The sequence below is a fragment of the Falco punctatus genome (assembly GCF_963210335.1).
Source record: "Falco punctatus genome assembly, chromosome: 3".
Lineage (NCBI taxonomy): Eukaryota > Metazoa > Chordata > Aves > Falconiformes > Falconidae > Falco > Falco punctatus.
In genome coordinates this window covers 21,092,276-21,164,364 of record NC_137582.1, presented here as the reverse complement: position 1 = coordinate 21,164,364, position 72,089 = coordinate 21,092,276, and the positions used below count along the sequence as shown (strand labels likewise).

Sequence of the window (72,089 nt, the reverse complement as noted above, 5' to 3'; positions counted from 1 at the left end):
TTTTACACAGGTTGTTTATGGGGACCAAAACAGTTCTGGCTGGAGAGATCATCCTCATCCTTCATCAGCTGGGCTCTGCTCAAGGCCCCAGCAACCACTGCTGGAGATCAGCCCAGCCCTGCTCCTGCCCCTGCAGCAGGTACTCTGGGAGGGACGTGAGGCATACATGGACATGGCCACTCAAGCCTCTCCCTTTATCCACGTTTATTGCAAGGATTTAACTCCATCACAGTAAAATGCAGCAGCAGAAGCTCTATGTATGTGGTTTTTCATAGGAGTGGAGAATTTTGTGTCCTCTCTTAGTGGTGAAAGTCAGAACCATGACTTGTGTCAGCTGTGGCCACATTCTGCATTCAGCTTGGTGCTTAAAACTACAGTAGGCACCAGACCTAAGTGCTTAGGCTTGATTTCACTTCTCATCCCGGTAAAACACATCATCCCAACATTTTAAACACCAGCTAAACATCACCAGGATACGCTGTCTTCCTGAAAAAGTATTAATTGCATCATGACTGTCAGCCTGACAAAGGAGCCCTGGGAAGGCTCTGCAGCACTAGCACTTTCTTGGCTTTCCAGAGCTTTCACTTAAATGACAACTGGAAAAGCAAGAGTATAAGTGGGCAATGCTCCCTGGGACCAGGCAGAGCTCACTGAACTAGGCTTTGCTGCTGTCTCAGTGGTCGGCCAATTTGCCACATGTCCGTGGGTGACAGAAAGAATCTATATGCAAATGAAAATTACACCCAAAGCTGGGTCACCAAGGAAAAATAGGTGGGCAGAGTGGTAGCCAAGGTAAAATGAGAATACACCCAATAAAAGACTATAGCAAATTCAGATGAGAATTAGGGGATGATGAAGAAGAGATTGCCATTGCTGTCTGTGTGGCATTTAGTAGTGACCTATAAAGCATCCAGACAGGTGCTGGCTTGTTTGGAGCCTGTGTAGCTCTCAGCTCCCGTTGGCAAGGGTAATGCACAGTCTGGCTAAGTCACTCACAGGTGCTAAAGGCTTTGCTCTAGCTCTGCACAGCCTAATGCTTTGCTGGTGGAGCTGACCCGTACTGGCTCATGCTCACCGTGGGCTTGAGGCATGCAAACAGGCTGTGACTCAGCGGAGGCACAACATCTCTGTGAGCCCTGGATAAGAGGCTGTGAGTTTCAGCAAACTGCCTGAGCCTGAAGTTTGCTGCCTGAATCTGTAATCAAGCGTGTGAGTACACAGCCTGCAGCCCAGGGTCCGGCTCGACAGGAGCATCAGTGAAAAGTGCAGAAGGGAAGGCTCTGCTTCCTTCAGCTCTCTAATTTTCTCAAATTGGCTTTGCAGCTCAATATAAACCTCTGTGATTTTAACACTGGCTGGTTATCCATGCTACTCACTTTTGACATGCTGAGGCTGTACATTTCCTGGAAAAAAATGACTGAGGGAAGCATTGCTGCAGCAGGAATTTGAAGGTTTAGTGATGCGCACACAAAAAGCCCTCTTCTCCCAGGCATGCCTGCCAAGTTCCCAGTTTCAACCCCTGATGACTTTACTATTAAATTACAGCTACTGAAGCGGATCCTGAATTGGTGCTCCCAAAGACAACAGCAGTTGCTTTGCTGAATGGCAGGAGTCCTAATAGCAGTTGCAGCAATCACAGGAACAGCAAGATCCCTCTGCTGTCTCTTTGTGGATGTCATCTTGATTTAGGCTCCAAATGTCACCGCTGAGGAGGGTTCCTTGTTTGGTGTTTCTCGCTGCTAATGCACTCATAAAATCAGTTCCTTTCCTTTCTCTTCATACTACACCTATTTCACAACTTCCCAGTTCTGACTAGATTTTGTGTGTGCTGTATTTATGTGTGACTTTTTTATAGGGTGCTTGTTGGCTTGAGTATAAAAAGAGCTCTGGTGCAATTGCAAACATTCAGTGTGTGTTTTGTATAGGACCTCTCAGAGCAGAGGATTTGGGGAAATAGAGGGCTCAGATAATGAACCCACAGTGTGGGAGTGTGTAAGGAACCAGAGAGATTTTGTAATTAAACAGCATGAGGAAATCATCCGAACAGAACTGAAGAGCCCTTGAAGCGGCACGGGCAGGTGAAGGCTGCCTGGAGCCTCTGCAATGCAGTGAGATGTGGCTCTGCCCCTGAAAATCCCATCCCTGGAGCTTACAGGGGGCTTTCCGATATCAGCCCTAATTACTGCTCCCCCTGGTTTTCTCCAGCCAAAATCAAACTTTATTAAGGTCGTGTGTAATTCCATCCACTTGATTCCTTCTTGATTTGACAGGGGTGGACGAAGGCTGAAAAAAAATTCTTGTGTGAAATATGACCTGTTGGTTATGGACTCCTGTATTCCCACAGGATAACTCCTGATCAGCAGTGTCTATTTAGTGCAAACACTTCTGAAAGTGCCCAAACGCTGTTTGGATGCTGGTCCTCTTTTTCCTGAGCATCTCTGTTGCTGCATACCAGTGGGATGCACTCATTGCCACATCATCGCTGCCCTGCAATGAAACAGATGCTGTTACAGCACACCTTCAAAGTTAAGAAAACATCTTCTTTGCCAGGCTCCTGTGTATACCTGCAGCTGCCTGTTACAAAGGAGGGTCCCTAGAACTTTTATCCATAAATACAAAGTAAGATAAATATAAATATACATTTGTTTCTTCTTGGTGTGACACAGACTCGGAAATATTAATCATTCTGCGGTTCTTACACAGGCACAAAAATGGACTGGCTGCAAATCACAGCTAGAAATACAGCTGTAGGATATGCACAAGGGGCAAGGCTATGGCAAATATATTTGAGAGAAAGTTCATCAGCCACCATTCATCCTCTTTTAGCTGCTGTCCCACAGAAGCGATACAGGTCCCTCTTGTGTTGTAGAAAATCATTGTCAATTCTGACCATCTCCAGCAGCCTCAAAGCCTTCAATTCATGTTTCACCCTCTGGTGTTTGGTTTTATTTTTATTTTTATGAAAAGCCCCAAATAGCAGTCAGATAAATACTGGATGCAGAATTGCTTGGACAACTGCATGCATGCCTGGGACAAGCTAGACTCTGCCACTTCCCTCCCGGGTGATCGTCACTGTGTCACTGTGGTTTTCACATGCTTCTGTTTCCTCAAAAGCTATTATGTCCTCAGCAGTGTTTGAAGTGTAGTGATGTAAATGGGGGAAAACAGAATTCAGGCAAATTCATGGAATCGTAAAATGGCTGGGGTTGGAAGGGACCTTCAAAGGTCATCTAGTCCAACCCCCCTGTAATGAGCAGGGACATATTCAACTCTATCAGGTTGCTCAGAGCCCTGTCCAACCTGACCTTGAATGTTTCCAGGGATGGGGTATCCACAAATTCTCTGGGCAACTTGTTCCAGTGTTTCACCACCCTCACTGTAAACATTTCTTCCTTATATCTAATCTAAATCTACCCTCATTTAGTTTAAAACCATCACCCCTTGTCCTATCGTTACAGGCACTACTAAAAAGTCTGTCCCCATCTTTCTTATAAGCCCCCTTTAAGTATTAAAAATTGTGATCTGTGGTTAAACTGTAGGTTGTACATGAACAAATGCAAAACCGTCTTTGCATCAAACTAGCTAAAGCAAGTGTTGTGTAAGGCATGTTATGAGCAACAGCAATATAGAAAGCAGCAGAAATCCGTATGTGGTGGATGTGCACAAGCAGTCTGTCCTCGTGTAAATCTTTCTCAGGGAAGTTTCTGACTCAGTAAAAGACCAGAGCTCTGTTATCATGTTGTATCTAGTAAAAAAAGGTACAAGTGCTGAACCTAGAAATGCTTTGAAACTGGGGGTCTAGTTTATAGGCCTAGGGAGACTGAGCCCAGTAGATAGCATTTTTGCATCTCAAATAATAAATCCACAGTACTTTGTGGTAACAGCCTGTAAGTGATGATGTTATATTAGTTCTGTTGTGCAAAATGCCAGTCTTTTGTAAGTTGACATAGTTTCCTTCCTTAGAGCAGGAGCTTTGCTGGGTAACCAGGTAAACCCCATCTTCAGAGTGACATTCAATGACACCGTTTGGGAGACTTCAGCCAAACATTGCACTGAAAACCATTCTGGATTTTCTTAAAACTAAAGCTGTTTGTACTGTCCTCAAGAAATTAATATATTTCAGAGACTGTTTTTATCACAGATAGGTATTTACTTACCTTAAATGGAAGTCAGTGGTAAACATCTGCCTTTGGTAGATCCTCTAGCCCATTTATCTCCAGTGACAATGATGCTTAGTCTGATGAGGTTAGGCTTGGCTGTCTAACTTTTGGATGCCAAAGGCAGGGCAGAACACCACCACACTCCTTACACCAGAGACACTGATAGGAAAGTACCAAAATTGAATTCCAGTAGGGAATTCACTTTGAGGCTTGATTTGTGTGGGCATTGATCAGATTATGAGAGTAGGTCAAGGTACAAACCCTAAAATAAGCAGTGGTGATGAAAACATCTCTACATGCTAGGTAAGAAAATTTATTCATTACTAGGCAGCAACTTTCCAGTAAATTATCAGCCTAACATCTGACAGAGCAGAATGATCTATCATACTAATAGAAACATGACACAAATATTGTTACTTTAAGAATGTTGCCTACTTTTCCCAAATCTTTTCTGTTTTCTCCCCAGTTTCTCTCCAATCATTGTCAGTGGTAGGCCTGGACTGAAAACAGTGGTTTTGTTGTTCTCTAGGAAATAGTGACTTTCCTGTCATTAATCCCAATTCTAAACAAAAACTTAAAGCCAGCATGGTGAAACTTCCCTTTCAGTAAAAGTTCAGATAGTTTAAGTCAAGACAACAAAATCTTTTCATTGTGATAATGTCAGGTATTCGAAAAAAAAATGTTTCCTACAATGCACAATACTAATTTATTGAATAAAACTGGAACACAAATACAAAAAGCATTCTGACACTGTCAGAACAAGTTAGCTGGACTTCTTCCCTTTCAAAGATGCAATCAAATTGCACTCTTAAAATTTAATACAACTACATTTTCCATTTGAAGAACTGATCCATCAGCTGGCTCTCCCTTAAGGAGTCTGATCCTGCCAATAGGAATAGTAAAAACTGACAACAATCTAACTGGGTTAGAGTTGCAGAGCTCTGGTTAAACTCTTTCTCTAGCTTAAATTTTTGTAGGGTCATTAATCTCTCAGCCAGGGCCCTGCCTGATGGAAGTCAGGAAGAAGGGCATGACTTCTCTGAGCCCTGCAGTGGTAATACGAGGATTAGTGGAATATATTTGCTCAACTTTATCTTGTGGTCCAGAGAACAGGTGTGTGCTCATTCACAAGAGCTGTGTTGGTGCCCCACAGCAAACACCTTGCCAGCATTTGTCACTTATCTAAACTGCAGCAAGAAGATGGTGAAAATCAGATTTCTTTTATTACTTGTAGAAACCAGGAATGGAAGTAAATAATTTAGTCAGCAAAGCACCTCCTTTCTTGGAGAACTCTTGCAGTGATCTTTTCTTTCCCCAAGTCAGATATGGTTTAAATCTATTGCTTGTTCAGTTGTGCCCTCTTTTCTGCCTGACATTTTTGACAAACTAAAATAATTCTTGGAGTGATGCTTTTCCCTTAAAATAGTACAGGCTGGTTTTACACCTAGTCCTGCTTTTAGACCTAACACAGAGTCCTCTTCCCCCCCCCCCCCCCCCCCCCCGTTTTAGACAAAAGAAATTTAAAAAAAAAAAGGAAAAAAAAAGCTTTTCCATTAATTCTACCACGTTTGCTGTTCTCTGTCTTCCCTCTCTGAAGTGGGATTGATCCTCCCCTGCCCAGGATGCATAATGAGCTCATTGCTCCTGCATCTCCATTCAGTAAGTTCATCCTGCAAAGACACGACAGGTCAGTGTCCTTGTGTTGTTAATCCATTGAACTAACAACCGAAACCTGGGAGGCTTTTTAGCCAATTATAAATGAGCAAGTTATTAATGATTAAAGTTACTCACGCATGACTTTGTATTCCTCGCTTCAACCCCACTCCCTTTTGAAGAGTGTCATCTCCACATAAAGAAAAAACCCTGACATTGAAATGTTCTTGTACTCACAGACTTTGGCAGAAAGTTAGCGAAAAATCTAATGCTTACTGACTCTTAGTTATGTAGAAGTTGAATTGGTTTTAGATCAACTTGGTACCTGATAAATGAACCTCACCTGAGATGAATCCAGAGCCTTGCCTTGTTGTTTTCCAGCGTGCTGTTACAATGAGAAAATGAAATTCGTATCCTCAAAGGCAGATAAGCACACCAAGGTCAAGGGGTATATGTTGCATTTCTCACCTAAAGAATATTATTGCTGTTCACTGAACTGCTCTAGACATCTTCTTACAGCAATCAGATCAGCCCTGTCTAAGCAGTGTGTCATTCCCAGTGTGATGTGACCTGAGTGATGGTCTCCTAACCCCTGAGCACGGTACACTGACCAGAAGGACACACCATCAGGGGCTGGTGTTTTGCTAATCTCCTCTGGCATTTCATGGTTTTTTGGAGCTCACAAAGCTTGAAGAGCTTCACAGTCATTTTAGCTATCATTTAAGCACATGGTCTTATTTCATGGTGAATTAAATTTTAGGTTTTTCTAGCAGAAGGAAAGCAGCAATCATATATGATGTCCTCACAGCTATTCCAGGCATGTAATAGCTGAAATGTGCTTGAAAGAAGAAGTCTTGGTCAGTGTGAGGAGTTTTAAGACACCTTACCTAAGTTACAGGGTTAGTGTGCAGACTCACCAGGTAATCAAGAGAAAGAGCATCCTGAGAGCAATTCAGAGCAGGACCTAAATTGGACTAAATTTAGGATGTCCATCCTTCTTACCCTTTCCTCCTACCAGCAGCCCACTTTCCCAGCCTAACTCTGACTTGACAATCTCCCTGTCAGTACTTACTTCTTGAGTGTAACTCACTGCAATTTTTTCTCATCACTGTCCATAATTCTGGGCAGATGACAGGGCTTGTGATGCAAGTAATTCCAGATTTTTTTTTTTTGAGGGATCTGCACTATTGTGAGTGAAAGTATTATGTAAAACAACCTAAAGACAGAGAGATTACTACCAAAATCACTACCAACCAGTGCCGCAATCAAAGATACCTTCCAGTCATTACTCAAGTGAGAGGGTGGGTATAAGTAGCACAAAGTTTCTTATTACTTGTTTCTTGTTGTTGGGTCTGCAAAGTTTTTCATAAAATCTTCCCACATCATGGAGGGAGTCCTGATGTCTCATTTGTATTCCAGAAATAAAAATCAACACCAAGCATAAAGTTTTCATGTTGGATTTTACCAGTGACGCGTTGAAGTCTGGCAAAGCCAAGCAAAAGAAAACTGAACTGCAGGAAGCATCTACCCTTTCCACCTTATTCTGATGGGTCCCATAAGCAAATCTGATAAGTAGCTTCTGCAAAAAGTTATTTGAAATAAGATATTTCAATGAAATTATGTAGAAAGTGGTAGAAGTAATTCTTAATGCACAGATCTCTTTTGTTCTATTATGCATTGATAAGGGAATTTGCATGATCATTAGGGGATGAGTGAAGTTTGGAATCTTTTTAATGAATATTACATTCCCATCTATTAATGGGAGGAATGACAGTAAATTCTTTCTGTAGCAAATTTCTGCCATCTGTGTAACTTTTCCCTAGAGCATTACTAGGGACTAAGTCAAAGGCAGCACTTAAATAGTGCAAAGGAAGGAATTTCAGCAGAGTACAAAGTAAGACCTAACCAGGTTTCCATGTAACTGGTATCTTCTTTCTTCGGAGGTTTTATTTTTCTTTTCCTTATTCTTTTTCTTTCTCTTTTTTCTTTTTTGTTTTGCAAATTGACCTATACTCCATAAAACTCAACTGACCTGTCTTCACACTCTTTTCGTGTGAGTTTTCTGAAATATCATCAAGCGTACAAACTTCTTTTTTTTTCTGTTCACTGAAGCATATTAGACAGAAAAGTTGGCGTGGATAAGATAAAAAACATCCAGTTGGTTCTGTCCTACTTCTAAAGCTTTACAATTTTCCAATATTTTTAAAGTTTAATTAAAGAAGACCAGATGGACTACCCAGTTTGCAAGAGCATGGTTATAGTTTCAACCAGAATTTCACGTGTATGAAAGAAACACAGGTTGGTTTTCCTAACTCAAGTATATATTTTAAAAAGGCAACAGGCCTTGGTTAAGAAGGGTCTGAGCAACAAATGTTTAATCATAGCATGTACTAACTAGAACTGTTTAGAAAAATGCTTCCCTACCCTTTAATTACTTTGAATCCTGAAATCAGTGTAAATTATTCTCAGAATGCTTCTGAAAGCAACTCCAAACACAGAAGGTGTGATTTGCTCAAACTCACCATGATCAAATCTGTTTAGTTTACATCTTTCTTGTCTCTTGTCTCTCCCTTTTATTGAGAAACTATACACATCATGAGACCTTTTTGCAAAGGAGACTAATGAGAGCTTCATGACAACAGGGCAACATGCTAGTGAGTGAACTACAAAGGCATTGATGAGCATATTTGTACTGAAAATTAGTGTTTGGCTGAAAATTGAATATTTAGAGTATTAGATGATTTTTGATAGAAAACATTAATATTTCCACAAAGAAAACCTGGTTGGTTTTTCGCAAAGTAATTTATTTAGAAAATAAATGGAATTTGTTTTCAATTTTTTTGACTGGCAGCTTTATTAATTCTTAAATTTATTTTCAAACTTCAACCTCCAGACTTTTGATATTGTTGTTAAGGAATGACCTGGTATTTCTTTAGAAATCTTGCTTTTATCTGGTATCTTTCTGTTATAGATACTTTTAACCATTCTGCAATATTTTTGGCTTTCAGCTTTCAATGGCTAAATAAGTTCACCTCCTTTGGTCACAAATGCTTCCTACAGTTTCCTTCTGAATTCTTAACTTCCAGAATGCCTTATGGACTGTTTTCTATGAGTGTTTTTAAAAAATTGTCTTCCCCTTTCAAGCATACTTCTAACACACTCTTTCTTCTAATGTCATTGTGCAGATTCAAGAAGACAGGAATACATCTGATTACTTCCTTAAAATGGCTCACCGCCCCCTCACATACCTGAAGCAACTCTTCTCCTAGAGTCTGCTGTCAAAACTGCACCAAGCCTGTCTGTCCCTTGGGCCTCTGAAAATGGCTGAAGTTTCAAATCCTTGTTATTGAAAGGACCAGAACTAAGCAGGACCATGAAGCAGGTTCACCAGGTCTCCATCAATACATACAACAGAGAGCAGACAGTGTTCTTCAGACAACAAAAGAGTTCCACAGTGTGGGTGTGGAGGTGTGGGAGAATTGGTCACCGTGACCTCTTCCTTCAGGCTGTGGCTGCTCTTGACAAAGACATGAAACAGCAAATTAAGTAAAGGAAGCAGTTGCTGTCTTCTCCTTTCTTTTGCTGATAAAGAAGGCCAAAGTTTGCAATGTGATATATATATATGAACCCCTAGTATGATTTCTGACTTGGGGCAAGACAACCTCAACAACCCGTGCCAATGGAGAGCTGGTTGGCTGCAGCTTCTCAGCTCTGGTGGAAAGAAGAGCCTGGGTGGTCAGTAACCATAACCAGGCTGAAACTGTGGACTCCACTGTCTTTGGCGACTTACCAAGATTTGCAGCAGAGCTCAGAAGAAGAAAACAACCTAAAGATGAGAAATTAGAGTTAAAGCAGGAAGAACTACAACAATTCAACAAATCTAGTGCATTTCATTGTCTATCTGAGCAATGACCTGGTGGAGGTTAAGTACTGAATTGTACTGCTAAAATATTTATTAACCAGTGTAATTATCTATCTTGCCACTTGCAGTAATCCCAGACATGTCTTTCTTCTATTTCCATGGTAGTATTTTATGGAAACCACTAAAGGTAACAAAATATTCAATTTAGACTGAAGTGAAATACCTGAATCTTCTGTAGCCATCAAAATCAATGAACTAATTTTCAGAGATGCTAATTATCTCTCAGTTCCTATGGGACAAGGGAGCCCATGGTTGTCTGGAATTTGAATAGACATTTCCTATTTTTATTCGTCTCGCTCCAGTAAACCTTTATTCACTAAGAATATGTGGGTTGTTAGCTGTTAATTATTATGCTAACAGTATTTTGCTAAAGGTGGTCTGGAAACCTGTTTTCCCAGTTACTGACTCATCTAATTCTTAAAAATGAATTCCATGTAAAATAACTGTGACATTGATGCTTTCTCTAATCCCCGGGTTAACAGAAACAGTCAATATCCTCTCTCTTCATGAGCAGATGAAACTGTATATTGCCACTCTAATTCTCTAGTTTTGTGACTGGATTTCTTTAGCCACTTAAGCTTAACAGCAGTGCTTTCCACATGGGAAGATTTAGTATCCATAAAGATCCTCCCCATAATCTGCTGCTACGGGGGAGTCCGTACCTCCCTCTGAGGAACATGTGATTCTTGCAGACTTCTTCAGTGATTAAAGGTAACTCAGTCTTGAGTTGAATGCCTGTACTGCATAGAAAGGATTTTTGAATCTAAGACACCTAAACTGAGGTGTCTAAATGTAAGGGCTTTATTCAGGTGCCTAAACATAGGTGCCTAGTGCTTTGTGAGATGCCCTTGTGAATTTGTTGGGATGCTCATTTAGCCTTCATCGGCAAGTCTGGAAGAGCATGGGTCTCCTGTAGGTCCTGTGCTGTGTCTGCCAGCTCTGTGTAGATACCTCAGATCATCCCAAATGGCACTGGGCATCTATGTTAACTAATTTAATAGAACCCTAATTACGATTAGATTGAGTGACATAGAGAGAGTCAGTAGAGAGATGCAGCACTCACCAGGTTGGCTGCTGGATCCCCCTAACCTCCAGCAAGGGTACTGACTATGACAGCGGTTTAGGCACTAAGCTCACATATGGACATTTACTTGCAAAAACCTAACTGTCCCAGGCTTTATCCTTTATCCCAACCTGAGACTGACCCATGAAATTTTTGTGGTAACAGGATGAGTTCAGAAACGGAAAGCAGAACGTGTGAAAAGGGGGAAACCTCTATGTGCATGCCTCAATAACTCAATTAGCTGGTACTAGTTCCCCTCCTGAATGTTTCAGTGAATGCTACGTCTATATGGTGGCAGTGAAAGGGCAACTTTCTCTTTTTACCTTCCACTATCTGAGATCAAACAGTATCTCTTCTGTGGAAGAAATACCAGTGAGCGGCTGTCGGTCAGATATTACTACTTTTTTTTTTTTCCAGAGCTGTCCTGTTATTTCATTAACACAATTAGCTTAAGCACTAATCACTCCATTAAAAATAATCTGAACTTGATTGTTTCCTTCTGCTTCCATCAGGAGTATCATAGGTCATAGAATCATAGAAACATAGAATGGTTTGGGTTGGAAGGAACCTTAAAGATCATCTGTTTCCAACTCCTCTGTCATGGGCAGGGACACCTAACACTAGACCAGGTTGCTCAAAGCCCCATCCAGCCTAATCTTGAACACTTCCAGGGATGGGACATCCACAGATTCTCTGGGCAACTTGTTCCAGTGCCTCAACACCCTCAGCATAAAAAGCCAATTTCTTATCCACCGACTGGTCCACCCATCAAATCCTTATCTCTTCACTTTAGAGACAAGGATGTGCAGGACAGTGTCAAAAGCTTTGCACAAGTGCATGTAGATGATGTCAGTTGCTCTTCCCTATCCACCAACATTAACCCCATCACAGAAGCCACCAAATTTGTCAGGCATAATTTGCATGTTGGCTGTCACCAATCACCTTGTTTTCCATGTGTCTTAGTATAGTTTTCAGGAGGATCTGCTCCATGATCTTGCTGGGCACCAAAGTGAGACTGACCGGCCTGTAGTTCCCTGGGTCCTCCTTTTTTCCCTTTTTAAAAATGGGGGTTATGTTTCCCCTTTCCTAGTCAGTAGGAACTTCACCAGACTACCACAACCTCTCAAATATGATGGACAGTGGCTTAGCCACTTCATCCACCAGTTCCCTCAGGACTCATCTCATCAGGCCACATGGACTAGTGCATCTTCAGGTTCTTTAGATGGTCTCAAACCTGATCTCCTACAGTGGGCAGTTCTTCATTCTTCCAGTCCCTGTGTTTGCCTTCTGTGACTTGGGTGATGTGACTGGAGCATTTGCTGGTGAAGACTGAGGCAAAAAAGTCATTGAGTACATCAGGTTTCTCCATATCCCAGGTAACCAGATCTCCCGTTTCCTTTCAGAGAGGGCGCACATTTTCCCTAGTCTTCCTTTTATCACTGATGTACCTATAGAAGCTTTTCTTGTTGCTTTTGATGTCTCTGGCCAGATTTAATTCTATCAGGGCTTTAGCTTTCTAATCTGACCCCTGGCTGTTCAGACAATTTCTCTGTATTCCTCCCAGGTTACCTGTCCTTGATTCCACCCTCTGTAGGCTTCCTTTTTGTGTCTGAGTTTGTCCAGGAGTTCCTTGTTCATCCATGCAGGCCTCCTGGTGGTTTTGTCTGACTTTCTCTTGCTGGGATGTTGGGATAAATCACTCCTGAGCTTGGAGGAGGTGATCCTTGAATCTTAACCCGCTTTCTTGGGCCCCTCTTCCCTGCAGGGCTTTATCCCATGGTTCTCTACCAAGCAGATACGCGAAGAGGCCAAAGTCTGCTCTCCTGAAGTGCAGGGCAGTGATCTTGCTGTAAGCCCTCCTCACTGCCCTAAGGGTCTTGAACTCCACCATGTCATGGTCACTGCAGCCAAGTCTGCCCTTGAGCTTCACATTCCCCAGCAGCCCCTCCTTGTTGGTGGGAACAAGGTCCAGCATGGCACCTCTCCTCATTGTCTCCTCTATCACTTGGAGAAGGACTTTATCGTTAATGTATTCCAGGAACCTCCTGGATTGCTTATGCCCTGCTGTGTTGTCCCTCCAACAGATATCGGGGTGGCTGCAGTCCCCCATGAGGACCAGGGGCTTGTGAACATAAGGCTGCCCTATCTGCCCACAGAAGGCCTCCTCTGCATTGTCTTCCTGGTTGGGTGGCCTGTAGCAGGTCCCCACTGTAATGTCACCTGTCCTCATGCAGAGCTCCATGCACTCCAGCTGGTCATTAACAGAGAGGGTTACACCCCCTCCTCGTGTCCCCTGCCTGTCCTTCCTAAAGAGCCTGTATCCTTCCATTCCAACACTCATAAGAGCCATCCCACCACTTCTTCATGATGCCAGTAAGGTCATAGCCCTGCTGGCATCCGCATGTCCCTAACTCCTCTTGTTTATTCCCCATGCTATGTGCATTAGCACAGGGGCATTTAAGCTGGGCCCCCAGTGAAGCTGACTTACTGGCTGGAGTGGCTGGAATTCCCTTGTGCTGCTCTTCAGGTGCTCTCCTGCTGACCTGTGATCCCTCCCCAGGCTCTGGGCATCTATTGCTGACATTGGCATCAAACTGGTTTTATTGGGATGGATTGAGGTTTCCCTCCCCCAGCAACTTCAGTTTAAAGCCCTTTTCACCAGCTTGGCAAGCCTTTGACCAAAAATGCTCTTCCCCTTCTCTAACAGATTGACCCCATCAGCTCCCAGTAGGCCAGGTTTCTCAAAGCGAGTCCCATGGTCCTAAGTAGCCAAACCCTTGGCTATGGCACCAGTCCCATAACCAATTGTTGATCTGCCAGTTTTGGCTGGCCCTTTCAAACCCCTTCCCTTCGACCAAGAGGACTGATGAAAAAAGACCTGTGGTATAGAGTCCCTTACCGCCACTCCCAGGGCTCTGTAACCCTTCCTGATGCCCCTCAGACTGCTCCTGGCTGTGTCATTGCTGCCCATGTGAAACAACAGCATCAAATAATAGTCAGTGGACTGTACTAGGCTAGGTAGTCCCTTGGTAACATTCTTGATATGAGCTCCCAGTGAACAGCACACTTCTCTGGGGAGCACATCAGGTTGACAAATGGGTGCTTCCATGTGGGCACACCTCTTGCCAGCAGGTCTGCTGCTTGAGGTCGGGGCACCTTCTGCAGCCTGAGGTCTGCACTGCAGCCTCTCCCTTTGGCAGCTCCATTTGGGTGGAGGCATCAGCCACCGCGGACCCCCCAGGTGGAGCTGCAGCCTTTGCTCTCAGATGAATGCCCACCATTTTGCATTGAGGGAAGTGTAGGATGAGTGCCCTTGACCTGTGCAGATGGTCACAGAACAGTGCCAGGTTGCTGGGTTATGTGGACTTCAAGTCCCTCAGCGCAGCCAGTGGAATGTCCTTCCTTCGGAGAGTTACCTTCAAATGTCTACCAAATGCTTGACAGAAAAGGACAATACTGAATGGTAGAATATTTGAAATGCTTCCAAAATTCACCTTCCAGTTTCTTACACTATTGAAAACAATTGTTTCCTGCTGCTCAATGCAATTTTCACTAGGTGCTTAGGAGAAAACAACCTTGAATTGTCTTATGACACTAACTTCCATTATGATAAATCTCAAGGTGAGAGCGAACAGAAGGATATGAGCATCTCTTACAATCATGTAATCATGTTTCTGAATAGCATTATAGTAGATGTTCTTTATAGTCTCTGCTGCACAAAATACCCAGAATTTTATTGGCAGCATCTCTCTGACAGATGCCATTACTGTTCTTGTTTAAACCAGCATTAAAGCATCAAACTTGAAAAAAAAGTTATCAGAATTTGCATTTAATGAAATACAAAGGTAAAAAAATGTCATCCAGAAAATGAAAATGAAACTGGAATTTTCTAAATTAAAAATTCTGCATTGAAGGTGTGTTGTTTGGGATGCTGAATTCCAAAGACTAATCCAAATAGGTATAGAATTGAATAGTTTACAAAATTGACAAAAGAAGTGCTAACTGTGCATGCCCAACCCCCACTTTCTTAACAACTCACTGAGTTTAACTTGTTTAATGTCCACTTTTAGGACTGTTCTTTAGAAGCACAGATAACTAGAAACAGTTTTCCAAGCCAGTGCCATACCAATAACATGAAATACCACTAAAAAGCTCTGTCCTAAGCATTACAATGCTGAAAACAGAAAACATACTCTTCCTTTTAAGAGAAGGAAACTGCGCTATCTGACCTGTCATTTTTGCATTTATCAAGATAATTATCAGAGATTATTCTAGATCAAGAGCCCAAAATGTTCCCTGTTACACATGGCCAGCCAAGCATTAGACCAAGTGCCTCAGATTCTTGCTTTACCTTCTGCATTCACTCCGGCTATGGTAGCCTAAGTGAGATTTTCTGTGGTGATGTGCTAGGGCCTCCAGAAGCCTGGTCATAGCTTTCCAAGACATGACCCGGCAATTAGGACCTCCTGCACAGCTAATTGCACCAGTAGCAAGACTGTGGGCTAGTAGTGAGAAGCTGTGGAAATTTCTGTAGAGCTGCTACTGAGGAACTCACTTCTGTGAAAGATAACAGTCTTCTAGAAATCACCAAGTCAGTGACCTGAACAGGAATGGCTTTAGATATCACAGATCCAGTTCTTGCCTTACCTGATCTGATGGAGAATTCTGTAAAGTCAGTGGAACTGTGCAGTGTGACAGAAGTCATGTGTAGTCATGAAATCTGGCCCCATTTTAAGCTTGTCTCATTTATTGTGCTGTTACTAATATCAAACTGCAACAGTGAATGTTGTAAGCTTAAAGCACTGTAAATTGCTTGTGTAACACGCTTTTAGGACATTCAGTATTGACATGCTCACTCATTATGAACACAAACACACTAGGGGAATGGACTTGTCTGGTCATTCAGGAAAAAGTGTTGTAGAGTCTTTCTATTGTTGCTTTACAGAATATGAAAAATGTCTGAAATACCAGTTTTTGCATGTTGGTAAAAGTGTTGCCTACATAAATCCAATTACTATATATCTGAAATCTCTTGTTTTAAAAATTATCCTTATTTTACTATCTTTTGGGACAGTAATTCCCATTTTTTATTATTCATATATTTAAGTTTTAGAATTCAAAGCCTACAATGAACATGTATCTTGTTTGTGCTCTGACACCTTCTATTTTCATTTGCTATCTATTTCACAGATCATCGTCACTGATTTCAGTTTAGCTTAGATGCCTGGGCATTTTTTCCTGTCATTAGTCGGCTATGTACATTTTCAGGTGCTTCCATACCTTTACAATCACGTCTTTAGTAATTCTAAGTATTCTGACCTCCACCATCTCATGAGATACTCATAAGATCTGTACTGAAGAAGAATTAAGAAAATTATACCAAAGCCTAGCTCCTGCTATGAAATCTTTGTCCTGATACTGCATTAAAGACTCGTACATAAACAATTCCAAGACAGTAAGAGAAGGAAAGCAACTGCTTGCATCAATAAATCATCAGCAGCAATTAGGACAAAATAGAATTGACATCTGGCTATTTCAGATGATGATAGGAAAGAAGCATAATTGTAAAAACTGTAAGAATGTAAAAGAGAAATTGGAAATCCATACTCAGTGAATTAATGCTGGCAGCATGAGCACAGTCTATAAAAGTCAGTAAAATTTGACAAACCTTTTTGAGCAGCACAGTTCTGAAAGTAGACAAAAGGCACATGAAGTGTGAAATAGTCTATAAGGTAATAGCTGCTAGACTGCTTTCCTAAGTTCCTTTACTAGGTCTAAATAGTCAGCAGCAGAGTGAGTATAAACACAGCTGGTTTCCTCTTGCACCGGTGTTGCTGCACTGATGTTAAGCAAGTAGCATTTTTTTAGTAAGAGTGAAATTTGTCCTACAGCAAGAAAGCAAAGCATGGATAAAATGTAATTTGGCAAAATACAGCAAAGCAAGTGACAGGCAGTGGTGCTGATACAGCTCACAAATGCAAGCAGGTGGAAACTGCAGGAGATGGGGCAGGCTATCTACTCCAGCATAATGAAGTTCAAATAAACTGTATGCTGAATTTGGGTCCCTTCCTACTAGGAACCCTTTGCAATAATTCAGGCTGATTTAGATACCCAGCCATGAATGCACGGATCTCCTGAATGTATCCTTCATGCATGAAGTGGCCAAAATCTTCCTCAAATCTGGAAAACTGGTTGCTGTCCATGGGGGAGTTATTTCCCCTCTGATAGCTGGGGAAAACAACATGACTTTTTCTTGCTATGCAAATATCAACACTGTCATTTTTGCACTTGGAGAAATCTAGCGGTTTTGTACACGCAGAAAAGATGCTGGATTTTTAAACCTGGCATCCAAAATACTCTGAAAATCCACAAAAGTGACTGCTAATGAGTATAGCTTAAAAAGTCTAACATTTCAGTCTCTGTGTCTATTTTAGTACCCAGTCCTTCTGCTGTGATCCCCCCTGATGGCTGAAAGGCAGATGCCTGTGTGGCTGAAGGCACACTGTTACCTTCAAGTGCGTTCATGGAGGTCATTACCCCATTCCCTGCCCATCCTTATTGAAACTATAAGCATCTCTCAGTCACACATTGCGACTATCATGCTACACCAACACTACATAGAGAGTTTTGCATTAATAGCACTGTGTGAGGCCTAAAGCACTCAATGTGAGGGTCAAACAGTGTTGTAGCAAAAGAGGGATCTGCTTCAGCTCACGCAGCCTGTGCCCCTCTGGTCTGATCTGGAGTCCTCTGAAGTAGCTGGAATAAGTATAGTAATTTCCAGCCCGCTTTGGAGCTCTCTTCTGGTTATGTCTGTGAAGTCCTGAGCGTGCAGCAGAGAAACGTTTGTGGGGATCGTTGAGTTTAGAACTATAAACATAATCCTTCATTCAGATGCTGTGATACTGAAAGCTATAGAAATCCCCTAGGTTTATATAAAGAGTAAGGCTGCTCAGGAAAAAGAAGGTTTTGTTGTTTTTCTTTAAAATACTGCAACACCACGTTATTTTCATTTATTTAAAAACAGCTTCTCAGCAGTCAATAAATATTTACACTGATAGATTTCCCACTTAAGTGTGGCAACTCCATGATTCCCAACTGGGTTTTCTGTTACAATGCTATCAGGTTCCTTTTATCTCAAAATGTTTTCCAGTGAAGACCAGTGCCATTATTTTTCTTTTATAACTAAAGAATCTGAAATTCTCAGAACTTTGTTGCCACGGGCTATCCCTGGCTCTACTATATTTCAGTTTGAAAAGGTCTTAGCCGTACACCCTTGTCTTACCACACTTCCCAGTGGATGCATATGAAATTAATTCCTTTAGGTGTTTTATCTCTTCAGGAGAGCTGTCACTAATGTCCTCCTAGGTGATGTGATATCTGGCCTCAAACTCTTACTAGGTTCCCACTGTAGCAGAGGGGAGTTGTATCCTTGTTTGTAAGTGAAAAAATAAATCTAGAAAAATATAGCCATTATTTAGCTTGTTGTCTAACTAGGAAAAAATAATGAAGAAATTAGCTATGGTTTATTTTATGTCCAAAGCGGAGCACTGCTTGATCTTTGATTATCTGAATTTTCCCCAATGTGGATCTCTTTCCTTCATTCAGAGCTTCCACTCTGTGCCTAGCTAAGAACTAGAAGAAAAGAGTGATCATGGACCCAAAAAATCTATCATTACCTCCTCAGAGCAGACATTTCTGTATTTGGTCATAATAGGCACATTTCTTCTCTCCCCCTCCTTGAAAGATCTTTCATCTTATTTTTTCCCCATGAAAACCTCCAAAATACAGTGCGGACATTTATTTTGAAACTATGAGTCACAATGGGCAATTGTTTCATGTGTAGGCAAATAAATTCATTTAACTTAATTCTACAGGTAACACTAATAGAAGTATCAAAGGTCTCATGAGGCTGGTGGAGTTGCAAAGCAGAGGTTGCAATATTTTGAAAGGAATTTTTTACCATTATTGTATTCTCTACACTAAATATGTAGGGAAAGTCATGGGGAAAGAACCTTCAAGGAAGTAGTGAAATGTATAGTTCCCCAGTCTGGGAAATGTATATCAGGATTAAATACAAGCAGAGCTTTGTACTTACTGCACAGACGTTACTGTTGGGTGAGGAAGTTTAGTTTGCATACAGGAGACAAAAAATCTTATCTACCAGCCCTGAAACAGTCACTTAAACTACAACATCTCTACTACTGCCTTATGCAGGCAGGCCATTATTGATTTGCTCCCTCATCAGGCTTATGTGCTTCTAAATTTGTCCAGCAAGAGAAGCTTTTTAACAAAGAGCTTCAGTTCTAAGATGACAAGTAGTGAAAGCATAGAGGGTGCCTTCTTTTGGGAAAGAGTGAAAACACTGCCATGGAAAATAATAAGGTGGTAAAGTGGCGCAGAGGATGCTTGGCAGAGCAGGGCTCCATGCTGGAGCTTAGTGCGCGCCCTTTGCTCTGTGCATGTGTGCAGAGCAAAAGCCATGGGATCCCAGTCATAAGTGAGATCTAAGGTTGAAATTCAAGTTGTCCCACAGGTGTAATAGTAATGTAGCTGGGGATCAGTGCTGTGCACCCAGCACTCTTCATCCTTTATTCCTGGTCCCAGAGCTCCCTCCCAACCCTATTTACGTGTTAGATGTGTTGATTCACCTGGTTAAGAACCTGGCTATCCAAGGGGCTCACCCAGGCACTTTCTGCTACAGAACTGACCAGACTGCATGTAGGTAAGATACTTATACATAGTGGAAACTGTTCTTGCAGATGTGGAAACTGACACATAGCACAACCTTTTGTACGCAGTCAAGATAGTTGGATATATTGTGCATGATTTAACACTGCCAATAGAACAGACCATGCATGTGCTGGAGTGGTCATGCAGGACCACAGCTCAGCTAGATCATAACAAGGGAGAAGAGGTTTGGGGAGTCTCACCAGGTCCAAATGAAGATACTGCTGCAAGGACCCTCACAACAGAGATTCCCCATCACTGTCTGGGCAGTAACCAGCCGTGCTGTTTGAGGGACTGGAGCATTACCCCGTGGAAACAACCCCTTAAATCTCAAACAAAAGGTCTGTCTGTGAGTGTCTGTGCAACAAGCATACCAGTGGTGCAATGCTCCTGGGACACTGAGAAAAAGTACATAGCAGCAGCCCCCGAGATACCCAACACACAGAAAAGAGGCACATGATTTCATCTCCACTGGAGCAGCTCTCCTTTGGTGTAGAAAGCAAACAGAGCCAGTATCTTACTCCTAAAACTCCTATTTTGGAATGCGGCTCTCGTGCTAATGCATATTTTATTATTTCACTGGAAGTGGGAAGTGTTTAACAAAGATCTTCTGCCATCTTATAGATATCATGTGGTAATTAGATGGTCTCCTGACAGGGAGAATTGAAGCAAATCTTTTCATGGATAATTAAACATGGGTCCTTCATATCCCAGAAGTCTGTTGTAACTTTGAGTAAGACCTCCTGCAATCTCCTCTGCCATCTTGCTTGGTACTCCCCTTATCTACTACTGGGAGTCTACTTAAGAGCTGGGAACTCATGGCTTCCTTTATAGGGCACATTTGGAAGGAGCAGTTCATATGTTTTAAACGTTCTCAAAATCTTTAGTGACAGAGGTTTTGTGCCTTTGGTTACTTGTTCCATTGATTAACTGTTCTTCTAACTAGACAATTTTCTTGCCCAACTTTCTCTTTTGCTGTAAATTATCCTAATTCACTGCTTGTCCTTCTTGTCCTCCATCCCTCTGTACAAACTCTGCAATATCACCTTTATTCTGCCTTCCCACCAGTCTGCTAAGCTAAGTCAAACTAATTTTATTTCAGCCATTCCCTAAAAAAAAAAAGAATTTTCTAAGTGCCACTTTTCTTGACATCAACAAACAGGTCTTCATCTCTGTGCATATGTAATATCTGAACCAGGACATGACACTTCTTGTCAAGCTTCAGGAGTGCTGAGAGGAGAACTACTGTCCATTTTCCAGGATGGAAGCTGCCTTTCTGGCAACAGCATGACATCAGTTATATCATATTTAGATTTTGATTCCCTATAACCATCTTTTCTGCTGCGCTGCTGCCCAGTTCTTTTTCCTTTTTCTGTTTGTTCCTCTTTCCAAGTGTGGCACTTCTTGCACTACACTTCTCTATGCTGCGCTTAATTTCCCAACTTCAGATCATTTCTCCAATGTATTGTTTTAAATTTTGACCGTCTCAAGTGCTTTCAGCCCTTCTTTGCTCATTATTTTCACATTTGAGAACATCCATGCTTTTCTATTATCCAGGTCGTTGATGGGGATATTGGACAGTATGCCTAATTGTGCGGGACACAGCCTGTTCTGAGTTATTGAAGATTGAGTGCAATCTTACAGCAATTTGTGCATTCACCTTTATAGTGTTTTAATCCACTCAATTCATGCTTATTTCATAAGCTTCATCATAAAAACAGAGCTACGCAGACTAGGCAGTTAAAAGCAAACTATGATTGTGATCAACTGGACATCCAAAGTACCCATTTAGTCAGATTTTCAGCAATAAAACATGAATCAAGCTTTTTTCTAGAAATCTCCCCAAATCTTTGGCAAATCCTGAAGTTTCAGTGGTGGAGAATCTGTGGGAAAATAGAGCTGACCTCCTCATACTCTACTTAGAACACTTAATGCCTAAAAAGCCATTACTCAATATCACTTCTAAGGTTATGTTTTGGGCTCTCCAGAATGTCTTCTACTTTTTATTTATTTTCATAAGATCTACTACAAATGAGCATCTCCCTGGCCATCAGTTTAATAGAAAGAGCTGTTATCCACATACTTGTGTGAATAGTTCAAAAAAGTTTGGCTGAGTAAAATCTGGAACTGTGACTACTGTTTAAGTTATTGCTGGCTCAGGTTACTAAATTTTTTAACTTCTTGATAAGTCATTCGAAACATAAGCTTCCCAGAGTGTTTCAATTTATTACTCTTTTTAAGTGAACTGATCTAAATTAGAATCTCCTGAGATCAATAGCTCATTTTTATCACAGAACATTTGAACTGTACCATATAGATCAGATAAATCATCTTTCACTGCACTCGAAAGTCTTAAACTGCAAATCTGTGATGTAAAACTACCATAGACTTGGTGGTAGGAAAATGATACATTATGACTGTTTCTACCTGCCTATGGCTCTTCCTGAATAAATGCCATGTTCCAGCACAGCAATTATTTTAATTGCAGATGTTTCATCAGGCTGCATGACATATTGCTGTCTCTTAAAGCAGGCTGTTTACTTCTACGCTACAACCAGGGTCTCATCACTGGGTGACACAGGTTATTTACACCGTGAGAAACGCTAGATAATGTATGTGACTGCATGTGCGATCCTGAGCTAAAGGCAAGCGTAGATTCAAAGTGGAAGTTAAAATCACCACCATGACCTGTCCTGCTTTAGTGTATGAATCACAGGATTGTGGACAATTCGTGCTGGAAGGGCCCTCGGGATTTCTCTAGCCCAGCAACCTGCTCAAAGTAGGGTCAGCTCTCAGGTCAGACAGGTTGCTTAGGGCTGTACCCAGGCAGGGCTTGAAACACTTGCAGGATGGAGATGGTCCGACCTCACTGGGCATCCTGCTCCAGTGCTTGACTGTCCTCGTAGGGAAAAAGATTCTCCTTATATCTAGCCTCAATTTCTCTTTTTTTTTCATCTGATGCTTATTGTCTCTCATCCTCCCACCATGCACAGCTGTGAAGAGCCTGGCGCCACCTCCTCGAGGACCTCCTTGTGGGCACTGGGGGCTGCTGTTAGGTCTTCCCCCAAGCTGTCTCTTCTCCAGACAGAACCAGCCCAGCTGCCTCAGCCCCTCCTCACAGGGCCAGTGCTCCCACCCTGAGCATCTCAGTAGCCCTCAGCTGAACTCGCTCCCATTGACCAATATCTTCCCTGTGAGATTTTGGCTTCCAGAGATGACTGCTCTTTGATTTTGACACTGCTTCTGTTCAAGTATTAATCATGTATTAAGCTGTTATATGCTGTTGGCTGATCAAGAACTGCCACAGCAAAGGTCATTACAGGGATTTCAGAGGTGGATGACATGACATTGCATAGAACCACTTGGAATTTGCAACCAAAACAGATGTAGTTTTCATAACAATTTTTCTTTTATTTTTTTTCCTTTTTCACTTCTTTCAACAGAAAAAGTTCTTAAATACATAAGAGAGATTTTGGCCTTCATTTTGCCTAAGCCATGATATGCAAAAATAAAAAATGGATTTTTAATGTCAGTTTAAAATATTCTTTTGAAACAAATAAACCTTGCTGCAGGCCCTTTGGAAAAGGTGGAGGATCCTTTGAGTTTCAGGGCAGAAGGAAGCCTGATATTAATGGGGACCCAGAAGAGCCACAAGAACAGGAATGTGTGCTCACTACTGGGCAGGTCACTAGTGCAGAGCTGCAGCCACTGAATCCCCACAGTTCATCCGCTCTGGAGGCTTTGACCTAAGTCTTTCCATGTGGCAACTGTGAAGAGCAACGTTTCACAAAAATATCAGATACAGAACATTTCTCCATGTTCTTGGGCACAGGCATTAAAGAAGATCGTGAGGACTTTTTCCAGAACACCGTCTATTATCCTGGTCAGAGCGTGGCTCGGGAAAGCATTTATACTCCCAGTAGAAAATAAGGATAACTTGCAAAGTTTTTCACTGTGCTCTCACTGCTGCTGCCAGACTTGCAGCTGTATATTGCCATATTACAGCATCACCATGGTGATCACAGGAAATGCAGGTAGGTATCCACATCTGAGAGTTCAATGCTAAATCAATTGCAAATTGTGTACTTTAATGCACTTTAATTCATTAAGTCAGGGTTTCATTGTGGTGTCTCCTTCACTAGCATTATTCAGTATTTTCATTATTGCCATGGAAAGAGGCATAGAGAATATGTTTATTAATTTCTCAGATGACCCAAATCTGGAAAGGGTTACCTGGAGGACTATAAAATAGGATTAGAATTCAGAACACTTTTGACAAATTGAATACATGATTAAAACAAAGAAAGACAATGCAATGCAATCAGTCCGAATGAAAGGTATTTATACATAGGTAGTGATAATCATCTACTCAAATATGCAATAACTGGAGTGGGGTAAGCACCAGTATAACAGGAGATTGGTCTGGCAGGGGAGGACACTTAGCAAATCACAAGGTGAACCAACTTCTGTAACATTATACTATTGCCAGAGAAGTATCTATTGCCATGGGATACATAAGCAGGAATTTGTCTATGTGACACATAGAGGAAATCTTTCTTTCAGCTCTGGCATGGCCCCAGCTGGAGCATGTGCCCAGCCGCTGTGGCTCGGAAATGATGCAGCGGCTGGTGAGTGTCCAGGGGAGAACGGTCCAAAACCACAGCCCAAAGGAACTGGAGCCATTTGAACAGAGAGGCACAACTGCCGCTTCTAACACATAAAAGGTAACTATAGAGAGGGAAGGAATTAATTGTCCATTATGAGATAATGGCTTCCATTACAGTGAGGTTTGAGTTAGGCATTAGAAAAAGCTTTCTAATAGCAAGAATAATTAAGCACAGAAATAGACTGCATGAGGAATATCCATCACTGGAGGCTTTTAAGAGGAGGCTAGAAGTGTCTGTAAGCTGTACAGGAATGGGCAGTCCAGCCATGGGGCTGAAAAGGGGGAAGAGCTGTTCTAATTTTGTGCTAGCAAGCAGAGAGGATTTACATTTTCTAAACGCAAATCTCATGGCTGTGATACAATGTGTTTGCGTAGCACTAGCACACAGATGACCTGGAGCAAGTAATTCATTTATTAATGTGTGCAAACCCCAATAGAAGGCCTATTCTTACAGATGGCACCTCAAAATGTTAGGAACACACAGGACAGGGCATCAAAGTAAACCCTCTGATCCACCCCTTGGTTAGCCCAGATGCTCCGCAGGAACTGGGCTCCAGCTGATGCTGCAATGTACCAGTATATATAGGCAGGAAAAAGCCTAGCAGGAGAGTGTGACCAACCTTTGTAATAATCAGCGTGCTCTTACTTAGATGCCTTCCTGCCAGATTTTGCTTAGATCAAAGTTTTAATTGGTGTCTGGATACTCTAGGCAGTGGGGGAGTGCAGAGGGAGGCTGATGAAGAAGTTCTTTTATAGTAGGAACACTAACCTGTATGTTACCAAATCAGCTAATATGTTGGTATCCTAAAGATATCTGCAAAACCCTGGTACTTTTAAGAGAGGAAACTAGATACAAATTTATCAACAGGCTTTGAGTGTTGGAAAAAGCAAGAGCCAGACTCTTTAAATGTCATATTAAATGCAAACTTAGCAGTATTTACCAGCTTCACACTACCCTTGGTATCGTCAGGTAGTTCAGGGATTTGATTACAGTCATCATGACAATGCTATAATAAAAGATTATGAATAGCTTGTTGCCGGGTTGGGAGCAATCTGGAAATCTCGTATCATAAAACCAGCATTCAATCTCTTTATCTTTATTATATTAAAAAAGTTATAAAAACTCACTGCGTAAATTTTACTGTGCTCCATACACAAGAGACACATTATTTAACTCTTTATTTAATTTCCAGATGCTCTATATATACCATATAAAAGGTATCCAGAGAACCCAGGCAGGAAACAGGCTTGCAGTAGGCAGCTCAGAGGTATGCATGTGTGGAAAACACCGTGAAAATTGTAGCTTACCTAGTGTGTTTTGCTTCCCTAAGCTAGAAGCTTTTCAACCATTTCCACAGGTTGCATTTCAGGCTGCAGGTTGATGTCCCTTCATGCTGGCTGGTGCTGCCTGGGGTTCGCATATGTGTTGTACCTCTGAGATGCTGGATCCTGGATCCCCTGGCGTTGCCTGCCTTAAAACACAGCCACTGTGACCCATTCGGATGCCTTACATGGGTATATGGCTGCATGCCATGATACAGTGCATGAGTGGCAGTCTTTGATGTCCCAGACCCGGACTTATACCGGAATCTCCAGTTGGTCTTTAGCAGAAAGGAGAGAGAAAATGCATGTCTGCAGAGAAAATCTTACCCAGGTAACAATTCACAGGAGTCAGAGCAATGTGGGCTGCATTTCACCAAGAAGTTTTAGGGATGCTGTCCCTCTGTGTGCTCGTGTGGCCAGGGAGCTCTCGTGCTGCCCCGGGGGTGTACCCAGCTCTGGTGCCTGAGGACATCCTACACAGTCGGAAACTGGAAGGGGAGTGAAAAAACCCCCTCACTTTTTCAAAGTCTCACCATTCCTGAACATTTGAATGGTGAGCCCTGGTTTCCTACCTGCCAGTAATATTACACATCATTGCAAAGAAAAGTTCAGAACTCCTGCGGGGAAGAAAAAGTGTTTGAGTGATGACCAGGGCCTGCATGGCACAGGCAAGAAGGACGTGAGCTCTGTTTAACCACCAGCAATTTGACAGGCTTGAGAAATCCTGGTTGCTGGGAAGCCTTTGCGCAGGATGTCCCTGCAAATGCTTTTACCAGGTTGCTCTGTCCTTTTCCTAATTCAAACTGCAATTACAGGGATGATAAAATGGAAAATAAATATATATGCAGTAGCTGAGAAAAACCAATTAGTTTTGTGCTGGTGAGAAATAACACAGAACTCCTTGTGTCTTTAACAAACTGGCTCTCAATATATATTGTAATGTATCTTCATGACCCGCATATACTTAGGAAGACCATGACAATGAAATGTATGTTGGAAGTGTAATAAAGGAACAAATGCAGTAAAGTTACTATGTTTTATTAGTAGAAGAAAACAATTAAAATTATATCTAGATAGTAACTTAGGAACCAAATGTCATAGCTGTCTCTTTTGCTGCCAAAATATGTGTACTCTCTTCCTAACAGTCTCTTTCCCCAAGGAAAAATAAATGTATCTAAGAAATACTTGTTAGCAATGCAATTACAGGCTTAATTCCCCAACCAACTTCAGACATCATAAAAACAAAACCAAGCAGAAGCCCTTTGCAATAGCAATGAAAAAGAGACAGAAAAACACTAAGTATTCAGAGAAAGATAATAATATATTTTTGTAACAAAAGCTGACACACTCTTTGACAATAACATTTGAGAAGTCATTAGCATTTGTTTTTCAACTGTACTGTCTTCTTTTAAGCTACAACCTAGAACGAAAAACTTCCAAGGGTAGACTCTGTGCTACTCCTTAACGAGACTTTTGGGACACTTAGACACCAAGGTAGCTTGCCAAACTCTCACAAGAACAAAGCACCTGTAACAAAATAACATTTCTTGACATTATTTATTTCTGAAGGTCTGCTCCCTCCAAAGAACTTAACGAGAGCTGGGTTACTTGGGCAATGTGAATTCAACCATGAGAGCTGAGATGCTGAGAAGCTGATTCAGAGCACTTCCAAAATGTTTGCCCTAAGAAAATAACATTAGAAGAAAGTTTGAATGAATAAAATAAAAAAGGACAAAAAGTGTTAAACCTTACTTTTTATGTGGTCATACAGATTAGACCCATATTCATATCCCACCATGGAGAAAGAAAACCTTTGAAAGCCCTGGCACGGGCAATATGAAGTTTGTAGCTGTGCAAGGCTCATGCCTGTGGTATCCTTCAGGACTCCCATGCTGTGCTCTAGATTCATCCCATGTCTTCTTAACGTACTTAACAGTGTCCTTCCTGCCCAGCCTGGGCACCCTGAGCTCTCTCGCTATCCATAGCAAGGTCCTGAGCTCCTCATCTGTGAGGGGTTGTCTCACACCATTAGCGTCACCAGGAGAAACTCTGAGCTTGGACACTTCCCTGCATGGAGAGCAGGTGTCTGATACCCCCTGACCTGAGGCTCCAGCCTGCATGGAAGAATCCCATTTGATTTGGTAGCAGCATAGACTTTTATTGTTGAAGGCAGTGATGCACACCACAAAGTGGTACCATGCTATGTTCCTGCTAGATCCCCACTCCCAAGGAAAACTCAAATTTCTTTGACAAGGGCCTGAAAAGTAAGAAGCCTTTTTCTCCCCAGCTACTTTGTGTAATTTGAAATACTCATCTAAGACATTGCAAAGGACTTACTACCCCTCAGTAGAGACATAGTCAGTGGCTATCAAAAGTCTCCATTCTTTTGAAATATTGGTGTCAAATCCAAGATAAAAATACGGAAGTTTAAAAATTCAGTATTTTAAAATATTGAACATTGACATCCTTTTAATGATTTTTAAATTTGCTCTAAATCAGAGTAGATAGTTTCCTTTTGACAGTCACTTTTAAAAGGTTACTGCATTACTAGTTTCACAAGAAGAGGGAAGTGCTTTTTCTCTCAATTTGTCTTGCCTCCAACCTTGAATCCCAAAATGACAGATGGCTGGAGAGGTTCCAGTCAAAGGCATTGGAGCTTCACTGGGTGAAAAAGCATATCCTCACTATAAATGCAAAAACTGTAATAATCAAGCCCCAGGAATCACAAATGCCTGGATCCCTTCATTGCAGGCAATGCAGTACAGAGCTACTCGAGCCCATGCCACAGAAGGGTGGAGAAGAACTTTGCAGACCATCTCTAAGATGTCTCATGCCTGATAAAACTAACGGACTTCACTGGCATTTTCAATTAATAGATGCACCAAATTTCTCTCGGTACATTTAAGCTGTCAGTATCTACTCCCATAATGACAGAATGAGAGTTTGTTTTTTTTTTTTAAATATATATATATATATATTTAAAGTGTGGCTGATTAAAGTTGAAATGGGATCAAGGATATGCTATTTTTACTGATGGAAATTTTGGATAGTAAGTACAAGGAGCTTTCATTTGAAAAAGCCAGTGTACTGCCTCACACGTCTGCATTGGATGCAAATCTTGAGAAATGTCCTTGACAAGGACAGTGTCCTTGTCAATGGAACTGGTATGATGGGATATGTGACATTTTTAATGTAGATTCAGAAACAAACTGCATTATTATTGGAAGTCGAAGATGAATTTATTGAGACAGTCTGAATAATTTCTCTGAAGCAGAAATTCCACAGACAGCTGCTGTCTCTCTCTTAATGAGTTTCAGAGTCTGTGTAAAGAGGAAACCCAAGTCTTTGTGGAAAGCTCTGAAGAGATTTCTTTCTATCCTGCCTCACAGCCTGTCTCCTGAGAAGCACAACCATCAGCACTGACAACAATAAACACAAAACAAAGGTCTAGATTAAATGCTGGGAATGATCTATGGCTTTGTTTTTCTGGTATGCACCTGAGGCTGAAGACCCTTTTGCAAAATGATGGAAACTCATCTATCTCACTAACAAAAGTTACGTGCTTCCAGTGATTCGAAACAGAAGCAGGTTTTATCTGTAATCTTCTGAGGTGGATTTTAAGTTTTCCTTAAATTAAGGGTGCTTAGACCTGATACTTTGGCTTAGCACCTCAGAAATACTGAGATCCATTATAAATCATGTCCCAGGCCAGGTTTATCTTTCAGGCGTCCCTTGTCTGTGACAGGATGTTGGTGTTTGGTAATTTCTAAAGGAAATATGAGTTGAGAAGTGCACAGGGACACTGCAATAACAGTGGTATTTATGGGATGGGGAGCCAGGAGAAGCATTTGTTGGGTATGAATTACAAGCCTGTGTCAGGTTCCAGGGTGCACAGCTGGAAAGGCCACCTTCCCTGTCCTTCCTTCCTCCCTCTTGGTGGCAGAAAAGAATTGCCACTTCGTGGCATTTCTGGGGTGGTAAGTAATGTGGTACTTCTGTTTTGTAAGATTTCTGCAAATGCTCTGGGTCCATACTTGGACCTGAGCCTCTTCTCAAAACAGCCCTGCCAGCCATCCACATTGTCAGGTCCAGTGAGTGACTGCAACTTTTAAGAAACATTAAAAAGCAACTTTTTAATGTCCAGAAGAAGCTAGGAAGTCCCAGGAATGAGTCAGAAAATTGATCTCTTCTACCAAAGGGGCTTATAAGGGTGAGTAGGTGGGTATAAGCACCTGAGAAAAGGCTCTTGAGAAAAGAGCATTAGAGAGGCAGAGGTGACAGCACATTGTGGAAAAAACATGTATTTCTGCTGCTTGCTGACAGCTGCTCAAAAAAGTGTTTGAGATACCATCAGCTCCTTGGCTTACAGGTTGCAGCGAAGTGTTTGCACAGCTGACGTGGGAGGCAACATGTGGATCTCTGACAGCATAAACCCAATTGTTTGCAGTTATATGATGTACAAATGCGCCCCTCGACTCCATGGATCTCAGACAGACTATGAATTCTGCAAGCTGGGGGAAGGGAGGGGAGATCCCAGCTCTTCATGTACATATTAAGCTACCAGTGGTACAAAAAGGCTGCACAATTTAAATGCAGCACCCAGCATTTGCTCACTGCCTGTTCCTAACCTCTCCTTAGAAGGCAGCGCACAGGTAGGGATCTCCATCCCTGCCTGCTTCTGCTGAGGGCAGAGTAAAACACAGGCAGTGCCGGGGCAAAATTTCCCATTAGCACTGAAGAGCATGTGTGAGGCCAGGCTGTGAAAGAGGTGAGAATGGAGGTCTTCTCCTCCCCTCCGGGGACTGCGGCTGCCGGCGGAACTAACAGACTGAATAAAGCAGAACTAACAACCTGCAGTCCTTCCCGGTGAAATGAAGATTTCAATAACCTGTGTTGCAAATGGCAATAATAAGCCGTCTCTTCTGTTTCAAACCGTTAGGAGCAAACGTGCCGGGGGTAGAAATCAGTCTTTAGAGCAATCACTTAGATTAAAAGGCTTGCGCTGAGCCAGGGTGAGGGAAGTGTACTTTCCTCCTGAGCCGAGGAAGCAGAAAGGCAAACAGCAGTTTGACTGTTTCCAGGTGAATTGGGCTGTTTCATCACCTTCCTCCCCCCTCTCAGTGCACCCATGCGAGCGCCTGTGTGCGCGTCAGTGTGCAACCTGCCGTGCCTGACCCCGAGCCGGCAGCAGGGAACGCATGCACCCACTGCCTGACCACGGAGCGTGTCACAGCGTCAGGCGTGGAGGGGAAAGCAAGGAAAACGGGGAGGGCGGCCTCAAGTCTCCTAATCTGACATAGCCACCAAGTTGCTGGTTGGCATGTTTTAGTGGCGCTACCCGTGCTGGGAAAGCAGCTTTCTCTTGCAGTGGGTTTGAGAAGATTATTAAAAGCTTTACATTTAAAAATATTTGGCAGCGATTTCTGCCTAAGTCGGGAGGACATTTGTGCCCACATCTGCTTCCAACAGAGAAAAAAGAGTTTAAGGCGGGGGAAAACCCAGGCAACCCCCTCCCCCTCAACTTTCCTCATGGCTGCCAAAAAGGGTCTTGAAAGATCTTGCCTTGTGAGTCAGAGGGACACCAAGAAGTACTCCTTGGCCCTAGACAGGTAACACAACTCTCTGTTTCCTTCGCTGCCATTGCTTTGTCTTTGAGAGCAATACGAGATCACCTATCTGCTGGCGGGCTGCAGAAGTCAAATTACGGGGAGTTTCACAGTGCGTACAGGGAACATCTTTCACTACTTTCAAAATGTTTTGTTTGATTTTTTCCTTCCCAAACTTTCTTATTAAGTGTTTGATGCGTTTACTAGACAGCAGCCTGATGTGTCTGCATCTGTGATGGATTGAACCAATCTACTGTTGAAGCCAGTGTCTCCTGATATATATTTTATAAGCTTAGTAGATTTATTGTAGGATGCAAAACCTCATGGATTATGCTGCAATTTTAGGCTGAATTATAATAGTGTTATTGACACCATATTTGATTCAGGGCTCCTTCATGCTTGAATGTCTAAATTATCTATTTGGTCTGAAAGAAATGTGATGCTGTTACAGACTTGATCCTGCAAAAAATTTTATTCATGCGGATAGTCTATCAGACTTGGAGTTGATGTACCTCTCATGTGCCAGAGGTCCTGTGAGTAAATGCTTGCCTGAGTGAGGAAAGACCTGAAAACATGCGATATGCTGTAGCTTGGGTTAAAAAATGAATATAAATGTCTATCACAAAATAGTTTTGCAGTTGAACTTCTATTCATTCTTCCTCTTGACTCAGACCAGCAAGTATTTTTAAAAGAAAATAGCTGCTCAGTTACAGCCTAGCACCTCTTGACATTTCCATTATCTCATTGGTTTTCAGGTTGTTTATGTCTTGGCTTTCTTAAAATGTATGGGACAGAAACTTGGCGTAAACACTGTCAGTTCAAATGGAAATCTGTCTCTCCCTGTTCTTATACTGGGGTCACTGCCATCGTATTTTAGTCATTTCAGTGTCTGGGTTATTATTTAAATATTATTACATGGCTCCATAAATACACATGGCACTGTCCAAAATTACTTTTGTGGTAATATTTATATTTTTAAAAGATCCCATATGATTCTGCAATTCATTTTAGTTACTGAAGACTCTGAGAGCTTTTTTGACAGTTTGCAATTTTGTGGGCACAGCTTCAGCGTTTGAAATCCTTTGGCCCCTTGACACCTCTGGACACAAGGACATCTCTGGACAAACCCTGCACACAGTGCGGGGAAGGGTGCCCAGAGACAGGGGTAGTCGTTGGGCTGCCTTGTGAGGAAGCTCTCGTTTTCCCTTGATCACTGGCAACAGGGAATATCCCAGTGAGAAGAGGGGTAGGATGCACGTGGCGGGCACAGTCTCTGGCAGATGATCCTCCCATCTGAGAGCTGACTCACTTTCTGGAGGAGCTGATTTCTTTCTGATAATTATTTCTTAACTCAGGAATTAAATTAGTTGGGGTGAACCACTGCAACGATTGGAGTGTTGGGCTGATTGCTGCAGATACGTCCAACAGCCCTTGAGCTTGGGGGCTAGTCCCAGGAGGGCTCCACAGCAGAGGTCCTGAGATGGCTGGATTATGGCAGGGGTAACACAGCTCTCCAGGAGGAGGACTTGTCATCCAGCATGTGGCTTTTGTGCTGCACCTGCTCTCAGCTTTTCTTGCAGGTGAAATTTGACAAACAGCACAATCTAATTACTCTGCCCCAGCAACAACCAGAAACGGGGTCTGAGAGCTGGGGTCTCCCACCTGTTCAGAAGAGCTGGCAGCTCAGGGGAAGCCCTCACCCTGCTCCCCCTGGCAGCCCGGTGACCCAGAGTGCCAGCCAGGGGCTGGAGCCAGCGTGGCAGGGTGTGTTGGGGCGTGTGTGTGTGTACATACGTGTACCTTCTGGGCTCCGGCTTGCACAGACCAGCTGCACGCACAGCTTCAGGTGTCTTAAGCCGTTCAGTAGCAATAAGGTCATCTTAGCCTTTAGTATAAATTACCACATTTTCTCGTCCCCTGTGTGTAGGCTTAATGAACAGCTCTAATGCTTTCATCAGAATTTATTTTGCACACAGATTGCCTATTCCTTTGCCATCCCCCAGTGCCTTTCTTTTTAATAAATGCCATTATTACAATACGCAGGGAACAAAACTGTATTTATCTTAGCCACATGAGTAGGAAGTATGAAAACAGACCCCTTTCCCTGCACACAGGGCTGTGGGGGAGCATGCTTTGCACATGCCAGGCCCGTCTGTAGTCACTAGTGGGTTTGGATGTGTTGAGGTTTCTCATGCCAAACCTGAAATGCCTACAGGGGTCTGGGCTTTAGCTGAACTCTTTGAAAATCAGGTCAGCTGTAGGCTTGTAGGATAATTCATGTTGAAAGTGACCTCAGGAGGTCTCTGGTCCAACCTCCTGCTCAAAGTGGGGTCAGATGAGATCGAATGAGGTTGCTCAGGGTTTACTCTTGAAAAAAATCTCTCAGGACAGACACTGCACAACGTCTCTGGACAATCTCCTCACAGTCTATTTTTCTCCCTTATATTCAGTCTGAACCTCTCTTGTTTCAGTTTCTGACCGTTGTCCTAGTCCTTCTTCCGTGCACAGCGATAAAGCTCTGTTTTCTCAATAGCCTCCTCAAAAATACCACCAGGCTGCTACTAGGTGCTTGTGAACCCACCTTCAGTTCCCACAGAAGAAGTGCTCCAGCCCTCAACCATCCTGGTCACTCTGTTGAACCTGTGCCAGTTTATTGATCTTTCCTGTCCTGGGGACTCCAAAACTGGGCACAATATTCTAGATGTGGTCTCAAATGTCTGTCCCAGGTGCAGGACTTTGCATTCATCCTTGCCAGATTTCAAAAGGCCCCTGTTGACCTCTTCCTCCACCCTGCCTATGGTAGCCTTGCCCTGCAACGTACCAGCTGCCCCCCTAGGTTGGCATCATCTGCCACCTTGGTCATGGTGCACTCCATCTCCTCCTGTAGGTAACAGACAAAGATATCACACAGGACTGGTCCCAGGGCAGGACACCACTTCTCACCAGCCTCCAGGAGGGCTATGAACCACAGTGGTAACAGGGTCTGAAGCTGAGCACTCAGAACCTCCTGCTTTATGCAAAAAGTGTTGTCTGTTAAGTCATATCAAGAAAGATTCATGTCATCTGCCTTTCAATTAGATATGAATTAGGTGTCTAAGATAGTTTTCTATGGTTTTTTTTACAGTCAATGGTGGTGGTGGGAGAGGATAAATTCTTCAGGTGATTGATCATTTGTTATGTTATTTTTTATTTGTTATCATCTATCTAGTGATCTAGATAACCACTTATGAAAGTCTAGTGAATGTCTTGAGCAAATTCCTGAAGTTTCCAGGAATGAAGACAAGCCAGATGATCTTATTTCTTGCTGTTGATAGATCAGTGTAATATTCACTAGAAATATTCAATATCCCACTTCATATATCAGTGGATTTGCAACTCACGTACAAACTACACTGTGAGCTACATTTTGGCTTGATCCAGCATGGTTATCTGGATTTCTGATTATGTTCTTTATATGTCATTATAGCGGGATTTTGAATACCGTCACACAAGTGAAACTTGAGGCATCTAGTCTCAAAGTCTTCAGTTTTATTTTGTCTCTGAGGCAACAGACAACAAAAAAAAAAAAAAAAGGAAAGAAAAAAGTGGGCAATGCTGAAAGGAGAGATGTGTAAAAACCCTAGGGCTTGTTTTCATGTAAAAGCTTTTAACACAGGGCATTAACATGACCTGTAGTTATGTCTATCTATTAGTGAAGCCTTAGGCTTGTAATTGATTCCTGTCTGCCAAGCTCATACCAGTAGGCAAAGAGTTTGAAGTGAGCCTGGTAGATGATTTCTTCAGGTGGAGATTGATTTTCTGTAACAAGCACGTAGGGAATATTTTCTTCTTTTTCTGCCTTCCTGCAGGCAGTAGGAAAACTCTTATAAGATCAAACAGTCTTCATCAAATACAGGCTTTCCACCATAACTTGTGCTTTGCAAAAGTCAATGCTCAGGAAAACTTTAGGTGTTTCTTGTAACTTCTGAAGACTTTTAGCTGTGGGTCCTGTGGTTATGTCTCCTTTGTACCAGCTTGCCAGCTGGTCCCAGGAGCGCACAGTCTCAGGTGTCCTCTCTGTGGACTCAGCAAAACCCATCCCATTGCTTTTGCCCTTGTGTTAGGTGACATTAGGACCCCCTGGAAAGGGCTGTGTCTGCTCAGTACTGCCCATATGCCATCTCCATTATGCCCACTTCATCTCAGAAAAAAAATCAGAACCAAAATAGTAAGAGGTATGAAACAGAAATTAAATAGCTAGGACACCAGCTCAGAAAACTGATGGTTCAGAGGTCTAACGATCATACATAGAATCATGAATGATGTGATGAAACTAAACAGGAAATAGTAATTCATTATTTCTAACAGTACAGGAACTAATTAAAATAGCAGGCAGACAGTGTAAGGGTAACAAAGAATGCATTATTTTTACACAAATCACAGTTAAATTGTGGAACTCAGCAGTTTCAAGTCAGCCACGTTTGTGGCTGAAAGATCTGTGAAGGACTGTTAGACACAAGCTCTGGCTCAGCCACCTCCCAGTCTCCAGGTTTGTGTGACTGGGGTGCAGTACCGCTCCGGACATGCTCCTTTTTGGTACTTTGTCCTTGTGTATCCCCTCCTGCTTATGACGAAGTTTCGATACTTGGCTACAGGTACCTTTGGTCTAACTCCATGCAGCTATCGTTAAAGTGTTACACAGAAGGAAATTTATTGACAATATATTTATGCATACATGGCCAGGTCCTCAAAATAAGACTAAAGAAAGTAACCACAGGACAAACTCCCATCTACTAGACAACTAAAAGTATGCAAATACATAAATATTAGCCTTTGTTTTGTGGCCACAATAAAGAAAAGAAGAATCTGGACAGCCAGGCTATAGACAGATTCTCAAATGCCTTGGAAATATTTAAGATTGGTACATCAGTTGAAATTGGAGTGGTGCCAGCATAAGGGAGGTGACTATGGCTCTGATAAATTTTTCTCTGAAGGCAGTTTCATTATCCTTCCAGGCACAAAAAAATTACTATTTTCCCTTGTGAAGGAGATGATCTCCTGTGGGAAGTGCAGTGATTCTACATTTTGCTCTTTTGGCTGAGGATCTCATAATGGTCTAGGAGGATGGCAATTATTCCCATCAGCTTGCAGATCAAGGCACCCAACAGATCAAGTGAAAACAAACAAAAGGAAATTGTAATCAAAAGCTTTTGCTAATGATCTGTGTGGAATCTGCAATATGTATTAATTTTTTCTACTTCCCTCCTTCCGGGCATGACTCAGTAGGAGCCTTTTTGTGACATTCCCCTGAATATCTTTTTCACAAAGGAAGAGGAATGTGAAATGGAGAAAAATTATTTTTTAATCTGTGACTCTGCTTGCAGTGTGCTGGTGCAGAGATCCGATGCTCAAAGGCTACATCTTGCTCTAACACGCTCAGAAAGGGTTTATGGTTTGACAGAGCTGATCTCTGCACCTTAAGCTTTTGATTTACACATTTATAAAACTATCTCTTAGATTCTTTTAATTAGTGGCAGCTTGCTCTCGGAAGAAAAAAATAATGGTTACGCACAGGAGCTGGCAGTTTTCCTAACTCATCGGGCCAGATGCTGCTCTGCAAGTTCAAAGGGAGCAGCGGATGCTCGCCACCTCTGCCAACTGGGCCACTTCTATTTAGGTACCCTTTAGACAGAAAAATGTGACATTCGTGGGTTTACACTGTCTCTGTTTGCTTTTACATCTGTCAAACAAGATCTGTGGACAGTGCTTTCCTATCCTCTGTGTTACTCTGAGGTTTTGGTAGCTGATGGAGAGACTTGAAGATTAAAAAAGGGAGGGGGATCACAAAGTGACCTATTTTGTTAGCAGCAAGGAAAGGATTTGGTGGCTCAGAAATATGCAGGGGTAATTTTGGCATCCCTGCCCTGACAGGCTGTTGAGATGATCATGACTCATGTCGTTAAGATGATTTTAATGTTCAATGCCAGCTGATGAAAATTGAGTTAAAGGGAAATTAATTTTACATGCAAACTATAGAAAAGCATTACAAGTTAACTCCAGAGAGGGATCATGAGAAAGAAAACCTTGCATACCCTGATCTCCAGGGGAAAGTGAGAGAACTACAGTATTTCATTCAGCCATCTGGAAGGAATCAGTTTGTGGTACCTTCTGAGTCTAATTCATCAGGAAAATATTGTACATAAGTGACACAGCGCACATGAGGAGCCTGATGAATGTAAAACTGAAAGACTGGAGAAGGACTGGCTAACAGGGACCCCGGCTGCCAGATGGGCAGCCCATTCCCCAGGCGGCCCAGCTCCCATTTATTTGTTGTTGTGGGGAAGATAAATGAAAAGACTGACAAAGGGACTAAGAAAACTCACTGTCTCCAGGCATCAGGCATTAAATCTGACCAGTTGCTCTTTCACACAATCTCCTTACGTACAGGGGGAACCGGTCGCCTCTGCTGAGCAAACAGAGACCACATGCTAACCTGGCTGGGAAACAGGCTGACTCAGGGGAACATGTTGCATCCTTGGAACATCTCAATAATATTTAGAAAACCAAATCCATGCTGATTATCTACAGTTACAAGGCTTGGCTGCCTAGTTGGGTCAGCTCTTCTCCTTTTGCCAGTACCTCTGTGGTGCTGGTGGATGCAAGGGGCTGAGGCATTCGCAGCTCCATGGATTAGGAGGCTTTGCCTCCTGCCCATCAGCGGGATGTGTGCTGCGGGGTACCTGGCAGGACTTCGGACCTGCTGAGCAACTGCAGCCCCCTCAGGCTGCCCAAAAAGGCAGCTGGAAAAAGCTTGTGATTTCAGTAGGATTTTTTTCTTGACATCAACTACTGCAGATTGGCGGCCACCAGCATAATTTCTTTCCTGTAAGATTTTAGGCATCTTGACACTTTGATAGACAGCGCAGAAACGCTACGTGAAGTCACCAAGATCCATGTACATCCCAGAACACAGGTCTCCTTCACACAACTGAAGAAACAATACTTCCTGGTCCCAAAGGGAAGTCCTTGGTCAGAATGGGGAAAGAGACTGTTATTACTGGGGCAGTTAAGCTCAGCCCCACATCATGCCCCCAGGCTAATTCAGACTCAGAAAGAGCAGTGGAGTTTGCTGCATTCCTGGGCAGGCTTGCAGACCACGGCCCTCATGCACAGACCTCACATGGCTGTAAAATGTGGCTACCTGGCTTTTACACACATGCATCTGGGCAGAATTCACCTTTTGAAGTCACAGTGTGCTCCCACAAGTCTCAGTATAGGGCAGGGGATGTTCTACCAACAGGGTTATCACCTTAGGAGCAGCTGTGGCAACAAATGTTGTATCTGGAGAGACATAATGGTTTTCAGCTGAGCCTCCTGGGACAGGGTTTGGGGAGGGGTTGCCATTTGGGCACTTCTCAGTTGAGAGGTAAGGAGGAGGGAAGGTGCTTGTTTACCACCTGGGGGAGTCTCTGGGCTGCTCTAGTGAAAGCACCAGATGTCATGGTCATCCAGGAGCTCCTGCAGTTGCAATGCAATGTGCGTGGCCCTGGATCTCTCTACCACCATCCCATATTTCCTATGCAAAAGCCCTGAGAAGGGCTGCACTGAGTTTTTGTGGCAGAGCAGATTTGGTTGGGAAATCACTTGTGATGGAGCAATGCTCAAAGAGCCACTTCCACCAAACTTCTCGCCTTTCTATGAAATCAGTGGCAGAAAAGGGTCAGCATACTATGGCAAATTTAGTTCTTTGATTTTTTAAAGTGCCTTTGAATTTTTTTGGCTAATATTTTCTGTGCTCAGGCTCTGCCAGAAGATCGATAGTTTTCCTATGTATGTGGAAATTTGAGATAAAATAGTTCTGCATGCAAAAAGAGGAGAGAAATATCTTTAGTCAATTACATTTGAGAAGAAGTAAACTTTTTTAAAAGTAGTCTTCTTGACAAAGCTGTTATGAATAAAAACCTGAATTTTTCCATCGAATTATCTCCATGCTATGCTAAATTTGGTTACTATTTGCATGATGTATGACTTTTTGAAAATCACACGGTGTGCATAAAATACACAGCCTAAGAAAGTCACTCTGTGCTTCATAAACTGCTAAATGATGTAGGAGAGCCCAAAGAGCAGGGAAACACAGCCAAGCAGTCATTTCATGTGCAGCTCCCTTCTGCAGAGCCCTGCTTGTGCAAGCAAGCCTCTTCTGTGACCTGCTCAGCTGTTCCCAATGCTGCTTTTATCCTTCAAAAGCATTAATTACATAGTTTCTGGGGATGCAGGGCTAGAAGCCCAAATAACCAGGGTTTTTCTTTTTTAACCTTCTGTTTCTTTCAATCCTGAAGGATAAGCTGGCATCAGAAGAACTTAAATGAAGAGAGGCAGCAGCAGGAAGCAGAAGTCACTGAAGCTAATCCAGCGCATCACTGTCACAGCTACTCACAGGCCTATGAGAACAGGAAAAGGGAGCAGCAGCGAGCCAGGAGGAAGCTCTGTGTAGCATCAGTAATTTGCATCTTCTTCATGATTGCTGAGATTACAGGGGAGTACATTTGCTCCGAGAGAGCTCAGTTTGTTGCCCAGCACAGACGTATTCATGCCCTTTTGCACACACTTCGACTGCAGGGACCCATGATGCACAGAGGTGAACCCACCTGGGATAAACCAGCATTCCTTTCTCCCAGTCTTTACAGGAATTGTGGGGTTTTTTTAAGGTGAAAATATCAAAATATTTTCATATATCCATTTAAAGATTGCAATCTGGGTAGGAATACAAAGATCAGTTAATGGTCTAAACTGTTCTCCCAGGTCTTTAAGCCCAGCTGAAAGTGGCTAGCATGTCTTAGCATCCTGTCACAAAAGGTTTCTAATAAACTGGGTTACATTTTTTTTGGAAAGATTAAAAGATTTTATATATTTATCCAGGCCAATGAGACCTCAGCACTGATGAAAGCTGCTAGCAGCAGGAACTGATATTAAATGCAACAGTCTTTACAAAATCCAGGGAAATCCAGGGCCAGATTCACCATCTGCTTTTCTACAGTTAAGTGAATGTATTTATACCAGGGCACGTTTATCTTTTAAATTGGCCTGCTGGTGTGTCTCGGGATCAATGGAAGATTATTCCCCTGTCTAATTAGCTTTCACTTCTGGACCCATCCTACAATACCCAGTACAAGTACTTGGCTCACTGATAGAGCATTAGCTTTCATTTTGTCCAACGGATCTGCTCTCCGCATGGCTTCTGTGATATTTATGCCTACCTGATAGTTCCTGGCTCTTTAATTGCCACTTCTCTGCAGTGAGGTGAGGTGAGGTAAAGGGATGAGGAATCCCACAGACATTTGTCACATGTGCCCCAGGGGATGTAACAAAAATCAGCCAGGAATGCCTCTGAAACCCACATTTTCCCAGCTTCTGCATCTCTGGAGCCCCATGAAAATGAAATAGAAAGGCTTTGTCTTCCCCACAGGTGAGAAGTGGAGGTACTGAAAGAGCCGCTGCATTTCTGCCTTTTCCTCTGGCTGCCAAAGCCAGCAGGGACTTCTCCAACTCTTCCCTCCCACGCACTGCTTCTGCATGAAGCCCCTTGTTCGTAGGTCATGTGCATTTCCTCCATGAAAACCGGTGCACACCGCTAATCTCCATGCAGTAATTTCCAGTGCCAGAAGTAATGTATTATTAATAAAACCATATCATCAGTACGCTTAATTTTGGTGAATGCGGCAATGCTAGAGGATAATTGGAAGGACAGATGATATGTTAACTAAATGTTTCATTTTGCTTAATGAATCATACAGCTTTTTTGCAGTGACAGCTTAAGTAACAGGCTTGAAGACCATTTTGCTTCAGACCATTAAACTTTGACAAACCAGTTACTGCAGTTACAGACAGCAGTCTATGGAGATTTTTGTAATTACGAACCATGCATTTAATTTTTTTAATCGTTAGGCTAGACTGCCTGAGCCTGATGATTGACCATTCAGTGACTGACAATTTCTAGTGCTTTGTGATATACAAAGCTATAAACATCCATTGTAGGTAATAGTAAGTCATAAAGGTCAGTTGTTGGGAGCAATGACACAAAGAAATAAAAGCCTATAATGATTACACAGGCTTTACTTTTGAAAATAAAGAATATGTTCCCTTTCCTTCTCCTCTTAAGGGCAAACGGCTTTCGTGGGCATAATTACGCTAAACAAGAAACAAAGCCGCATCACTCTCAAAGAGGTTGAAAAGTTGTGCTTCTTTGTATCCCTAGGTCTTTCCGTGATATTTTTGCCCAAACCATCTGTGCTGGCCCTTACTGCTCTCCCAAAAGGGGCACTGTTGGCTGAGCCTGATACACCAACTGTCTCTGAAAGACAATTATCTTCTGTTCTTCTAATGCAGATCCATCAAAATCTCTGTACATTTGGAGATACCAGTCAAATTGACGACATCCCGTGTACAGCCTTGATATGAAAGTGGTTTCCAAGGATTTTTAGTGGCTAAGGACCAAATGTGGCTTTCAAAGTACTTTATTTCCATTTGGGCACTAGAAAGAGAGGCAAGCCCCACACGTGTCCTCATGTCAAAAAGGAATATAAAGGCTTGACCGTGTTGCTAAGATAAGCAGACTGAGATCTCAGAAGCTCACCCAAGGCATTAGTTATGCCAGCAATGCATAAAACATTAATTTGCCAACTTTTTTCAAAGATGACAATCTAGAAGCAAGCTCTGGTAATGTCCCGCAGAAGATGGAAATACACTATCCAAAATGCAATTGAGTTTTGCAGGCAGCTTGTGCTCTATATATTTGTTTGCTGAAAGATAGCTGATGCCTTGGTTGTTAACATCTGTGCAGTGTCAGGCAAGCCTGCTTCCCTCTGCTATGCAGAGTTGCTTACCACTTTAGAAACAGCTGCCCTGCAAACAGTGAAAGTCTAAGAGCTGGGTCATGACCACAAAGTATATGTGCATTTACACCTGGCCATGTTCTGGGAAATCCCTATTCTGTTGAATTTTTCACATTGCTGCAAAGAATGAGATGCCCCCAAATTCTGCAGTCATGCTTGCTGCCTTTTGGGAAGTAATTTTCAGACAGTTTTAAATGATATGTATAGGGAGGAAACATAGAAAAATAATATATCCCCTATATGTGTGATATATAGTCTCTTGTGGTGACAAACCACACAGTATTAGGTATTCGAATCTAAAATCTGCATATGGGAGGAAATTAAACAGACCACCCTGCTGGCATGAAGCCTTTTCATCTATAAGGAAACAAGAGATATGTCTACAGGTCTCTCTGGCAGTGGTATCTTGCCAAAGTTTTGAATGAGGCATTTTATGACATTTTTTATTGATTTTCATATGGATTGTGGTCAGGAGAAACAGGTGAGCTGAAATTAATTAAATGACTGAAGGATGGAAATATATCACCAAACACAGAGACTAGATGTTTTGGTTCTATTACTTCACATTTCTGTTTTTCTACATTTCTACTCTGATGAAAAGGTTCCCCTGCCATAACAAGTTGGCAGGACAGCTTTCTGCCTGTGATCCTTGTCTTCGCCTGCAGCCACTGGCACCTGGGGTAGTTTAGAGCAATTTTTTAGGTTTGGTTTGTTTTTTTTTTTTGGATTTGCCTTTAACCCTGAGACACAGTTAGAAGAGTTTGGCAAAATAATGATATTTGGCTTACTGGGTAAAAGAATGTGGTTTCAGATTGCCTAAAATGGTTTGGGGTTTGGGTTTAGGGTGGGTTTTTTTTTCAGAATTCACATGAAACTGAAGCCTCTCAAAGTAAAATGATATTCAGCCACAATTTTTGAGCTCTAGTAGGAAAATTAAATCATGCATTACAGATGCAAAATGATAGATTGCTCCTGTTAACACATTTTTCTCTATGCCATCACCAAAACAGTTGGTTGTTTATCCCAGCTCTTCTACTGGGACCTTTCCTTTTATTCCTGTTTTAGTGTTGCCTGTGACAAATAAACAGTTGCCCATCCAGCTGTCCAAAACTCAGGAAGAACGTGCATATTTTCCTATAACAAATAGGAATAAAATCCATAAACTAAGTCTCTGAGGTTTTGTACATATATAAACATATCAGTGATCTGTGAAAAGATAGTGGGGGGATAGTGGAAATGTGATCCTTAATACTGCTTTTCATGAAGAAATCTGATATTAAAATAGTCATAGTAAAATAGTCCAATAGTAACATAACCACAGCACTAATATATTACAACTCATCGTCCTTAGGGCTCTTGATCTCTCTCAGACAAAGAAATTCAGCTTTTTTTTTTCTACTCATTCATACCTTTCACTGTCTGAACAAGGTACAAAATGAAAAGAGTTTTGAGTCATGTGTATGATCACTGAAAATTGAGTGTTTCCTCTGAATCACAGCAAAGAGTTCTTGAGTTTGACCTGGTTGACTCAACCTTCTGACCAGAGCCGTGATAGGGATGTGTGTTTCACACAGGTGGGCAGATCGCTGGGAGCCTGGCGGTGATCACCGACGCGGCGCACATCCTGGTGGACCTGACAAGCTTCCTGATCAGCCTCTTCTCACTGTGGCTTGCCTCCAAACCTCCCACCAAACAGTTGACTTTTGGGTGGCACCGAGCAGGTAGTAAAATTGTCACAATATGAGCATGTGGAATGGGAAAGGGAAGGTCATCGTAGGCAGGAGCTGAAAATGTGCCAATGTCCCACAAAGGTCTGTAGATGTTTAGGGGTAGCACACTAATGCCCTCAAAGCCTCCAGGACACACAACAAACAGAGCAAGCTAGTGAACTTCTAAGAAGTAAAGAGCACAGCCATCTCTTATCTGCAAACGTATCTTTCAGTTCATTATTCAATATAGTTGTGGGCTGGTGCTAGCTTTGGCTGAGATAAACAGCAACTTCCCTCAGTAAGTATGAGGAGGACCGAGCCCTCAATCTACTATGAAACACAAGCTTCTGTAAAAGCAGCAATGCCCATAAAAATTAGGATCTACTTCATTTATAGAATAATAAAACAATTCATTAAATTATTTTTAAAAAGACAACAATGTTATATTTCTAGAAAAGTGAGATCCTTTAACATTTACCATTTTCTAAATCTTCTTCCTGCATATCTCTGTATCACTGCTGGGTTTTATCAGGTGGAAGCACTGGTAGGCTTTTAAAGTTCTCTGTCCTCAACCAAAATCAATATATTTATGCATGACACCTAATAGCAAAAGCTTTACAAACACAAGTGCTTCTACAAAAGGCAAGACATGAGAAAAATTTTCTGGGGGTATGATTCTGTTTGAGATTTAGACACCTTAATATCAACGACTACACATACGTGAGCACATACAAGCACAGGGTCCAAGTTTCTGATACATTCAACAGAAATCGAGACTCTGTTCAGCTGCCTAAACATAGAAGTCTAGTGCTCCATCCCTAGGGTGTCTGAGACTTATGCATGGGAATGGCAGCTGTCACACAAGACCCACGGGAGACCTCACAGGGTAACAAGCACAGGGCCAGAGCATCTCAAATGCCACCAGACACTCACAGTTTAGAAACTCAGGTGTGTTCCCAGGCAGTCAGTGGAGCAGGGAGCTGTGTGAATCACCATTAATCTGATGTCCATTGCCCACAGAGGCAGTTTAGACATTTAGCTCACACCTACATGTAGACATCTTAATTTAGTCATCTCGGTCTGGAAACAAATCCCATGCCGTGTGTCTTAGGGCTTAATTTAGTTGCTCATGTGTAAGTGATTGGTGCTGTTTGAAATGCCCTAACACGTTCCACAAAGTGTCCAGCTGCCACTCTGGAAGTCATCTATACATCTTGTGCCAAGCCATACATGGAGCTGTCAGTGTATCTCAAATGGCTTTAGACACCTGTACACCCGAACTGAGGACTCAAATGATAAATACTTCAAGGTTGTTCAACATGAAGGTCCAGAAGCAGCTTTCTGAGTCAGGATGTCTGTAGGCCAAGGCTGCCTGTAGCTGCAGAATGTACCAGGGGAGACATATGCCATACTCATATTGTCTTTATATTGCTCCCCAAGTATGTTCTACCAGCTCTGCTGGAAACAGGCTGCTGGGTGAGGGGGAGGTTTAGTGTGACAGAAGCGTAGCTGGCATTATGTAGACAACACTGAATTTTGCAGCCTTAGAAAACTACTACTTACCATCAGTTGATCCATAATTACTTTTTGTGTTTATGCTCTCTTAGCCTGTGAAGAAAGGAAAGTGAGAGAAACTCCTGTCTTGCTGATGTAGGCAGGTTTAGCCACCTCAGTCTGTGTTAGATTTTTTAGGTTTTTATTGTTGCAATGCAGAACTTCAAAACCAATCCTTTATTACATTTTTATCCCGGTAGCAGAGAGAGCCTTGCATAAAATATCAGTGGCTATTTAATTGCATTCCATGATAGTTATCCTGTTTCTTGGTTTTTTCCCCAGCTGTATTTCCAGTTTGATATGCAGGTGGATGCTTTAATAGAGTAGCCGAGGGCAGTCAGGTGGGTGGCAGTCACTGTGCACTGACTACCAAGGTCTCACAGCTGCAGCCCTACATGATCTTGGAAGCTGTTTTTTCACTGTTTTTCTCAGACTGATAGACAGAGTTTGTCATGCAAAGACTGTGTATGACAGGGCATAGGTTTAGCAGAAGCCATCTGAATGCCTCCTGTCCTCTAATCCAGAACCAGGGAGCAGAACCAGCCAAGACAGCAGTTCAGTGAAATCCTTTGGGTGTGCAGCTACTTTCAGCAACGTGGCTGGAAGCACAATATTGAATGAAACCGATAGTGTGAGCCAGACCTATTTCCAGGCAGGAAAGCTGTCCTGGTTTTGGCTGGGATAGAGTTAATTTTCTTCTTAGTACCTGGTACAGTGCTGTATTTTGGATTTGGTATGAGAATAATGTTGATAACACACTGATGTGTTAATTGTGGCTAAGTAGTGCTTAACTCTAAGTCAAGGACTTTTCAGTTCCCCATGCTCTGCCAGCGAGGAGGTGCACAAGAAGGTTGGGGGGAGCAGAGCCAGGACAGTTGACCCGAACTAGCCAAAGGGAGATCCCACACCATAGAACGCCATGCTCAGTATATAAACTGGGGGGAGTTGTCTGGGGCTGCCAGTTGCTGCTGGGGGACTTGGCTGGGCATCGGTCAGTGGGTGGTGAGCAACTGGATTGGGCATCAATTGGTTTTTTTTCTTTGGTTTTATTCCTCTCTCCCTCTCTCTCCTTTTCATTCTAATTGTTGTTGTGATTGTAATTATTATTATACTTTATTTCAATTATTAAATTGTTCTTATCTCAACCCATGAGTTTTACCTTTTTCCCGATTCTCCTCCCCATCGCGCTGTGGGGTATGTGTGTGTGTGTGTGGAGTTAGGGAGAGAGTAACTGCACGGTACTTAGTTGCTGGCTGGGATTAAACCACAACAAAAGGTATCTTCAACCTCAATTTCTTTATCCCTGGTATGATTCAGAGATTCCCAAACAATCCGACACTACTGTTTGCTGCGCTCTGTTAGTGCCAGTAGTGCTGAAGAAAGGTAACCTCTTGAGTAAAGCCTTTAGTACTACTGAACTGGTCTGTAAGCTTAGCTAAACTTTTCCTAAGATACTACATTGAAAAGTAATATGTATTTTCACCTATGTAGCTAAAGATGACCTCTAACATAACCTCCAACTCCGTTGTGGAGCATACGTGCACATGCACACAGATATTCGTACAGGTGTTCACAAAAGCTGCTGGCTCCTTTCATGCCAATGATAGCATAGCCATCAACACCTTCAGCTGGGCAAAGTCTGCAGGGTTTCAATCTCTAACTTGCAGAAAATACAAACACCAGGTATGCTTTATGTTAGTTTTTCTCTATTTTTAAGCTAAACTAGGTTTCTCTGTCAGTGCACTTTAATCCATTACTTGTCAGTTTTAGACAAAATGGTTATTTTCATAAGCGTCTGAAGCCTGGGCTGCTGCAAAAGCTCTGACCCTCATAAAATATATTCAGAATCCTAAGCTGAGTTTCAGCTGCTTTCATGGACTGACAGTGGAGGTCTGTGCAAGTGCTTTGCTCTTTCTGGCTATCTACTGCCTTTTACTTTACTGTGAGCTTTCATTTTCCTTGGTATTTTCTCAGTTGGACTCATAAAGCGCAACATTTACCCATTCAAGTCACACGGCAATTACTGGTTCCACATCCTATTAAAAACATGCTGTACGTTCATACGAACATCCCTGGACCTCTCCTATGGCAGTGCAATAAAAGGTAGCCTTGGGGACCGGATTTATTTGAGCCCAACTCAGAGCCAATAGAGATGAAATTAAATTTTACTGCCCCAGGGAAAAAATAACTTCCTTTATCCTCATCACTGCTGGTGGCACAGAAATGATTTTGTGGCATTGGCAGAATGAGTCCCAGGAGAGGGGAAGGAGAGGTTTTGCTGGCAGGACCTTGCTGGGGGCTGTCACTGCCTTTCTGAAGTGTGAAGTGACAAGAAGTGTGCGGAAGCAAGGGAGGTTATTGGAGGGGGATTATGTCTGCCAGTGGGTTTGGGTAAGCAGTGCCTCTCTCCGGGCTGCCAACCTCTGCTCCCGGGACCAGGATAATCTTGTTGGGGAAGAGGGGTGGGTTCCTGGGGTCTTCACACCATGCTGCCAGAGCCAGGCAACTACATAAGATGTAAAAAAAATTGCTTTTATCTTTCCTTCACATTACAGCTCCTTTTGCTCCTCCCCAACCCCCCCCCAACTATCTTTTTCATCTCTCCAGTTTCTCCAAATGCTTCATGAACTCAACCCTGGAAACGGGAAAAATGTAGGAGCAGGCAGAACAGGGTAAGGCCACCACATACACAGGATTTTCTATGACCAGAAAGGATTTTGGCCCATTCTTTGTGAGCATCAAAGCTGCCAACATACAAGAAGTAACTCTCCTGGCTGTAAAGCTCACAAATGTGGAACCATTACCATCAATCTCTTAAACTTTCTTGCATTTCTGTTATGACTCCTGTTAAAATCAGATTGTTTTAATCCTTAGAAATTCTGGGAGCTCTGATGTCTGTGCTAATCGTTTGGATGGTGACTGGTGTGTTGGCATATTTGGCTAGTATGAGGCTGCTACACCCCGATTACGATATTGATGCTACGGTGATGCTCGTTACCTCTGCTTGTGCTGTGCTTGCCAACATCCTGTAAGTTACTTTGTTTTCCTCCCCATATAACTTTTGAGCCTTGAACTTGCTGCTGTATTTCAATAAAAAGTGATAGATAGTGGCCTCAAAAATATTAAGCGTTTATGAGTTTTGTGAAGATGCGGAAAGGGGTAGAGAAGAGAGATCCTGCTTCTCAATGAAGGTTGCAGTTGCTCTCCTTTCTGTTAGCTGTCACACGGGGAAGGGAACAATGAATAAATGCACGAGCTCCAGGAATAGATTAATTGGCACCTCGATTTTTATTAGCTATTAGAACATTCAAGAAGTCTATAGAAAATGAGGCCTCATTAATTACGCCGTTCACGGACTTTTCTGTTTGTATGCAAAACACTGAAACACCTAGGAATTATCTGCTTAACCACTCTGCACTTTTACTTAACATACCTGATTTTGCTGTTCAGCATTCAGAAATGAAAGGGGTGATGATGTGAGTGACATCATTGCTGTCAGAGATGCAGTAACCCCACTGATATTTGCAGCTTTACATCTCTTGCAGGCTAAGCCTGATTCTGCACCAGAGCAGCCACGGGCACAGCTGTGGGGACCAAGCCAGGGAACACGTGTCAGCCCCTCTGGAAAAGCCAGCTCTGAGCAATGCCAGTCTGCGGGCAGCCTTTGTGCATGCCATTGGAGATCTCTTCCAGAGTATTAGTGTGCTAATTAGCGCACTTATCATCTTCTTTAAGGTTAGTGTTATTAGTTCACTTGCCTTCCTTGCAATTAAGTATAACAGTTATTTTCATAGCATTGTTACATTAGGTACTATGTAAATATTTTCTCTGTCTTAATGATATACATTGTAATTTAGTCAAAGACAATTATACTTATTCTTGGGAACTGAAATGACTGTTCACTGAGTGAAGCACTTCTTGGTGTTTCAACTGCAAGGAGGATACTTCGGTGTCTCTCACTTTCTTCATCTATAGCACCTTCATTCCCTGTGCTGAGGCTCCCTGGCAAAGGAAGTCAGCACTCATTCTGTATTAGAGGGATGGAATATTCATATATAGATACACACCCACACCCACACCCACACACACCCACACCCACACACACACACACACACACCCACACCCACACCCACACCCACACACCCACACCCCCACACCCACACCCACCCACCCACCCACCCACCCACCCACACACACACATATATATATATATATATATATATATATATATATATCAATACCTGGTCCAGTGGAAGATGCCCTTGCCCATGGCAGGGGGGTTGGAACTACCTGATATTTAAGGTCCCTTCCAACCCAAATGGGTCTAGGATTCTATTAATACATTATGTTTTGAGATTAACTAATGTAAAATGGCAATAACAGACAATAATGAAATTAACAAAGTGATGTGTTCATATTTTTCTAGCCAGAATACAAAATAGCTGACCCAATCTGCACATTTCTGTTTTCCATCTTTGTTTTGGCAACCACCATCACCATTTCAAGGGATGTTTTGTTTGTGTTAATGGAAGGTAGGACTTGATTTCAGAATTAATATAGCTATATCCTGGTTTTTTTCTCTTCCTTTCTCCATACTGCTTATACTCAGTGACAAAAGTATAATATCACACTTCTGCATCAGTTTCTAATATTTTTATTATTCTGATCATAGTTTAAACATAATCATAATTCTAATAAAAACTGTGTTCTACCATTGCACTAGAAGATTTACACATATGCCACTTGTCATAAAAATCTGCGTACTGGTGTTTTGCTAATGAACTCCCAATGTGTTCCTAAAACTTGAGTTGCTTTTGTTTGTCATATGTGTAACATTGCTTTTTAACACCCTTTTGGCATAAGAGACGTCTACTCTGTTCATTGTGTAATTCTTTTACCCATGTGAAATAAAAGCCTTTGCCAAAAAAAAACCAAACAAAAAACCAAACAAAACCCCCAAAACCAAAGAAAAGAAAAAGGCTGCGCTTTGAACTGTGTCTATGAAATAGACTGAGTGCAAGAGGCAGAAGTTTAAAAGATTTTTAATTACGTCAGTCCAGAAAAGCAAGCCAATGGAGCCTTCCAGTTGCATTCAGGTGCAAGGGAATAGGCAATTCTCAGCACATCAGCAGCGGGAAGAACTAGGCTTAGCAATATTTAATCCTGTCAGCTATGGGCCTGAACATTTGATTTGCAAGGCCAAGTGACTTGAGCAATCATAGCTGTAAGTTTTTGCCTCCCTTAGACTGGATAATGTAATGTAACCTCTTTCTCATGCTATTAAGACATAAAGATTAAAGGGAGAAGTAGCTCTAACAGTGTCGGTTTGGAATGGATACGAGTTACTCAGTGTGACTGCATGGATATTTACTTCTTTTTCACTTCGCACCTACTTCTGTTCCAAGAAAGAACATTTCCAATCTTGTTGTACAGTAAAGCTTCGTTCTAGGCTTGGTTTGCTTTCAGTGATCATGAGATAAGAGATACAGTTGTGTAGAAGTGTACCTAGACAGGGTGCAGCAACTGACTGTGCCTTGGCTGCCAAAAAATCAGGTCTCTTGATGACTGAAAAAACCCCACAAACCACCAGGAAAGCCTGGCAGCCCCTGACACTCAGGGGTCTCTCTCTCTCAGAGCAGTGATTCCCAACTCCCACAAGCAGTGCTGATATGCCCAAACTGGCAGTGCTCTGCTCCCCTCTGCGGCCAGCTCCTTGATGCTGTCCTTCTGGTCTCTGAAGCCAGTCTCCTACCTCATAGGTAGCATATTCTGTCCAGAATTTTCTGAAGAGAAATTGGGTGTTGGAGCTGGTGTTAGAGGTGGCTCTTACCCCATGTATCCAGTCTGTCCCAGGGTGTCAGCCCCACAGCCCCTGCGACTGACTGCATTATGCAGGTACTGACTGTCCATGTCCATCTCTAAAGAGCATGTGCATGTCAGCATCATGTTCTACTAAGTCAGTACTCTGTAATAAACTTGTAATAAATTGATAGGACCAAGCATACAACACTGAGGTCATCAACGATTACAAATAATTGTCAGTTATGGTATGAAAGACAAAATTAACCGATACTGTGCTTATCATTATTATACTTCATAACTGGTGATATTAAAAATATGTTTCAGTTTACTGATCCAAGTGAAGCATGATGAGCATAGCCATTCATGTGGGCATAAAGGTGCATTTTCAAACTCCTAGGTCTCACTCCAGGGAAGATCCAAGTTAACCAAGTTAAATTCCTTGGTCAAATTTGGATTTTAATTAAACTCTGAATTCCATGTTGCAGCTCACCTGATCACAACTGCCCTCACTCTGAATGAGGCTCATCACCATCATTGTCTCTTATAAAAAGGCTCATCTAGGAAAACAATCACTGATCTACTCAGCAACTAGACCTGAGATTTAATGTCACCTAAGATTTCTCAGTCTTTTTTAAGTCTTTAATCTTCATGTTTGTCTTTCCCTCTCTGCTAAACAGATACTTCTCTATTGTGTAAAGGTACTGAGGACAGAATCCCTCAGAGGTGCTCAGGTGATGCCATAAAATCTGCACTCACAAACGTTGTTGGTGCAAAATCAGGATGTGATCTGGCTAAACAGCTCACTTCGCTATGTAAACTGGACCCTCAGAGTGTCTACTAAGGCATGCATGAGTCTCATTCTTCCACAGAGAAGTATAAAAACAAGGGATAGGATTAAATTTCACAGTGAATTCTGAATAGTCAGGCTCTCCAAAGCACTGAATATTTTAATAAAAATTATACATCTAAGTGAATAAAGGTTCATGACACATTTTCCTCTAATGATCATAATTCTTATCTCTTAAGAATATTTTTTCCCACCAATTTCTCCTTTTAAGGAACATCAAAAGGATTTGCTTATGATGCAGTGAAAGCAAGAATTTTAGCAATTGAGAAAGTGGAGTCTGTTCACAACCTTCATCTTTGGTCTCTGACAATGAATCAAACTATTCTATCTGCTCATGTTGCCACAGGTCAGTAAATTTCTGTAAACAGGGAGTAAGTATTCAGCTGCTGCCTAGTAAAGGTCAGTCTCTCCTGACTGGGATACAACTGACTGTATATCTATTGCTTGTTAAAACAAATGTCATCATTTTGCTGGAAAAATGACATCAACAACAGCTCTCAAATCCTCCTCTCAGAAATCTTGCCAAAACAACAGGGACTTCTACTTAGCCCCAAACTCGAAAACTGAAGAGGCTGTGCAGCAAGGAAAAAAACAAGAAAATATTACAAATAAATCAGAAGAATTAGACCCAGGCTGGGTTTTTCTCACAAAATCAAATGAGTTTTGGAGTGGATTTGTCAAACTTGAAAACTGTTGATCCCAATAAGAAAAACTCATAGGCCAAATCTGCATTTCTAGCTGTAAGACAATCTTTGAAGCAGCTTGGAGCATAGAGGTAACTCCAAGGGGAACAGCTCATATTTAAAAATGTTTGTTTTGTTTTTTTTTTAAATGTAGTCTTTATCCCTGTTGACAAATTTTCCACCACCCAGATCAATTTTCTTTTGCTTTTTACATGTTAAGGATTATTTAAGAAAAAAATCCACCTGTGTTTGGCCAAGAATAGGCTCAGAGGTGAAGTCCTCTATGTAGTCTTTGCTTCCCAAAAAGAGTGGGTCTGCCAGACACCCGAATCACTTGGCACTGTTGCTACTCCCTGACTGGATGAAGTCATCTTTATTAAATATTCCTGCTTTCCTCCAGTCTTCTGCCAAGTTGAATTTCTTTGGTGATTACTCTTAGCTCAGCTCTTGCCAAAATTGCATATTCCAACCACATTTGAATGAACAAACTTTTGCTGACATGCAGGTTCCTGGAAGGAGGATAAAAAGGACAAGAAACACTTCTCGAAACAAACTTCTTGTTGGAAGTTTGTGAATAGTTTCTGTAAGTAAACACTTACCCTTCTGTAAAGTATTATATGCATTTTGATTATTTTCTGTTTGGTATCTATAGCAGACACATCAGACAACCAGAAGATTTTGAGAGATATTACCCAAGCCCTGTCTGAGAACTACAGCTTCCACTCCATCACCATTCAGATTGAATCAGGGGATGACCAGAAACGAGACTGCTTCTTTTGTCAAGAGCCCAGGGATTGAAGGGGGCAGTATGCTATACAAAATAGCAATTACTCCTCTTACAGGTCAATGGAGACTACATGTGCCAGTTGCATGTAATGTATTAACAACAAATGGTAATTAATGGAACTAAAAAGCCCTGCCACTGTGAGTGGTGCATGAACTTTTTTTTTGGTACCACCTACCAGGAGAGAACACGTATTAGGTCCATCCATCAGCTAGATTACCTGTCCATCAGCAGTTACTTTGAATTACAAGAGAAAATATCTGAATTATTCTTGACTAGAGCAGCAAATTGGCACTAAAGCAACATTTAAGAGTGCCTGTTTGTAATCACAGGTAACAAAAAACTAATCAACCTTCAAATTATCAGCAAGCCAATTATCACAAAATGTAATGGAGCGGAAGTTTCGTGTTAGCAAGGCTCAACACTTACTCAGGATAAAAGAAAATAGTTAAATTAGTATGGGGGATGAAGATATCTGGGAAAGAAAGAGATGGTGGCATGTGCTTTCCCTTCCTATTAAGGGAAGTATCAGATATACACCATACTCTGCAGTGTGGATCACAAGAGAATTCATTCCATTCGCATTTGGCAAATAGACCTTTGTTTTTTAGCTAGCCCTACTTATTTTTTAGCTAGCCCTCAGCCAAACTCTTTTCCATTAGACATGGGCAGTATTCTCTACTATCAAGACACCACCTAACTCTTATTGCATTGCATCATGATAAGTCATGATGGAACATTTGTAGTGGAGTTTTGGGTGTCCATGTCACAAGGTGCCACTGCGTTGTGACAATAAACCAGACTGGGTGCTCCGAGAAAAGGTAAAAATAATTAGGACAAGGAAAGTCTGGGAGCCATTGTGAACATCACATCTGGTGTCCTTCACAGTATGGCCTGTGGGGTGTTACCCAGCGACGCTACATCCCTGACATTATATCAGATGATTCAAAAACCCTTTAGAATATCACCCAGCCATTCACTGTACATGGAAGGGACTTGCCTCTCTTTCAAGCAGCTAATTCCCACATTTCCCAACAGGATGTGTTAAACCTTCCTCTTCTGCATATCTGGCAATTGTTACTGCAGAACCAGGAACAAAGAGCCAGGTCTGGCTGCAGTGCCTCTATTTTTGTCTATTCAACTGAATTAAACTCTCACCTGTTAGCAAAAACAAGGATTGCACTTCAAACTGCACGCTCAAGTGCTCCTTCACAAAACAGCTTCAGTTCTGCCCGTGGCCATAACAATGCAGCTTCACTAGCTTCACTGCAGAACCAGGCATAATGTTTTCCCACTCTGCAGTCCTCACTCCAACAGCTATAGGGCTTATTTTACTAACAGGTTTGTTAGAACAGAATAAAGTGTGTGATACCGAGTGGTACTGAGTTTCTATGCTAACAGCTGGAAAGAGTGTTGCGTTATTGAGGTATAAAGAAGCCTTGCTTTTTAGGGAAATAATTTTTTTTTATTTGCAATAAGTTCACATTAGTTTTCTACTTCATCATCCTAAGGAGATTAGAATTTATTATTAGGGGCTTTTGGCTATGGATAATACATAACTATGTGATGATAGGTTGATGTATTAAGCTGGCATTTGTTACCTGGTAGGGGAACAAGAAATTATTCTGCTTTGTGGAGGCATCTCAGAAGGTCTTAGTCAGGTAAACCTCCCACTGAAATCAGATAAGGTGCTAAAACACAACACCCGCTAAGAATTTCATGAGCATCTCATTATTTACTGGCTTGAAAGAACTGAGACCATAGCAGTGGTATTCAGTACAGTGATAAAGCCAATTCTTGCCCTTTGCAGCTGAAACTCCACAAGATAAGACACAGATAAATCAAAGCACAGTAAGAGACCCCGAATGAAGAAATTACCTTGTATTTTGGCCAGTTTCTCTGCTGGTATATTTGAGCATAGTTGCCTCCTATCAAAGATGACTCAGCTATGCTTATTAAGTAACCTGAGCATCTTTTTCATTAGTTGGGGAGGACAAGTTAACATTGTGGCCTTCATATGAAAAATTATCTTTCAAAATGTTTTGGATAAGGTTAGGACACAGACCCAGATATAATAGGGAATTTGGGGGAATACTTTTATGGTCAAGGACAACATAAAGGATAATGAGTGGGTGACAGAAGCATCCATATAGGACACAGATTCAGTGCTGAGATTTAAGCTGAGGTGGTGATAAAGACCAGAAGTTTAAGAGCAAGCGTTTATATTGGAAAAAAAAATTTAACAAACAAGTGACATGGTCCACCAAGAAAGCTACGCTAAGTAGCAGAGCTGTGGAAAAACCGGATGGAAGCAACACAAGAGGAGTTGGAAAAAAAGAAGATTCAGCAGCCTGGACCAGGACTGATGAGGCTATCATCCAAGTGAATTGAAAGGATGGGGAAGTCTTTCAATATGTTTTGGAAAAAGTAGCAGTGAAATATACAGATATGAGGAAAGAAGGAATTAATCCACAATAATGATCCTTAGTGAAAGGGTGTGGGGGAAAGTTATAAAAAAGAAGGTTTAAGAAGGAAGTGAGGTAGCAGCTGCCATCCACAGTAATCCTGATGATCCAACAGACAGGCATGGGGAGGAAGAGGAGAAGTTTGGGTTCGTTACAGCAGTAGTCCTTGTATTTCAGAAAGAGTTTAACCATGTATCTTTAGCAAAAGCTAGAGACAGTGCAATTGTCTTTACTTTCTGTTGTGGAATTTACTCTAGCAGACTACTGGAGCAAAAGTGACATGATGGTTTATGAAAACCTAAGGGAATTTTACTTAAATATGATAGGTTGAAGATGAATTTAGAGCAAGTATTTACCTGTAGTTATGAATATTGCTGTAAGGAGCTGAATCGTTAATGCTCCCACTATGTATATAAATGCAAAATGTGTATTTGTTCTTCACCCCAGTCTAGTCTGATCCTCAGTGATATTATCTCGGTACAAGGTTGTTTTCAGAATACTGTCTGACTGGCTGAGGAGGATTTCTGCAGAAATACTGTTGTGATATACCGAAGCCAGGTCTGGGAAATTCAGAGACAATTTCCAGACGGCTCTGCTTTTATTAACTTTACAACCTTTTGATTGTTTACAGAATACCTGCAAGAAAATTGACAAAAAATTGCTACCTCTAATTCATTCTTGGAACTGCTGTGAAACAGAAAAGTATTTGTTGCATAAACGGTCTATTTTTCATGTCCAACCGTTTCTTGGTGAAGTTCAGTTCACATGGGCAAGTACATAGCTTTACTGGCTAGCACTCAAATTTTATGTACATAAGTACACTCCTTTTCCCCTAAATTTTAATGTAGTCATTTTGCAGCTTGTAAATTATACAGTTCTCCCTTCCCCCAAAAGCACTGTCTCTTTCTTACTTTCTGTGACCAAAATCTAACACACTGAGCAGAGCCTGAGGATAAGGAGTTTGCAGAAGCTCAAGACTTTTTGGAGTAGAAGCCATGCAACAGGCAAATACAAAGCTAAACTTTCCTCATTCAGCACTGACGAAGGGCCTAAGTGCTAATATTATGCTGAGATGACCATCAAATAGCGACAGAAATATTTATAGTTATTCAAACTGGAAACAGTTAAGGCATGAATCTGTCATTAGCATAAATGGAACAGTCCCTTACTGTAGCTATAGCTGTAGACACCATCCTGTGTTCTCCTGTCTGAAATGTGAAGTGGTTATGAGAACTGGATATGCAACTGAGGATTACGTTGCCCACTTAGTGTGAGACATCATGACAGTAAATCATCACCTCCAGAGGAAGTCCAAACAAGATGTCTCAGTCCTGTCCATGGCAGCAAATGTTGGCCTAAGCAACAAGGACTGTGCAGGTCTGCAATATCATTCTTACCAATGTCAAGAGGTTACATCAATTTTGGCTCTGAGCATTTTCTCCCCTGTTGTAAAAGCTAGCATGCTCCAACACACCTTCCTCAGTGCCTTTCCCTCACCACAGCAGAGGTACTTTCCTTCCTTTTTCATCCCTGTGAACTATTGTCTCCTTCTAGCCTCTGCTCTTCTAACAGTTGGACTCGATGCTCTTCAAGGTCTTTTCCAACCTAAATGATTCTGTGATTCTATTCTATGATTTTTCCCCATTTGCCTTTTCTTCAGCAATGCCTCAGCCAGCCACTTACTCAAATTTCAATGCCAGCATGATATTTATCACATATCCTTTCTGTTTACACCCCTTCCTATTCCTCTTCAACCTGTGTGGTTAGATAAAAGCTCCTCAGAAAGAAACTACCTTCTGCTCCATGTTTGTTTAAAATATGGTATAACAAACCATCTTTTTTTCATTTGAGTCTATCATTAGCACAATAATAACAGGGACTTTATAAAAACAAAGAACAACAGCCATTTCACACATCACGTATTGGCCCATGTCAAACACCACTATATATTTACTTTGTGTTAAAGTTACTTAGAATTTTCACAGCCAAAATATTATCTGCTCCACATCCAGCTTAAGGTACTCTTTCACATTCTTAAGCCTGCTGATAATCTCTTTCAGCTAAGAAAAATAAAATCCTTTCCCACCTGAGTACACACAGTTTAAGAAAGAAAGGAATTAGAGACATCCAGTTGCTGAACTGCTTCTTCCGACTTCTCTTCCTTTTGCTCAGACTTTGTGTTGGTGCCTAGCAAGATTGCACTGCAGCAGAAGAAGCTTTGGAGCGCAGCACAGTGAGAACAGTGGCTGGAAGGGAAGCATAACGAGGGATTTTGACACGGTTACTAGCGCACTTGCAGAATTTTCCACCCCAGGTGTTACGTTGATGAGAAATACATCTGCTTTTCACTACAGTCTAGGGGTTTGACTTCTGATTTAAAAAAAAAAAAAAAAAAAAAAAATGGTATGCAAAGAAATGAATGAACAGATGAACAGGAGTTAGAAAGGTTGGATTGTGAAACACTCCTGGTGGCATCAGAGGCATTTTACCCCACGCCTCGCACTCTTCTTAAACAGCCAGGCTCTGTAGCTTTGTCTCCCAAACCACACCGCCACCCGCCCTGCTGTGATGTGCTGTCTCTCCTTACCAGACGCCACAGAAACTGCCATGGCATGCAATGAAAGGTGTCCTGCTGTGACACATGCCATGTGACTCCTCACATGCTATAGCTACAAGCTTCTCAACGATGGGAGCTCCTCCTGAATTGCATGGGCAGAACGAGCATCAAGCCTTTGGTGAAGCACTGACTTCTTTTTTCCTGCTGTGTAGTTATATTCTGTAGTAATTTTCTTCTTGGAGACTGAAGCTGACTGGAACAGTTCATGTAGCTTCTGCCTAAATGAGAAAGAGCAGGAATTCATTAATCATGGCACAACCCACTAATCCGCAAAGGCACTAGGCACTCTGGGCTAGCTCCTGGTCTAGGCAGTCATTCTGATATCAAAACGCCTGGAACCAGTGTGCTTACCACCAGCAGTGTGCAACCTGGATCTTTAACTTTCGGTTCCTGCCCTGGTGTCTCATGTTGATGACAGGCAAGTGCTAGCAGTGCTTCGAAGGATGTGCTGCCCTTTGAAGGAGCAGCAGAAACTGCTGATCAGCTTAGGAGGACATCACACCCAGCCCTCCTCTGTCACAGAGGCTTTTGCAAAAGCAGATCCCTCATAGGAAGCAAGAAAAAATGATAAGGGCATAAATGGGAGATCCTGTGGGCTTCAACGGTATCACCTGGGAAATGGTTGGGAATGAGCTGCATTGCTGCACTCTGCCTGCAAAGGGGTGTGCTGCCCTTCAGTGTGCGTGAGCAGCAGTGACAATTCCACAGGAGTGCCAACAGAAGAGTGTGGATGTGAAATGAAATTTAACAACTCCCTCTACCCTTTAAACTACACTTACAGAATTAAATGCAGAATCATAGATCATAAAAAAAAAAAAAAAAATGTTCTCTTAAAAAGAACAGTTTCAACTTTCTCCGAGTACTTTTTTCACTGCGAGTGTTTTTAAGAATTGATCAGGCACAGTCATTCCTACTGCATGTTAGCAGGGAATAGTTGGTCATCCATTAGTTCCCTGCTGAGCTTCAGTTGCAAAGATATGGCTGAAAGCTGGTATTAACTGTGACAGAGAGGCTTAAGAGTTATATAGGCTTCACGATTGTATAAAAGACGTGAGTCAATAAGGCTATTCAACAGTAGTTTCATGTCATTAATTTGTATTCTCCTAGCGCGTAGGGTTTGTAGCAGGCACAGCTTAGGTTCCTGGGGAAAGAGATGGTCTCGGCCCCAAGAGGACTCTGCTCTACTAGGGCTGGACAGACAAGAGAGGGAGCACAGTGAGGAAAACCAGAGTGATTTTTCTGAGGTCACACCTGAGGTCCGTGGTGGAAGCCATTTTACAAACCAGCTTTCTCTGTGCCTGCTTTAATGCCCTGCCCAGGAACAGACACACAATCATATACCTGTTAGCACTTACCTGTGCGGAATGGGTGGCATTGAACAGCTACTTTAATGTTATGGGAAGGAAGAAAGGAAAATCAGAGAGGACCCATCCTTAACAAAGATGACACCAAACACAAGGAGAAAAAAACCCCACCCAACCAACCTTCTCTTAAAGCTGCTACTAGAAGTGTGCGTTGGAACACATCACCTAAATTTTCTTGAAACTCTATAGTTTATTTTTTAGTGATGTGCCCACTGAAGCAGGCTGACTTTGAGGACAACCAAAGGTGTGCCTTAGTGCAGGAAGGCAGAAGGGAGAAATTTGCTTTCCATGAGCCCTGGGTTACATCTCCTGTATAATGTCCAAGCAAGGGAGTGAGCCTGCATAGTGACAACATAGCTAGTCAAGGAGAGAGTCAGGAATGAACACAGTACTTGCCTTCATCCAAACAACATAAAACCCATTTTATATTTATCACGGATATGTCACTTCCCTTCGCTACCAAAAAATGTATTGAAGACCTACCCAGCCAGGCATATGGCTGAGCCTGGGCTGCAAGCATGAGTCACTTTTTTTTTACTAGAAACAAGAAAAATGAAGTTTTCTTTTTATGATCCACTAAATGGTGAGAGGAGACACCCTGTCATGGAACAATAAATTCAAGCTAAAAATACTGAGGCCAGAAGAAAAAGATTTTATCTTTCCTTCTATAATTCTTCAAGCAACTTTTAACTTTCCCCAGAGTATTTTAAGCCTCAGCTAACGCAGTGTTTTTCCGTATAGTATTTGCCTGTAGAATACTATATTTTGTTTCATCTTGTCACTTCTGTAATTCTAATTCTTCTGTAAGATACAAATACCTTTTAATCATGCCTGGGTTATTGTAGCGGAGGTGACATCCTACTGAGCACCTTGGCGTAAAAACCCACGTTCCCTGGAAAGGAGAGCTGCCTGAAAAGCAGACTCTGCTACCATGTTAGGGCAAAGGCATGGAGGAAATGACTCCTGGCTTTCCGGGTGCTGTCTGGACAGGTCTTGCTTCCCTAGTGTTGCTGTGTCCCTGAGGGGCACATTTGTAGCTGGCCATTAGTGGGCGGTTCTCAGGTGTCTGAAGTACGAACCCCACATCCCCAGGGGAGTTGTTTCCCTGCTGGTAGGTTGTACAGTTGGGAAGTCCCAAGGCAGCTTTCATTCCTCCTTGTCACCCTCTCCTTTTGTGGTGACCCTGCGTGGAAACCACTTGGGCATCAGCCATGGAACGGGATTTCAGCGTCTTGGAAAGCCACCACCGGGACCTGGTAGGATTTCCTCTCAAGCAGCTCGTCATTCACGGCAAACCCCAGGGATCAAATGTGTTCTGCATAGCCACTGCACCACATCTCATTTACAGCTTTCCCTTCTCCAAAACACTGACCTGGGCTAAGAGAGCAATGAAACACTGAAGAAAACATTTTTTAAAACATCAGCGGAATTATTAACTACTAAAAAACAGCAAAGCACTAAGAAGCTTCTTTGATTATTTTTCAATTTATGTAACAAAACATTATCGAGAGGAAAGAATATAATCAATACTGAGTAGCACTGTAGCTAGCTGTGCAGCAGTTAAATGATAGAAATGGATTAAGGTGACAGGAAAAGTCAATGCAGCCTTAAATTAAAGGTGAGAAAAGTCAATGAAAAGTCAAAGCTGGTTAGAAGTCCATCAAGTAATAGAGGTTAAAGCTCTGGTAAGTACAAAGTGCCTCAGTAACCTTACCTTATCACTGTAGCTCTGTTTTACATGCTTGTTCAAAAGAGTAACTAGGTATATGTTTGTTCTCAGTTTGAACCATTAAACCATTTTAATTCATTGGGTTATTTCAAACAGAATTTGCAAAAAGGGAGAACTTTGGGGTTTTATCTTTTTTCTTTAGGGAATGAAAAGGTGGATTTTTCTCTCTGGGTTTTACTTTAACTTTAGAAAAGTCTTTTTCCCTGAAAGAATCTACAAACTAAACTCACTGGAGAATAAACAGACTTGTAATGTTACTAGTACCAGGGGAGGCACCTTTCGCTAAATAAGGTGGAGATACTTTTTACTTGCAGTTTTAGCTTAAATTGTGACTTTGCTTTGTTATATTAAAACAAACAAACAAAAAACTGAAAAAGGAGAAAAGTCTGCTGCATTCCAGCAACACCTCTGCCTTTATTTCTCTGGGGTTTAGAAATCCTGATAAACTGAGAAAGCACAACCTAATATTGCTCTAATTTCTTAAACAGATTAGCCTGTGTCTCTGAATTCTGTCATGCTACTTAAAAACATAGGTACTCAACAACCTTGGTGTGCTGTCAAAAGTCTCTGCTGATGAGTTCTTGAATTATTATGCTCTTACTAGAATACAAAGCTGACCAGAAAGGACTGAAAGTGTCATGGCCAGTTTGTTATAATTTATAGGCTAACATCTTGAATAGCAGTTAAGATTCCAACATTTCTGAAACTTTGACGAGTTCATAGCAGGAACTAGCTCTGTGTTTTGCTAGTAATGAGGAAAAAACATACTGATGAGGAGGGTTGGGTTCCAGATCTTCAGTTGCTCAAAGGGATGTTTTTGTAGCTTCACTTTTGATAATGCTAAAGCTTCAAGCTATGTGTCAAGCTACTTTTTAGTGTTCAGTCAGAGACGACCTGGAAAATCTGTTTTGTCTGTCTTGCAATTGCCAGTACCTGAGATGTCAAGCAGAGCTTTCTCTTGCTTTTGGTATCTCCCAGGTGTGTAACAGAACTTGAAAGAATTTGCATCTCTTGCACCCCCTGATGCCAGAGGACAGGTTGCTGTTTCAGTGCAGGCTTTGCTCCCTTGATGCTTAACACTGACTCACTTGGTAGACAGCTGTAGTAGTTAAAAATTATGTGTTCTCTGCTAAAATACTATAACAAAGCTGCTTTACCTAGGCACAATCTGCAGTGTGTGAATCTGCCCTCAACCTCCAGGACCACCAATAGGTGTTACCTCAAAACACAGCACTTTGTGACATGAAATAACAGTAAATCCGCGCTGAAGTATGTATACATCATGTCTGTCCCTCTCTGCAGACAACCAAACTTTTTGTCAAGTAGGGGAAATTGAAATCTCTGCCATCACAGAATACAGGTAATGAGGCAAATCAGTTAGCATACTGGGCAGAAATGTTGGTGCTGCCAATGTTCAATTCCAGTTTTCAAACAATTCCTTGCACCGCGACAGCAGGAGATAAACAGAGTTACAACAGAGCTAACCTTTCACTGTAGTCTTTCCAACTTTGCTGACTCCTCTGAATGGTGTGGTTGGAAGTGCAACTGCGCATGATGTCAGCTTTTATTCCAACAGCCAAAGAGCTCAATGCAGAGGTTGTCTAGTTCCTACAGAAACCTAAGGGAGAAGAGTTGCAGGGAGAAGCCTAAGAAACTCAGTTTGCTTGCTGATTGTTTTTCCATCATTCAGTTGATCATTAACAAGAGTACACACAGGAAAGACAATGGGCCACCATCAGGTCATAAGCAACTGATTTATTTACTCCGTTTTCTTGTAGTGGACTATGTGAAAGGTGTTTGAAGTGTGTTTCGGTGGCAGTGTTGCTTTCTAACAGAGAAACACATACAGAGAAACAAGTACTGCTATTTAGAGGTAAATACCTACAGAAAGTAACTTAAGCAGCAACAGCCAGCAGACTTGTCTCACTGATGCTGGTTATGTGAAAGGGTCTCTTTAAAACAACATATCCACACCTATTTATTTTTTTTTTACAGTGAAATCAAATCCAGATGTTCCTGTATGTTTGGTTAGTTCATCAGCAGACTTGCTAGGAATTTAGGCTAAGTAAACCACCCCAGCTAACTTGTTCCTGAGTCTGAAAACACCATGAAATACAACGTGGCAGCCTCAATGATTACACTGATCTCCTTTATAGGCATGGCGTTTGGGTGGGAAGTGTGTTTCACCTGGTCTTATGTGCCCCATTCACAGCTGATACTGGTGGCCTCTCAATGCTCAGGATGCCTTTGGTCTGGGGATGTCTATGGGTAACAAATCTTATGGCAGAAATGTGACATTAAGCCTGTCCTCCCTGGCCTGTGTTTCCATAGGGTGTGCTGAAAGGTGTTTTCAGTGAGCTTCAGACTCTGGTACTGCACAGCCTTTTGTACCAGCCTGTGTTATCGCCATGTCCAGACCAGACAGCAGAGCACGGGGCACTCCTGGGGATGTTTCAGTGTGTCTCTGTGGGAATGGTATCACCGACAGTGAGTTGTGGCATCGGTGATGCCTTGCTCTTTCTAGTATTCCAAAAAGTGCATGTGAAACTGGGTGTACTCTTCTTGTGAAGACATCTAGAAGATTTGGCTTTGAGAAAAATAAGTGCAACTAGGAAAGCTGTTTACTGAAGTATTTAGCAATTTTAGTTACTTAAGGGTAGAAATAGAAACCAGAGGGGAAGACATGCCAATTTTAATGGAATGTTGTTGCACCAAACACAGTTTTGCAGAGATTTTAAAGTTCACGGGTTTTTGAAGAGTCAGGCTTATACTTCTGCTAATATTGTTCACATTTAACCTTGCCTTCATAATCAAACTGAAGTTGAATGAGTTTCAGTCCACAAATCCATCACATACACATGCTGTTCTAATCTTACTCGCACACCAAGGGAATTTGTTTCTCCAGTTAAATCCCTAACACAACATTACACAGATAACCTGACAGCTTATGTAACAAACACAATTTCAGCTGGCAAATGCGTATGGGGACTGTGGAGAAAAGGAATAAAATAAGAAGTAGGTTCATATAGGAGGGAAAAGAGTTCTGTGAATTATTCTGCTTTATAAATATTTCCTTCAGATGCAAGCATGCCAGTGTGGAATGAGATGAAGGGCCAAGATTAACCCGAAAAACAGGGTAGTGCTTAGCTCTTAAAGGAAAACCCAAGTGAAATGCTCTCAGGCCTTATCTGCTCCCATTTACCTTACTTGATGTATTTCCCTCAGACTGCAGAAGCAGCATTGGTCACAGCAGAGTTTTTATAATTTTTTATTTTATTATGGTTGCACCAAAGGGCCTTAATCATTTCCTCTCCTCCTCCTTCTAAGGGCCTGAACCAGCATCTGGAGCAGAAACACAGTGTTTTACAAGACCTCCAAAGATCTTATCCCTTCACTTGAAAAAAACCCAACCCTTAAGCAGCACAGCACAGAAAGAAAGCTTGTATGCTCCAAATGCTGAATTTAGCCATCACCAATGGTGCTGTCATTCAGACCTTTCCTTCTGCCTGAATGTGGCCCATGCATTGCTCAGGACTATGAAGATCCAGGCAGGTCATGCTGGTACCCGTTATAGCAGAAGCTGGGAGCAAGACTTACTTCTTCTCCCTCTGATTTCCTCCCTGCTGACACTTCAGAAGACATTATCTCCAAGTGTGGAAACCAGAAGCCATTGGATCAACCAATGAAAACATCTTGTTGATCTGACCCATAAACCCATAGAATAATTGAGGTCGGAAGGGACTTGTGGAGGTCATCTAGTCCAATCTATTGCTCAGTGCAGGCCTAATTAGAGTAGGCTGCTCAACTCTGGTTGAGTTTTAGAAGTCTCCAAGGATGGATTTTGCACAGCCTCTCCAGGCAACTTATTCCAATATTTGATCACCATCATGATAAAAGTTTTCATTCTATCAAAGAGGAATTTCCCAAATATCATATTTGGTCTGTTGCCCTCCAATACTGTCCCCATCTCTAAGAAAAGCCTTTTTCTGTCTTCCCTGTATCCTCCCATCAGGCAGTTGCAGATAGCAGTAAGATCTTCTTTGAGAAGATGAGCCATCTCTTCTCCAGACTCTTCTCCACTTCTTCCTGCATCATGTGCTGCAGCCCCTGACTCTCTCGGTGTCCTTTCCATTGACTTGCTCCAGCCTGTAAATGCCTTTCTTGTACCGAGGAGTTTGAAATCATAATCACAGACAAAACCTTGCCCAAAGGAATTAACCATTAAAGAATAATGAAATCTCAGAAAGAACCCTATATGAAAATTTTCTTTAGTCTTATATCAGGACATACCTACCCTAGCACTAAGATCTTAAGAGGTTAAGCTGAGTATTTGTCACTTCGAAGTACAGACTTTCAATAAATACTAACCTCACCCATGAATTCTCATTGGAAGCTGAAATTAGGGCCTTGATATAAAGTTTAATATAAAGATGAATGTTACATCAATTCACTGAAGTTCCTTCACTAATCCTCTTATGTGCATCAGCCCTTCTCCCTCAGGGGACACAGCATGCATGCAGTGCTTAATTATCTCTATTCTTCCAAGCTTAACTGAAGCAACCTATTCACAGATGAGGGCAGAGCCTTTTCCAGTTGCAAATTTACTGAAGGGACTGATGCAGCATGCATGCTGTGTCTGCTTTTGTAAGGCAAAGGCTGGTTTTGAAGGGCACTTGTTCAGAAGATGCTGTTTTGACTTTTCTCAGTAATACCATTAGCAATTTCATCAATGTACAGCTTACATGCAAGTAACAAGGTCACTGCTAGGTGGTACAGCTTCAGAATCATAGACTTATTTAGGTTGAAAAAGACCTTTAAGTTCATTGAATCCAACCATTAGTCCAGCACTGCCAACGCCACCACTAAACCATGTCCCTAAGTGCCACATCTACACCTCTTTCAAAAACCACCTGGGACAGTGACTCAACCACTTCCCTGGGCAGCCTGTTCCAATGCTTGACCACCTTTTCAGTGAAGAAATTTTTCCTAATATCCAATCTAAACCTCCCCTGGTGCTACTTGAGGCCATTTCCTTTCATCCATTGCTTGTTATTTGGGAGAAAAGACTGACCCTCACCTGCCTACAGCCTCCTTTCGGGTACTTGTAGGGAGCAACAAGGTCCCCCCTCAGCCTCCTCCTCTCCAGGCTGAACACCCCCAGCTCCCTCAGCCGCTCCCCATCAGACTTGTGTCCCAGCCCCTTCCCCAGCCCCGTTGCCCGTCTCTGGACACGCTCCAGCCCCTCCGTGTCCCCCCTGCAGTGAGGGGCCCAACACTGAACACAGGGTTCCAGGTGCCACCTCACCAGTGCCCAGTGCAGGGGGACGGTCACTGCCCTGGTCCTGCTGGCCACACGACTGCTGATACAAGCCAGGATGCTGTTGGCCTTCTGGGCCACCTGGGCACACAGCTGGCTCATGCCCAGCCGGCTGTCGACCAGCACCCCCAGGCCCTTTCCCCCCAGGCCCTTTCCAGCCGCTCTGCCTGAGCCTGTAGCGCTGCGTGGGGCTGGTGTGACCCAAGTGCAGGACCCGGCACTGAGCCTTGTTGAACCTCGTACAACTGGCCTTGATCCATCGATCCAGCATGTCCAGATCCCTCTGCAGAGCCTCCTGCCCTCCAGCAGATCAACACTTCCCCCCACATTGGTGTCATCTGCAAACTTACTAAGGGTGCACTAGATGCCCTTGTCCAGATCGTTGATAAAGGTATGAAACAGGACTGGCCCCAATACTGAGCCCTGTGGAACATCTCTTGTAACGGGCCACCAACTGGGTGTAATTCCAATCACTACAACTCTTTGGGCTCAGCCATCCAGCCAGTTTTTTACCCAGTGAAGAGTAGACCTGTCCAAGCCATGAGCAGCCAGTTTCTCCAGGAGAATGCTGTGGGAAGTAGTGTCAAGTGCTATACTAAAGTCTAGGCAGACAGCATCCACAGTCTTCCCTCATCCATTAAGCAGATTGCCTTGTCAGATCTCTAGAAGGAGATCAGATTAGTCAGGCAGGACCTGCCTTTCATAACCCCACGCTGGCTGGGCCTGATCCCCTGGTTGTCCTGCACGTGCCACCTGATGGCACTCAGGATGACCTGCTCCATAACCTTCCCTGGCACTGAGGTCTGACTGACAGGCCTGGTGTTCCCCACATCCTCCTTCCTGCCCTTCTTGTAGATGGGCATCATATTTGCTAACCTCCAGTCCCTGTGAGCACTTCCACTAGCTCCCCCATTACCCTTGGGTGGATCCTATATGGCCCCATAGACCTGTATGTGTCTAAGTGGTGTAACATATCATTGACCACTTTGCCTTGGATTATGGGGGCTTCATTCTGCTCCCTGTCCCTGTCTTGCAGCTCAGAGGGCTGGGTACCCTCAGAACAGCTGGTCTTAATATGAAAGGCTGAGGCAAAGGAGGCATTAAGCACCTCAGTCTTTTCCTCATCCTTTGTCACTACATTTCCCCCCACATCCAATAAAGGATGGAGATTCCCCCAAGAGGATGTAGGGATTGTGTCTCTCAGAGTCCTGGCACAGTTGGAGCTGAGCAAACACCTAGCTCACCCTTGGTAAACTGTGCTTGTTAGTTCATATTTGGTTTTCATGACCTTTGCTTTTACACTGCATTCTGCAAATCTGAACAGTTTCAACATGCCCTTTGTTCCTTTTGATGTAAAAAACCCTCTCTGTGGAAATATTTTTCTCTTTAATTTTAAGGGCACTTTTAAAAACTTCCCCTGAGGCACTCTAGACCACACCAGTGCCTCAGGACAGCTCTAAGCTCTCTGTTTCCCTTTATGAATCCAACAAAATGGGATTTTGATTCTAATTTGAAAACTTAAGCTGCCAGTAACAAACAATTCTCTATCACAGTTCCCATTTCAGGATGAAGTACACTCGACACAAGTTAAAAGAATAATGCCCATTTCTTGCCCAATATATCTTCTTTTATCTTTGTTTTCATTTTAAGATAGTTTGTTTCTCCAACAGAAAATTTAGTTTCATCTAAGATAACACAGACAGAACTGGTTCTTGTTTTTCTTTTTTATAGTTTGCCAGCTATATTCAGTAATTCCAGTGCTGCTCTCTGCACTGATCCCTTGTATACTGGGAATTTTCTGTGTACTTGTATTCAAAGGCTGGCTGGCAGATTCAGTATGACTTTTGCTTTTTTTTTTTTTTTTTTTTTTTTTTTCCCCCTTTTTTTCTGGCATTAAAAGAAAGGCAACTTCAGTTCAGAGTGTGCTGATTTTAGTTGCTGGCACCTCAGGTAGCATGAGGGCTGACCCAACAGGTAACCAGAGTTGTTTGGCATTTGTGATGGAGAGGAGATGGCAATTACTTTCTTCACAGGATCAGAGCATCATGTATCCTGCTGCCTTGGATGCTTTCTGGGATTTTAAATGCAGAACGCCTAACATAGCACTTTATCACTGCATCTAACCATCACTGATAGGCAATGGCATATGGCAAATCTAGGGGTTTGTTGTGGCTTGTACCATGTAGCTATCATGTGGTGAGAGTTTAGGACCCTGGTGCCATGAAGAAATTCTGCTGATTTTACCCAAATGTCTCTTGGAACATGTCCATTGGGAAGGAAAAAAGAAGCAACCTGTGCGAGCCATTTGTCAAATACCAGGGAAGAAAGGCAGAGAAAGGCACAGCTATGACCTTCCTAAGTCTCTTCCACGCCCTGTGACATACTGACACTAAGCAAATCCTGTGCCAGATGCATAAAATCATGAAGATTACTTTGTGTGAAGGAGAGACAGATGAATCCACTACAGCTGTAAATGGCAAAGAACCACACCACAGTACTGAATGTGTCCTAGTAATTACGTATAACCCACCACAATTATACAAAGGCCTTTTATTAATCTTTTCAACAGAAAACTTTTGAGCATCTGGAGTGTCCTGGAAGATGATTAAATCTTCATTGCTAACAAAACATAACTGAGTTATGTGTTTGCTGGCTGCCTTGGCTAAGTGCTGTGCAGATAAGTAGATACTCGTGCCCTTTAGCATGCTCTAGACCAGACTGAATTATGTAAATTGTTATCACTGTGTAATTTATAACAAAAAAACCCAACAAATTCTTTGTCCAAGGTCTTATGTTCCTTCCAACTGTGCCTTCTTACACTGATGAAATGAAGACCTACTACTGGCTATGTGGAAATGCTGGGTACCCAGAAAGCCTTCAGCTTCTGAAATGAGTTAGATCGAGCCAGGATCTGGCTTAATGTTTGAGAAAGAAGACAGTGCTCCACACCAAAGACAGGGTGAACAAAGGTCTTCAAATCTATTGGGGTACAACTGTCCATTTTAGGAACAGTCTCAGCCCAGTCACTATCTATAACTGTGTCTAAACGTCAACAGAGCACTTTGGAACAAACTGTTGGTGAAATACAATTTGATCAGCTCTGTCTTAGCTCAAAGCCAGAGGTGGGACCCTGAGCTGAATAGTAGTGTGAGTGTGACATGAAAACTAACATATTAATTCTCACCTTTAAGGAGTTATTATCCCTCCTTCAGCTTACAGAGGAGTGAGAGGCAGGGAGAATAAGTGATTTGCCCAAGGTCACAGTCAACATCTACATCATGGATAGGAACTAAATCCTGATCTATTGAAACCAAGTTCTGCATTTGAACTGCAAGATGACCCTTTCTTCATTTTATGGACAGATAGTTACAGGACACACCAATGTGAAAATAGTTTAATAATCCTGGCAAACATGTCACAAATCCATAGCTATTGTATATAAATACCTCTCTCAGATATCACTGCACAACCCAATCTGTCCTCCATTCCTTTTGCTGGTTCAGCAAGGTGCCACATAAAATTAGACTGAGAAGTTAACACATTAAGCATTTATTGATCTCAATAAGTTACAGTCAAATATGACCAGTGTCTTAATGAAGAGAAATAAAAGGTCATCTACAATGCTCATACAGTAACTGCGATGCAATACAAAATACTAGTTATTTCTTAGAACAGAATAAAAAAAGTATTAGAGTCTTTAACTCTTACAATACCAAATAAGCAGGGTCAAGATCCAAGATTATCCTAACTTTGTCTGGTCTACTTGTAAGCATTCCAAATGACTAGTACATGCTCTGTTATCACTATAAAAGTACTTACACAAAGTCACTTACTTCTAACAAAAGTTATTTCAGTTCTAAACTAGCAATATTAAATAGACAGTCGTCACTGCCTTGTCCTTTCCTTGGACAGGATATCAAACAGGAGATTAAGTTTGATTTATAAAACAAAGCTTTTTTTCTTTTTTTAATGGAAAGTCTTTCTTCACTTTGGTTCCCCAGGAAGCCTACCCTTGCCCTCTCTGCACACATTAGCAGAAAAGAAAAGTCTCAAACTCTGCAGGTGAAATCTTTTCTCAAGGTGACGGCAAAGTATCGATCAATTTAAGGCTGTAGTTTCACTCCTGGCACTTAGTGAGAAGTAAGAGAAAAGCAGCCCATAATGAAGATCTCGTCCTTACAAGTCCCTGTCTCTGATGTCTGCAGTTGGATGGCCATCTACTGAAGCCAGATGTTTTTGCCAGCTGCTTTGTGTGACTGAGAGTGAGAAGCATCTCCTGCTAGAGACAAGGAAACTCGTATTAGTCCTTCGATGTCCTTACTTTGATCTAGCAAAAACTTTGAAGCTAGGAGAGATGTGAAACTCACTAACTTGCAGACCCTTGAAGAGAAAGAAAGCCTGAGGGTAGGGCAGGACAATTCCTCTTCAGCCTCTGAGCCTTAACAGAAAGGCAGATTAATTCCTCTTTTACAAATGTTCAATTTGTTTCAGAGGAGACATGGCCTAAAGGGCATCCTGATGACACTCAGTTTTATATTTCCACTTCAGAAAGCTTGATGAATGTGTTTGAGCACCTCAGGAAACATCTTGAGGAGGAACTGAATGAGACTGAGGTAACGCTAGGGTAACCGAGAGTTTGGGGAAACATAAGAAGGACATGAAAAAAAGACATTGTTTCCTACTGTCACAGTTGCAGTCAGTCATTTGCAAGTTCTCCTAGCACCGAGAATTCAGGTCTTGCTCTTCAGAGCCACAGGTTTCAGCAAGAATTGGGGACCTGGTTGCCTTTTGGAGAGTTTGTTCTCTCCTGGCAGGTCCAAAATGGATTCTTGCTTGGAGAATCTCACCAAATGCCACAAAGGTCCCCTGAAAAGGGCACCTTGGGGACATTAGTAGTGAAGGTGTCTTAGTGTCCTTTCAGCTTCCTTTTGGCAACCCTTGTCCTGTCGGTTTGTTAACATTTGCCATAACACTATCAAACTCTGTGACTCTTCTTGACTGGATGCCCCAGCCAAACCCTTCAGATTACTATTTCCCTCAGTTCTAGAGAAAGCAGGTGAGTGATGAACACTTTGTCATTCCTGCTGACAGTGGAGATGTCAGAACAAATAAAAGATACCTTCACAGCAACCGGGTCATTTAAACTTTAATAAACCTTTTGTCTCAGCCTTGCCTTTTGACCGACCCCATCCACAGCAGCCAGGCAGAGGAGCTCAGCCGGTGT

The 72,089-nt window shown here is 42.2% G+C and overlaps 1 protein-coding gene across 1 annotated transcript; it reads left to right on the top strand.

Moving 5' to 3' along the window:
- Window positions 1-25,925: 25,925 nt before the first annotated feature.
- On the top strand, window positions 25,926-63,533 carry SLC30A8 (solute carrier family 30 member 8). The gene is made up of 8 exons (XM_080378724.1): window positions 25,926-31,126; window positions 39,442-39,811; window positions 43,550-43,715; window positions 48,132-48,285; window positions 48,803-48,992; window positions 49,684-49,789; window positions 52,118-52,252; window positions 53,242-63,533. The coding sequence occupies exons 1-8, from the start codon at window positions 31,047-31,049 to the stop codon at window positions 53,385-53,387; spliced, it is 1,347 nt and encodes a 448-aa protein (XP_080234850.1). The 5' UTR covers window positions 25,926-31,046; the 3' UTR covers window positions 53,388-63,533.
- Window positions 63,534-72,089: the final 8,556 nt, after the last annotated feature.

Bases quoted from the DNA above. Each gene is read 5' to 3' on its own strand.
- SLC30A8 (XM_080378724.1), top strand. From the start codon at position 31,047: ATGGCTGCCAAAAAGGGTCTTGAAAGATCTTGCCTTGTGAGTCAGAGG. The intron at 39,812-43,549 runs TGAAAATATCAA...GAGCCGTGATAG, and splicing joins ATTGTGGGGTTTTTTTAAGG to GGATGTGTGTTTCACACAGG. The intron at 48,286-48,802 runs GTAAGTTACTTT...CATCTCTTGCAG, and splicing joins GCTGTGCTTGCCAACATCCT to GCTAAGCCTGATTCTGCACC.